Source organism: Arachis ipaensis, chromosome B6 (genome assembly GCF_059453495.1).
Source record: "Arachis ipaensis isolate K30076 ecotype BB chromosome B6, ASM5945349v1, whole genome shotgun sequence".
NCBI lineage: Eukaryota > Viridiplantae > Streptophyta > Magnoliopsida > Fabales > Fabaceae > Arachis > Arachis ipaensis.
Window position 1 is genome coordinate 136,354,345 of NC_142441.1, and position 68,556 is coordinate 136,422,900.

At 32.2% G+C, this 68,556-nt stretch overlaps 4 protein-coding genes across 6 annotated transcripts; 3 read left to right on the top strand and 1 right to left on the bottom strand.

Moving 5' to 3' along the window:
• Positions 1-15,878: 15,878 nt before the first annotated feature.
• LOC107647441 (uncharacterized) lies at positions 15,879-16,434 on the bottom strand. The gene is made up of 2 exons (XM_021105658.2): positions 16,378-16,434; positions 15,879-16,283 (listed from the first exon to the last, which is right to left on the bottom strand). Exons 1-2 carry the CDS (start codon positions 16,432-16,434, stop codon positions 15,879-15,881), a joined length of 462 nt encoding a protein of 153 aa, XP_020961317.2.
• A 14,901-nt stretch (positions 16,435-31,335) lies between these two features.
• On the top strand, positions 31,336-41,611 carry LOC107647442 (ankyrin). The gene is made up of 4 exons (XM_088492226.1): positions 31,336-31,914; positions 33,838-34,113; positions 34,791-34,928; positions 39,889-41,611. The coding sequence occupies exons 1-4, from the start codon at positions 31,612-31,614 to the stop codon at positions 41,440-41,442; spliced, it is 2,271 nt and encodes a 756-aa protein (XP_088348352.1). The 5' UTR covers positions 31,336-31,611; the 3' UTR covers positions 41,443-41,611.
• Positions 41,612-43,329: 1,718 nt separating this feature from the next.
• Positions 43,330-53,691, top strand: SYN2 (Rad21/Rec8-like family protein). Of its 3 annotated transcripts, none has more exons than XM_016306778.3 (13): positions 43,330-43,626; positions 45,935-46,190; positions 46,278-46,315; positions 46,395-46,441; positions 49,451-49,509; positions 49,631-50,346; positions 50,452-50,563; positions 51,051-51,187; positions 51,292-51,695; positions 52,017-52,053; positions 52,152-52,176; positions 52,265-52,397; positions 53,265-53,691. In XM_016306778.3, exons 1-13 carry the CDS (start codon positions 43,512-43,514, stop codon positions 53,373-53,375), a joined length of 2,190 nt encoding a protein of 729 aa, XP_016162264.1. In that variant the 5' UTR covers positions 43,330-43,511; the 3' UTR covers positions 53,376-53,691. The 3 variants fall into 3 exon arrangements, with proteins under 3 accessions (XP_016162264.1, XP_020960578.1, XP_088346453.1); XM_021104919.2 differs by having other exon boundaries at positions 52,155-52,176; XM_088490327.1 differs by lacking the exons at positions 52,017-52,053; positions 52,152-52,176 and having other exon boundaries at positions 51,292-51,719; positions 52,235-52,397.
• A 3,303-nt stretch (positions 53,692-56,994) lies between these two features.
• LOC107605040 (mitochondrial pyruvate carrier 1) lies at positions 56,995-60,472 on the top strand. The gene is made up of 5 exons (XM_016306779.3): positions 56,995-57,178; positions 57,250-57,363; positions 57,790-57,844; positions 58,311-58,446; positions 60,244-60,472. The coding sequence occupies exons 2-5, from the start codon at positions 57,271-57,273 to the stop codon at positions 60,284-60,286; spliced, it is 327 nt and encodes a 108-aa protein (XP_016162265.1). The 5' UTR covers positions 56,995-57,178; positions 57,250-57,270; the 3' UTR covers positions 60,287-60,472.
• Positions 60,473-68,556: the final 8,084 nt, after the last annotated feature.

Here is a 68,556-nt window from a genome sequence, read left to right on the forward strand (position 1 = left end):
AATTAACTACGTATCATATACTTGCAGCTTCAATTAATACGGTAAGAGAACCATGTAGTTGACATTCATGATGACCCCTTTGGTATAGATAATTATTAGAAGAGATTTATTGGGGTTTTTTTTTTTTATCATGATATCTTTTAATTTGATAAATTAAAAATTAATTTATTATAAATATAAATTGATATGACTATTATAATTCGATTATATACTATAATTCGGCAACATATATTAATTAAAAGATCGGTTACTAATAAAATAGTTCTCCAAATAAAAATATCTCCATACATTATTATTTTTCATAAGAGAGGAAAAATTCAAAATACAATCGTTAGATACTCCGTCTTATAAAAAAGAGAAATAAGACACTTTTTTATATAAGTACATCTTAATAATTTATACACTAATTTAAACGTTGGAGTGCCTTTTGCAAGTATTTGTACTTCTCTGGATATTCGAAGTTGAGATATAACTCTTGCCAATAGAGAAAAGTTCGGATTCATCATCCAGCAGAAGACGAGATTCATCCTGCTGATTTATAGTTTGACCACACAAGAATTCCAACACAGCGCAAAGTTCAATTAATGAAACCGGTTGAGTCTCTATACACTAAATCAAAATCGCTTCCCACTCTTTCAAATCAACGGCTACCAATGCATTGGTAACTGCAATCTTTCACCTTTCTGATTGATAAGACTTTGACTTTTCTATCATTTATTTCACCCAATTATTTATTTATATTATTTTAATAAAATATGTTGAACTGGGAACTCCTTAGTTATAACATGCGGAGTTAATGTCCCATTATTTAAAATTTAACCTAATTTATTAAAACACTGACCAGGTTGAGTTTGGAGGCTGTGATATGACTGTTATAATTCGACCAATACGTTATAACTCTGCGACAGACGTTAAAAGATCGGTTACCAGCAAAATGGTCGTCCAAATAAAAATGTTTTTATACATCATTATTTTTCATAAAAGAAGAAAAATTCAAAATACGATCATCAGATACTCTGCCCTGTAAAGAGGGGAGGTAAGACACTTTTTCATACAAGTACATCCTAATAATCTATACACTAATTTGAGTGTCGGGGTGCCTTTTACAGGTACCTGCACTTCTCTGTGTATTCAAAGTCGAAGTATAACTCTGCAAAAAAAAAAAAGTTTAAATTTATCCCGCAAAAAACAAAATTCATCCTACTAATTTATAGTTCGACCACACAAAAAAAATAAATTTTATTTAAAAATATGTTATTAACTAATATAAATATATAATACTACATAAATAAAATAAAATTCAAATGTTTGATATTAACTTAAATGAATAAATAAATTGATCATTATTCTCACTCAAGTTCCTTGTGTTGGATACCTTTTAATTTGATGAGATTTTACCATCAAATCCTCGACATATATGTGTCATGCATGTCTTGGCACATTGCTTTGTGCCCTCATTGGATGCTTTTTGTTCCATTTATAGTTGTCGGCTTCTTGAGTAGCACCGAATTTTAGGATGCACGTAAACATTTATTATTGCAAATGGGAGAGGGATCAGCTGCCTAGCTCCAATACAGCCAAACCTTTAATAGAAAATTGCAATTATTTATATTTCTTATTCAAACTCTTTATGTTGTGACCATTTTAGAAGGTATTTTTAGAACACTTAATTGGTAAGACTTACAAATAAAAAAAATTGCGATATGTGTGTGTGTGAACACAAAACTATATTGTTAATTATGTTTAATATTTGTGTTGTTGAACTAATGACGATTTATTAAGCTTGTTGAAAAAATCCATAGATCTTAGAATTTGATTTATTTTGTTTGATTTAAGGTTTTATCTTTTTATCCACTACAACAATTCCGGCAGATAGCGGTGAAAATTTTGTGGCGGTTTTATAAAACCGCCGCAAAACGGCAACCTACGCACATATAGCGGCGATTATTGGTTGAGGCTGCAACTAGGACCACATTTAGCGGCGATTTTTCACAAACCGCCGCTATATTTCAATCAGGCTTGCATTTAGTGGCGTCTTTCTGAAAACCGCCGCTATATGCACTGTCGGGTGAGTTATTGTTTTACATTTTGCGGCGGTTTTGTTTAAACCGCCGCAAAATACATATTACCACATGTTGCAATGTTTTCTTTAGTAATAACCATTTGGGTATAATCTAGTTAAGTAAATACTACTATCTTAAACTAGATATGTTTAAATCATTGTTACTTAAACTCGTAACACTTTTTCTAAATTCGTTTTACGTAAAAAAAATTCACAAATTAAATAAGCTATATATGTTAGGCTTTTTTACCTAAATGCGCATGGTTTGAAATTTTTCTGAAAATACGCACTTCCATTTCTTGGTCGGTGTCTGCGAAATGGAATTCAACTCCATTTCATCCTATGTGCCCACGAAATGGGCAAACCATATCAGGTTTAGCTCCCACGAAATGGGTTGCCCAATTCCTTGGTGGCAGCAGCGAATTGGGAGGAACAACTCATGGGCGCCAGGCGCGAAATGGGGGCACTGCAGAGGTGAGTAGGGGTGGCAAACGGGCCTTAATCCGCCGGGTCAGCCCGCGTAACCCGCCAAAAAAGGCGGGCTGGGCTGGAAATTTGGGACCGCCGAAAGACAAAAGCCCGGCGGGCTGAAGCTTTTTTTTTTGGCTGAACCCATTAACCATGAACCCAGACCCATGAATCCAGGCCCACCCGACCCGACCCGACCCAATCCCCATTCTCCACCCAGCGAAACGGCTGAAACCCTAAATTGAATCCCCACTCCCTAATCCCTAATTCCAGATTTGCAGCTGCCTCACTCTCATGTCTCACTCCTCTCAGTTCCTCGGCAGTACTCAGACACTTAGTCGTCTCGTCTCCAGTCTCAGTTCCTCAGTCGGTCATCCTCAGCTCCTCAGCCTCTCACTCGGTTCCTCAGTCTCAGTTCCTCAGTACCTCACCGTCAATTCCTCAGTTCCTCACTCGGTCATCCTCAGCTCCTCACCGTCACTCTCAGTCTCTCACTTCCATCGTCCATCGACCTCAGCTCGAACTTCAGAGTTCCATCCTCACCCGGTCACCCCTGACGGTTACATGAGTCGGAGTCAGTTCCTCACCGTCGATCTTTGGTCGTCGTGGCCTACTGAGTTATAGCCACCGCTGCTGCTCCGTCTGGCCGTCGTCGCTGCTGGTCTCGGTCCTGGCTCCTGGGTCTTGTGAGTCGTGACTTGTCCTCTGACTCTGCTGGTCTCGTTCTCGGTCACGGCTGCTCCACGCTCTGGGTCTTGTGTTTTGGGCTGTTTTGTGCTCTGATCCTTCAAGGTCTCCACAACTCTAACCTTTGCCAATGCTATTACCTGAACACATATTTGTAACTAATTCTTTGTTTTCAAATTATTAACACAAGTTGATATATGATATACTTGATGATTGTAATTTATAGTGTGTGTTGCTAAGTGAAAATGCATGGTGTTATTATTTATTATGTACAGAAAAGGGTGTTACTAAACTACGAAAAGTACCAAAGATATCAAATGCAGCTGTTTATGAAGTTATTATTTATCAAATGGTGTTGTTATTTATCAAATGGTGTTGTTATTTATCAAATGCAGCTGTCTATGAAGTTGCTAGTGTAGTTTTTAGTACCCAAGTGGTGAATTTGATAATAGATTAATTGCTCAATGTTTATGGATCCATCATCTCATGCCATCATGAGGGGAATTTCTTTATAGGGTTGATCTTTAAAGAGAAATAATGATTGTTGGTTAAATACTTGAATTCTGAAATATGAATTCTGAAACTGTTGATCTTTAAAGAGAATTTACTTTTATTTCAGGAAATATGAATTCTGAAACTGTGAGTAACCTTGTTACTACTGGAGTTGGTTCTGAGGCTGCTCCGGTCGAGATTGATGAACCTAGTTCGAAAAGGCTGAGACCAGCAACCTCCGATGTTTGGAAATTTTTCAAAAAGCTCGGTCCAGATAAGGATGGAGTAGAACGTGCTGAGTGTAAAGGATGCAAGAAAGTGTTTAAAGCTGGAGGTAAGCGATATGACACTTCTACTATAAAACGGCATCTTGATAGTTGTACTCAAATTAAGCATGAAGATATTGGTCAGACTATAGCAGAATTGCAACTTAAAATGGGTTCACTTAAGATTGATTCAGGAGTAGCTAGAGATATGTTTGCTGGGTATGTAGTTGCTGGGGATAAGCCTTTTAATATGGTTGATGATAGGAGATTTAGAAATTGGGTGAAATATATTAGTCCAACTTTGAAACTTCCTTCTAGGAATACGGTTAAGGCTGACATAGTGAAAGTCCACAAGAGAGAAGCTGCGAAACTTAAAAAAAATTTAGTTTCCATTCCAAATAGAATTTGCTTAACATCTGATCTTTGGACTTCAAGTACCAATGAGGGGTTTATATGTTTGACTGCACATTTTGTTGATGAGAACTGGAAATTACAGAGTAAAATTCTCAATTTTTGTCATATGCCTCCTCCTCACACAGGATTTGAATTGTCTTCTAAAATCTTTACGCTTTTGACTGAGTGGAAAGTTGATAAAAAGATTTTTTCCATTACTTTGGATAATGCTTCTTCTAATGATACTTGTGTTGAACACTTGAAAAGTACTTTGGATGTGCATGGTTCATTGTTGTGTGGTGGTGAATTCTTTCATGTTCGTTGCTCTGCTCATATTTTAAATCTTATTGTCCAAGATGGAATGAAAATATGTGGTGATGCAGTGTGTAAGATTAGAGAGGGTATTAAGTTTCTGAGAAAATCTGAAAGTAGAATGGTTAAGTTTAAAGAATGTTTTGAAGATATTGAGGGACTTGAGTATACGACTGCATTATGTTTAGATGTTCCTACTAGGTGGAATTCACTTTATGCAATGCTTGCAAGTGCTATTCCTTATAAGAAAGCTTTTGAAATGTATAAAGTAAAAGAAGCTGGGTTTAGGGAGTATTGTCCTTCATCAGATGAGTGGAGAAGAACTGAAAAGATATGTGATTTCTTGTTACCATTTTACGAAACTACCAAGTTGATGTTTGGAACTTCTTATCCAACATCCAACTTGTATTTTTTACAAGTTTGGCAAATCCAGCTGATTTTAATGAATAGTTTGAAGAATGATGAAGTGCTTATAAGGAACATGAGAGAAAAAATGATGATTAAGTTCAAGAAATATTGGGAAGAATACAGTGTTGTTCTTGCATTTGGGGCAGTTCTTGATCCTAGATTTAAACTCAACACTTTCGTTCATTGCTATAATGAGATTGATCCTATTAGTGCTAAAGACAAAGTGGAGCATGTGAAGAGTAAGTTATACAAGCTTTTTGAGGTTTATGACCAAAATTCCTCTACAACTGTGGAGAGTTCTTCCCAATTTTCAAGTAATTTTTCTCAAGCAACATCTTCTGCAATTGGAACTCAGCTTATTAAAATTGTTGGTGTAAGTATTTTTATCTACTTGATTATATGTATTTTTTATTTTTCATGATTTTTTATTCATATATTGTTTGTAATGCAAAGGATTTGATGTCCCGTAATCAAGAAGCTGAAGTGAAAAGTGGAAAGAACCAACTGGATATTTATTTGAGTGAGGCAATATTATTTTGCAATGATGCAATCATTGATGTTTTGCAATGGTGGAAAGACAATCATCATCGTTTTCCAACACTATCACTAATGGCACGAGATTTGTTGAGCATTCCTATTACTACCGTGGCTTCAGAATCTGCATTTAGCATGGGTTCTCATGTTTTGAATAAGTATAGAAGTCGTTTGTTGTCAGATAATGTTGAAGCGGTGATTTGCACCAGAAATTGGATACGTGGATATGATGATTTTGGTATATTATATTTATGACATACATACTTGAGTTATTTTGAACATTATTATGTACTATTTTGCTAATATATTTATTTACTTTTTTCTAGAGGAAGATAAAGATCAGGAAGATATTGCAAAAGGAGAAGGCTATTCTTCAGGAGTTGGTTCCAATGATGTTATTGACTTATATGAAGATGAAGATGAAAATTAAGTGTATTGAATTAAGTTTAATTTGCTTTGAAGACTATTTATAATTATGTTTTTGGACTTTGGATTATATATTTATTTTGTCTATGGGACTATTTATAACTATGACTTGAGTATTTTGGATAATTGGATTATGTTTATTTACTTTGAAGACTATTTATATACTTTGAAGACTATTTATATTTAATATTTGTATTTATATTGATTTAAATTGAAGATATTAGATATGTTCTTATAAAAAAAATTAATTAGGCGGGCTTAGCCCGATTTATATTGATTTAAATAAAAGATATTAGATATGTTCTTATTAAAAAAAAAAAACTAATTAGGCGGGCTAGGATTTTGGGACCGCCTGAATAGGCGGGGCGGGGCGGGCCAGCCCGCCTGACACCCCTAGAGGTGAGTTGCCCAATTCCATTTAGCTCTCTCACTACTCCCCTAGTTTCAGTACTAAAGTTACGTCAATTGTGGATTTGCCTCTCCTTTTGTTTATTAGCAAAACTTTGACTAATCTAGCTTCGTGTGTGTTTGGATTTCAGTTTGCAAACGTGAGTTTGCATAAAATTAATTTTATAAAATTGATTTTGATAAAAAGTAAGTTTGGGATAACGTGATTTATGTTTGACAATATTTGTATCAAAATTAATTATAGCAAAATAAATGTTGTTTGAATTATACTACTCAAAATCACTTTTAGATGAAAAATTACTAAAAGAGACATCAATTTAAATTATTTTTTTTATATACATGCAAAAATAGAACCTAACAAAAATAATATAAAAAATATTTATTATATAAATAAATAAATACAATAAAAAAATATAAAAGAGAGTACTATAAATTTTATAATGTTAAACAAAAAAAATATTCTATAATTTTTCTAATATTACCCTGTACTCTTTAATTTAGTATTATTTTGGACTATAAATTTTCATTATTTATGGCTATATTGTTATTTATAATTAATTTTTTATTTATTTTGTCCTTTTTTTTATAGAATCATAGTTTATATTATACAAAATTTTGATAATAAACGTAGTATATAATAATTATAATTACAAATTTTACAAAGTCAAAATAAAAAATAAAAAATTTAATATAAAACAAAGATAGAGTACATCAAAGAATAGAAAAAAAAATCATACAGATAAAAAATAATAAAAATTTCATAAAACCATCAACATATATCATATGAACAAAAAAATACAATAAAAATTAAATAAAATAAATAACAAAATAAAAAAATTTCATACACAACATAAATACAATATAGTAAAAGATAGAAAAAAAGAATTCATATAAAAAAATAATAAAAAAATTATAAAAGCAAATATATATATATATATATATGTCAAACAAAAAGGAAAAAAAAGATTGAAATAGAGCATATATCAAGTGGAAAAAAAGAATAGATAAGCATTGAGAAAAACTGAAAATTGATGCAACAAAATAAATTTGAAAAGCAGAATAAGTTTGTTATCAATGGAGTGTCCAACTCACTTCCGCAGTGCCCCCATTTCGCGCCTGGCGCTCCTGAGTTGTTCCTCCCAATTTGCTGCTGCCACCAAGGAAATGGACAACCCATTTCGTGGGAGCTAAACCTGATATGTTTGCCCATTTTGTGGGCACCTAGAGTGAAATGGAGTTGAATTCCATTTCGCAGACGCCGGCCAAGAAATGGAAGTGCGTATTTTCAGAAAAATTTCAAACCATGTGCATTTTGGGAATTAAAACATTTTACATGCGTATTTAGGTAAAAAAGCCATATATGTTAACTCATGTGAACAAATTTACCAATAAGATTTTCTTGTTTACTTTATTGGCATTTAAATTTGCATTCAAACATGGATGTAAAAGAAGAAAATAAAATCATACTCTGGACTAATTAAAAATAAAACATTTTTTTAAAAAAATAATTATAAATATTTTCTATAAAATATTAAAAATAATAATTAAAAATATTTTCTACAAGTTATTAAAAATTCAAAACGTTATAATTTTAAATTATAATTTTTTTATTTTTAATGATTTGTTGAGCATTTATTAAAATAAAAAATTTAAATTTTTTTTAATAACAATCTTAACTTGTATTCTTAGATATAAGAATTCATAATAACTAAATTCAAAATTAATTAATATTTTATCAAAATTAAATATTAAATAGAATAAAAATATTTTTATATGAAAACCAATCAATTATCTGCATATTATCATGGTTAATAAATTCAATAATGCTAACTGACCAACAAAATATAATATTTTTCGCAAATATTTCACTAATTTTAAATATTAAAGACTAAATTTTAAATCTTAATAAATATTTTTAGAAAATATTTGACTTTTAAAAATTTATAAAAAAATATTTATAATTATTTTTTTATTTATGATTGAATATACTCTTTTTATTGAATTCATTATGGATATTATTAAATGTACTATTTATTGTACTCTTTATATATGCTTGGATCATATATAAATAGATGTAAATTAATTCGATCTACTATGGTCCAAAATTAATTCGAAGCAGACCCATTCAAATTACTAGGAACGTCGTGCATAATTCGAATCACCCTGATTCAAACTACCCTAAGACTACATGCAAGCATAATTCAAATTAGACAAATTCGAATTACAAGCATTACTACTAATTCAAATAGGACTAATTCGAATTAGTGTTGGTTTGTCTAATTCGAATGAGACTGATTCGAATTACATAAGAATGTGCTCTTGGGAGATCGTGGTAATGTTTTTCAATTTAGTAGAATTGTGTAATTTGGTCCTCCATTTGATTTAATTTAGTCGCGCCCCATCTTCCGGCGTTTCATTAAACCGCCGCGAAATGTTTTGCGGCGGTTCAAAACCGCCGCTAAACAGCTCCAGCAACTGCCGCCAAGTGCCGCTTTTGTTGTAGTGATCATTTTGTTACAGCTTGTTAAATTTATAATTGTTTTATCTGTTAGAAATAAGAGATTAAACTGGAAAAAGAAAATATGTATTATTGAATATATTTAAGTTGTCTGGAATGATACAATATAAAAATGTATTTATAAGTGCTAAGAGAATCGTAAAAATAAAGACGTAATAATAAATATTCAGATATACTAAATAATTTTAATGAATGCTAATTGATTCTAATATATTCTAACATCCCCCTCAAACTCACCTGAGTTTGAAACTTATTTAAAATACAAATAAAAAAATGCATAAACTGATAAAACGGATGTAGACGGAACTGTCAGAAGAAAGTGCAGATGGAACTGCCGCTGTCTGAAGGAGCGCAGACGAAACTGCCGGAAGGAAGCGCAGACGGAACTGTCACAAAAAAACGCAGACAGAACTATCACAAGAAAACGCAAATAGAACTATCGGAAGAGTGGCCAACTGCCGAAAAACTGCTGAAAGGATGGTAAACTGTCGAAAAACTACTGAAAAAGTGACAAAGTGTAACTATCGAGAGGGGACAAAAAATATATGGTTTCTCCACGAGAATAAATAAGTAGTGAATGAGCTTATTGGTTAGATGAGAAAGTATCAAAGTATTGATAAAAGAGAAGAAAAAAAAATGGCACGGAAGAAAAATATGAAAAATACGATAATTTTACCAGAAGAAAAACAATCTATCATCTTCAAGAAAGATACCATAGCTCTGATACCATGTTAGAAACAAGAGACTAAACTGGAAAAAGGATTTGTGTATTATTGAGTATATTCAAGTTGTCTGGAATGATACAATATAAAAAAGTATTTATAGGTGCTAAAAAAAACGTAATAATAAAGACATAATATTCTATAATAAACAGATATATTAAATAATTCTAATGAATGTTAATTAGCCTTAATATATTCTGACATTATCCATATAATAATTATTTTTTGTACACCTTATTGTTGTTAATTACCACAATCTAATTTATCATATACGCTGAATATTTGATTGTTACTATTATATATAATATTCAAGTAAAGCATTAATAGAGTAAGATCTTTTATTATATTTAGAGATTTATTATTTTCATAAAATTAAATTATTAAAAATAAATATTTTATAATCTAAGCTATTTTTTATTGTATAATTATTAAAAAAGATATTAATAATTTAGATATATATAATATCTTCATTGGATTAACATAAATGTTGCATTTGATTCGGAGAATAAGATAAAACAAAACACTAAAAACAAGTCACTAAAAATAGAGACACAAAAATTAATATTTTTGTATTTTATTTGATGATAAACTAGAACAATTTATAAAAATTTAATTTACTCTTTTTTTTTCATACAAAAAATTTAGAAAAAATATAATAATAAAAAATATAATTATAAAAACTTGATAAAAATAAAAAATACGTTATATCTCTTGGTAGTATCATTGTGTTCTTTTTATCGGACACAAAATACACTAATTCAATATCTCTAAATACAATGTCTCTATTCATATTTTATCTATCAAACATGATTTTATATCTCTATGTCCCCATGCCTATACATATAAATAATTGCAGCAAAAAAGAAATATATTAGTACATCATATAAAATAAAAGAAAAATGTTCAACTCAGAATTTATTTTTTAGCCAGTTTTGTTTTAATCATCAACTTAAATTTTTTAGTATAATAATCTAATAATATATTTTTAGTCCACATTTATAAACTTTAATGCCTAATTACTAATAAAAAATAATAAATAATAAATTTTATTGATTTTCTCACATTTTTCAAAATAAAACACTAAAAACGCCAACTATAATCTTAATAGTCATCTTCCTCCTCGCCATTGTTCTCATCCTCGTCCGACTCGATTTGTGGTGGCAGCAATGGTCGTAAAACATCATTGGGGCTGCTTGACATATACTAGCTAGCCTCATTCTACTCCTATTTTAACTTTGCCTTCTTAATATTTTCAATCATCTAACTTCCTGTGATTATTTTCTAAAGGAGCTGAGCCAAACTTATATTTAAGCCTATTGGTACATTCATCCGTTATGTTGAATGACATGCTAGAAAATATCTTTATTGAGGTTTTTCTCACAAATCAAGAATGAGAATTTTATCAGAAAAAGTAGTTCCGTACATGGTTTTTAGAGAAGAATATCCCTTTTCCCATAAACCTAATTTTTTTTAATCCAACAATACACATTCCCTCTGTATGTGGGGTGAATATGAACTAGATGAAATTAATTAAGTGGAAAAAAAAGACGGCGAAGAAGGGAAGATAGATGGATTACATAATATTAACTAAGTATAGAGACTTAAAAGTGGGAAAAAAAAAATCTTACACACAAGAACGTTCTGGTGTAAAAACATGTTATGAAAACAAGAATGGTTTAGCTAGAGAAAAAATAAGTAAAAACTAAAAATTAAGTTGGAAGAATAAGAAATCATTTCGGACAAAGAATAATAGTAGTGTATATAGAATGGAAAATGCTACTTGTACAATAAAATTCAGTTTTTGGTCTGTCTTTAATATTATTTAATTATTTTTTAATTAAAATATATTTCTATTTTTTAGATACACATTTATAATTAAAATTAATTTAAATTTTAAAAACTAAAGTTTTTTTAACTTTCTACACACTTCATACTTAGTTATTATTTCCTTCTTTTACGTTCCTTCTCTCTCTGTAACACGATTTTCTTCTTTCTTCTATTCTTCTATCTCATTCTCCGCTTCTTTCTTATAGTGACCGTAATTTCTTTTTCAATTGTAACACATCTAAAATTATTAACTTATACCGAAAATATTTTGAAATACATCCAAAATCATAAATCTAAAATTTAAATTTAAACATTAAAAAATAATTGTAACACATCTAAAATTATGAAGTGATACACAAAATATTTCTAAAACACATTCAAAATCATAAATAAAAAAATTTAAACTCTTACAGTGTTGACAATTTGAGGATTGTGATTTTTTAAGTTGTTTTTCTACCTAAATCATTCTCCAATGCAAATTAAAGATGTTGTATATGACATGTAAAATCAATATGATTGAATAACTAAACAGATACATATGGTTAACTATATATCACTTTCTCTTAAACACATCCAAAATACATGAGTCCACTTCCAACGAAGAATGATTAGCGACGCTGATGAGGACTAACGCGACGAGGAGTAGGACTAAGCGAGGCTGCGGACTGAGCGGCGAGGAGGAAGGCGATGCCAAGGACGAGCGAGGTGGACGACGGCGTTGCAGAGAAATGGCGAAGCGGAAGAACGGCGCTAAGGATGACGCGGCAGCGCCGAGGAGGACGGCGGTGCGAACGAATAATCACACGGACGAATTAAAATCTTCAATTTTACTGAATTTATATTTTTGGAAGTGTATTTAAATGATAATCTGTTAATAATTAAAAATAATAAAACTGAAACAGAAATTTTAAATTTTAGTTTTATTTAGTTTGTATTTATATGTGTATTCAATTTTAAAAAGACACTAAATCTATTTAAATGTGTTTATTTTACTTTTTTTTAAATTATTATAATAAAAAGTTGAATATTGTACCATTTTTAAAAAATACATAGTTAAATTGATATAGAATAAGAGTTATTTATAACGCTAATAAAATTGTTAAGTTACATCTGGAAAACTAAACTTATCAATTCAACACATAAATTTGATTACAATAATACATTTATAACAAAAATAAATAAATAAATAAAGAGAAATTCTTGAGAATTAGTCATTTTTAGTATTTTTTTGTCATTATTTAGTCAGCACAAATACTAAACTATCTTTAATAAATAAATTTTATTAATTTATGTGTGCAAATTCTAAAAAATATGAGCGTAAATTATTAATTTATGTGTGCAAAACGTTGTAAATATAAATATAAATTATTTTCAGTCAAGTACGGATAAAAAATAATAATATTTACTTGCCATCTAACATTGTTCATAAATAAATTCTCAATTTTTGAACATTTCAAAAGATATTTGAGCGAAGGTCACAGTCCATAGTAAATAGCCAGCTTCTCTATTACTTGGTCTATTAAAATAATAACCTCTTTTTTTTTCGATGAAGGAACTTTTGAGATAATGGCTATTAAAGTCTTGTTAACATAGGCAATAATCTCAGTTCGAAACACTCCCTTCACCCCAAGTTATAAGTGAAGTTGCCACCATATCCTATGCTTGTTGATAGAATTTGGCAAGTAGACCATCACTACTGAATGCTTTCCAGTCATGATTTTGAAAACTTGGACCAACTGGTCAAACTAGTCTAACTATAAACTGGCAGCATTAACAATCCAATCAGATATACAAAATCGTTGAAATAAAAACCAGTAGAGAATCGTTGAATCGGCCGAAAAATTAGCTGGTTGGATCGAACCAAGAATCGGCCGGTAAAAAAACAGTGTCGTTTTTTGCTTAATTGGTTAAACGAAGAAAATTCGACCATGCTCTCTTCACATCTCACTCTCTCACTCGCTCAAGCTGCAAAACTCTGAATCGCTCCCCCTTCTCCAACCCTAGCTGCTGCATCCGCCAGTCCGTCCATCGAGCTCGACCATCATTCGTCCGTCGAGCTCAGCCATCACCCGTTCATGTAACCACTGCCCCCAAGTCTCCAGCCCCTGCACTCTTCTTCTGCGAGCTCTCGGCCCATCCGTCATCTTCATCTTCTCGCCGTCGTCTGCATCTTCTCGACGTCATTTGGTTGGCATCCGTCAATTAATGGTCTGTCAACGTCATCTTCGAAGGTCAGTGGCTCAATCGCTTGTTCTTCGTTATTTTTTTTTTGGTGAACTATTACTTGCTTATTGATTAGCTTTGGTTCTGTTATGCTGCTGTTTTATGTGTCACTGTGTTGTGATTTTATTATTTAATTTATTTATTATTGATTATTGAATGAGTTGTGATTATTGATTAGCTTTGATTCTGCTATGTTGCTGTTTTGTGTGTTGTAATTTTATTATTTTAATTTATTGATTATTAATTATTGAATATCTTGTTATTATTGATTAATGATTTGTTGTTGGCTTGTTACGTTATTTTTTGCTATTTTGTTTTGTGATTTAATTGTATTTAGATTGTGACTGTGTTGTTGATTTAGGCTGTGTTTGTTTATAGAGACAGGACACTGAGACACAAAATCATGTTTGACAGAGGAGACATGGATAGAGATAGTGTGTCCAGAGACACTAAATTAGTGTATTTTGTATCCATCCTGACAAGAAGGACACGGGGACACTAACAACGGATACAACTTATTTTTCATTATTTTCGTTAATTTTTCATAATTATATTTTTTATTATTATATTTTTTATCTCAAATTTTTTGAATGAAAAAAAATGAGAATAAATGATATTTTCATAATTTGTTCTAGTTTATCACCAAACAGAATACAAGAACACAAAATTTTGGGTCTATGTCCATCAGTGTCTTGTCCTGTCCTGTTCTCAGAAACAAACGCAGCTTTATTGGTTTCAGTTATGAATAATAGTATCAACCAAGAAGTATTTACTGATAATAATTTGACTGCTAATCCTCCTGTTTCGAATGATGCGACTGATCTTAGTGCTTCTAATTCTAATGATAGTCAGTCACAAGCTTCTTTCAATATACGGAAAAAAACATATCTAACTTGGAAATATGTTGTTTTATAAATAGTGAATGGAAAGGTACAATATCAATGTTTGTTTTGTCTACAAAGTTTGGTTGATGATTTTTTATGTATTGTTTTAAATTTAAAAAATATTTTAAAATTTATATTAGACTATAATTATGTTTTAGAGTATTTATTTATAATTTATTTACTATTTTTTCGGTTGGACTACGAACTAATTAAACCAATTAATCAATAAACCATTAATTAGAGTGATTTGATTATCGATCCAATTTTTAGAAGTTTACTTTCAGCTTCTCATAGAAAAAACAACATCTCTAATCTCCTAATTAGACACTTCCTTAGTTAAAGTCTCATAATCCGAGTCTTGTAAACCAAGGAAAAGGTTAGAAACCGCAAAGGAATTGTAATTTGAGTTAGACCAACAAAGACTTTTAAAAAGGTTAACACCTCAAATTTTAAGAATGTCCACATTATTCATCCATTCTCTTTTCTCGTTCTTAAGCACTGTGATTTTGTTTTGCTTCTTTCTACCATTAGCCTTCAGGTGGATATATTTTGAATTTCTGTCTTCGAATCTGATAGCATGGCATCTCAACATTTGTTGCAAGTAATTTTTTTTTTGAATAGTAATAATTTCATACTTCTTCAATAAGTAAACTTTTAGTTGTACATTTAACATTTTTTGCATTTATTTGTATAAAAATAAAACAACGGCCAATTTACCTATTTAAATTATTTGAAGAATTATGTTACCAGATTACAATTTTTGGAAAATACAGATGCAAATGCAACTTCTATACATCTATAGAAACTGCGACACCCTCCCACGAATTAAGATTGTAGGTAAATCGCTACACCCTGTCACGATTTACATTAAATGACGTGCATGCAGAAACCGCTACATCCACTACAACAAAAACGGCATTTAGCGGCGGTTTCTGGAGCCGTTTAGCAGCGGTTTTGAACTGCCGCAAAACATTTCGCAGCGGTTTTATGAAACGCCTGAAGATAGAGCGCGGCAAAACGGATAGCGGCAGTTTTAGTCAACCGCTGGAATAACCGCCGCAAAATGCAATTTGGGTTTGGCGGCGGTTATTAACCGCCGCAGTTATTAAACGAATGCAGACATAACATATATAACAAAATTGTCATAACATCATCCAAAATAAACTAAGAATGCTCAAGTCGAATAAAATAAGCATAACGTACTAAACCTACTTAAATGTAAAGGTATCCAAGACCAATAATTGGAGTTCAAAATTTTTGTTGCGGGTTGTGATTGCCAGATGAAGATGGCCCTGTGCATGACGAGTCCGGTGTACCGCCCACAAAAGCCAATTCTTCAGCAATCTCAACTGGCAAATTGCCTCCTAACTGTTGGACTATATATCCCAAGACCTTATGTATTGACTGTCTCTTTGCCCGCTCTTCTTCTAACTTAGCCGTCAATTCTGCAATCATCCTCTTATCCTCTGCATTGGACTCTTCAGAACCCGACGGTTGTCCAGCAGCGTTACCAAAGACTTGGGTGGGACATGGTCCAGCACCTAGGGCACGAACTCGTCCTGGGTGCTCCTTTCCGAGAACTTGTGCTAGCGAGTCATTTTGTGAAAGGTGCTTACAGGATCCATCCTGCCTCTCAACATTCGCAATTGCTTCCTACAAATATACAACATTGGAAAGGAAGAAGTTAAAAATAGCACGATATATACAGTAAGCTATATATTGCTTCAAATTTTCAAACATGACTTACACTAACAACACACGCATCGGGATGGATATACGAGCCATCTTTTTTCTTATGAGTCATGATAAACAACTCTCCTCTACCAACGGGCCTTCCTTGCTCTCTCTCCTATATCGTTAATATTGACACAATTTAGTAAACAACAACATTTTTCAGGAAGCTTAATCAAAATCTAATGCAAATAATGACTTATTACCACTTCGTCTTTTTTTCTTGCCAATTTTTTGGAACCCCCAGTATGTGTGTACAGTTGCTTGCTCCGATTTAAAGTGTTCTGTTTACACTTTTTCTATGAACAAATAACAAAACAAATGTAAATGAGAAAGAAAAAGTTGAATATAAAATGTAACGGAATTAAATTGTATAAACATGTTTTTTTTTTGTGGAAATAATAAAATATACCAAGGCTTACCTGTGTTTCTTCATTCAGGCGATAGTCAACGAACCTTTTCCAATCATTTTTGTCTATTCCTTTCGGGTGATGCTGAAGATTTTCCTCATAAGTCCTTATTTGTTTGTAACACCTATGAAACAAGTGGTGCCTTGTATCCTTCCAGTTCTTTCCTATTCTCTTCAAAATATCGCGCTTTATTTTTCCTCCGGCATCGTCCTCATAGTAAAAGTCCCGCTGCAATTAGTATACATTGTCATTAACGAAGATCAACGAACAAGTATAAGACTAATAATTTGAAGAAATGCCACAACCACTACAGGCTAATTTAAATTGTTAAAGTATGACCCTTAAATCCAGTACAAGCAGTCGCAATTACGTATACATGAGAAGTGCTTAAATGATGATGTGAAAAACACAATATGAAAATTTTACTACCCATATAATTTACCCATGCAAAAGACCTTAGAAAAAATACCAAATACTAAAATTGCTTAAATTGTAGAAGCTTAAAGCTGTACCTTAAGCATGTCGTACGCATGTTCCCTCTTTGCTTTGCTTACCAGCTTCCAACTGTGTAAGTGTATGGGGAACTGGAAATAATCCGCACCCAAACTCCCGATGAAACCACTCAATAATCCTGCCGCCTGACCAATCGGTTGCAGCTCACTGTTAAATAGGAGTACTATCTTTGTATTGGAAGGGAGGGCTATAGCCTCCTTCACGCTCAGCTTAGAAACTTTTCTCACGCCGTCCTCTAAGAAGTGTATGGGAAACAAAATTACTATATAATCATTGCACAAAAGAAAAATAGAAGTAAAGGACTATGAAGATAACTGCCTACGAAAATGGAAGAAAAAAAATGTTTATCGATAACAGTAACTTCCCAGAAATCTGTATCTTTGGCTTTCTTATTGTTATGCTGACCTTCGACTTCTTGGGCAGCAAACAAGTCGTCGATGTGGTCATCAAACGACGGAACTTCATCCACCTCTGGGTCGTAATCCTCATCCCCTAATTCATGACCAGCCACTTACGCGCGATGCCGAGTCTCTATGTTGTCTGTTGGAGTTTGAGGGTCATCAACAATACTCGACCGTGCATTCCTATGATCGATGCGCGGTGCATGAAACGGTTCATTCATACGGGTTGTCGGAGCTCTATTAGCTGAGGATGAAATCGGAGGAGCCCTATCACGTGGTTGTTCCCGTGATGTCTGAGATCCTCTAGTCGTGGACACAACCTTAACGCAATGTGAAACCATTTAGAACTATATCTTAGAGAATGAATTAATATTGAGAATTATTTTATTTCATAAACTAATAATTTTGCCGGGAGAAAAATTAATGCGGTTCGATGACACAATTGAAGGACATACAATTTTCACATAAGGTTACGTCAAGAAATGTTAACCACAAACACTAACCGTTGTCTCTTCAGTACCGGCATTAGTTCCGGCATCTTTCGGGGGTTCCCGTATAATGTTGTACCTTGGTTTCCTAGGCATCCTTACAAACCTGTATAGAAAACAATAGTAGTAGACAAATGACAAGCACAGCGTAAAAAAACGCTTAAAGCAAATAGAGAATACAAATTATACCCCAAAAATAGGGAATAAAAAATTATGAAATCTATATGGAACACTATAAGGCACATTACATGATACATCATAGACTGATAGAATATTAGAATTTATTTTTTTTAAATAAATTAACAACATAATCAACTAAGTCTAATTAAATTAGTTTAAAATAAAAAACATTAATTAGTTTTAATGTTAGTTGAAGTCTTACTATTTAATAGGATTAATAACTGGTTTCTCAATAAATTTAAATGTGTCAAAATTAAAAATGTGTGTATCAATTTAATTCTTGACCCGATAAGTAAAACAACTTGTATAAGTGTAAAATTATTTATTACTAAAAACCAATAATCAAGCTTGACAAACTGCAACGGTTATACCAAATTGGATATTCAATATTCGAATATATAAACAAATAATAGTGGTATGGTATAATATTACAATAAATATAAAGGTGAGTTGTTATGTAGAGGTGGGTTCCCTAATGAATCTTGCATTGAAACTCTTCCCTGCTCCCTACTTACCTTACTTATATTTGGCGATAAAAAAGGGAGTAGAATTTAAATCAAGAATGCATAAATAATCCAAATCCATCAACCAAGGTCAAACTCACAGTAATAACACCTTCCTCACAGTATTAGCAGCAACCATACCAAATTAATTAGCTAATAACATAACTTCAACGACAATTAGTAAACCATATCAAGAAGTTCTTATCTCATAAGCCATAACATAGCAGCAGCAACAACCAACAAAATTAACCCAGAATTAACATATGCAATCCAAGAAAAAAAATACAGAAGGAACGGAACAAAAGCAACTAAAATCAGACAAATGGGGATGGCGAACAATGAAAAGTATAAAAAAGTAAAGACACGAACAAAAAAGGCAAGAATACGAACCAATGAAGGGACGGCGTAGAGACGAAAAACACACGACAGCCGGCAGGAGAAAGGAAAGAAGAGCAGCGGCTACGGGAGAATAAGGGAGACTGTTGGATTCCTGAACCAGGCCTTTTTATTTGTTTTTTGGTATCCAAAATGACGTTTAGATCCTTCATTTATTTTCAAGAAACAAAATAAAAACATCATGGAAGTTACACTTATCTGTAATCATAATACTGGAAGAGGAGAAAGGAAAATACGCATAACTAACTTATGATTAGTCTAAAATAATGAAAGAAGAGAAGGGAAATTACATAAGAAATCTACTTAACACATGTTTTTAATGAAAGGCTTGATTTGATTAATATGACTGTATATATGATAAGTAGAATGACATATTGATATATAATCTTTTTATATATATGTATATAAAAAAAATAGACCAAAATTTTCAACTCAAAATAATAAGATAACTAAATTAAGGTACCATATATCATGTACGATCAATATCTATACATCATGTGTGTATGTATAATCAACTTAGAATATATGAATGTTGTATTTTTAATAATTTAGGATTAATATCAAATAAATATTATTAACGGATTTGAACAATAAGAATTAATTAATACAACATTTATAAAATATAATTTCTTATATTTAGAGTCCTAACTTTTTATTCAGTATAATAAATAAATATACCTATAAATTAAATTTAGCATCAAAAGTGGGATTGGGATTGGGAGAAAAGACAAAGACAATGACAAAAGCAAATAAACTTTTATGAGCAAATAGAATCTAAGCAAAGCAAAGCACAATCATCCATTCTAACAAAAAGATGCTATATATGAAACTAGGGGGTGGGCATGGTTTGAATTTTTATAAATCCAAACTGGATCCACTTCAGAACCAGTTTTTTGGTTTTAAATTCGATTTTTTTTTTTAATCCAAATCTAAAATCCAGTTTTTTTTATAAAATCCAGTTTTAAAATCGGATTTTTTAACCAAAAATCCAGTTTTAAAACCAATTTTTGAAAATCCAGTTTTAAAACCAGTGTATTCAACCAAAAATCTAATTTTAAAACTAGTTTTTAAAAATCCAATTTTCAAACCAGATATTTTAATAAAAAATTCAATTATGTGTCTTTCAAAATAAGACTGCAAAAAGCTATCAGCTGAAAAGACCCAAACACTTTAACAAGAAACAGAAGAAGATGGTGCTGACAAGAATAAGCTATTTAGCTTAAAGACTAAAAGAGCCACTATTGACCATGATGAAGAAGAAAGATATTTATGATTAAGAAGAAATTAAATTAAAAAATAAAAATAGAACTGGATTCACACATGCACATGCCTCTTCCAATATCGTAGTAGTAGGAGAGTGAAGGGACCAAAACCAACATAGAAAAGGGTAGTAAAAGATTAATAGGAACCCTTTAAATGACTTAATTATCAATCCAATTTCAAGAAAAATAGGAAAACCAGACAATAACACAAACACAAACACTGCATAATTCATAAGTCTGTTTAACCAATTATATTAATCCAAGCTTTTAGTTTTTTCCTTCCTTCATCCTAGCCACAAAAACAACACCACCCTATGCAAAAGAATCCACAGTACTTCTATCTTTCCTTTTCCAAAACAAACCAAAAAATATGTTAAGTCTTACATATAAAGTACAATCTTCAGTGACTTCCTCGTTTTCCACAGCACTTATATGGATTAGGGTAATTATTTATTGATTACTATATTAAAAAAAGGAAAATTAGAATTAAAATTAACAAAAAGGGGTCTAATAATAATAAAAGCCGAACCTAAGAGTTATAGAAAGGTAGTTTTGTTGAAATGAAGAAGCAGCAAAAAGAAAGTACTCATGACTCATTCATAACCAAAGGTAGCTTTGTTGAAATTAAGAAGTGTCATGTATGATCAGCCTGCACGGTGAGGTCCTGCACACCCAAATCATGGTATAGACCGTGCACAAATTCACAAACATTGAATAAATTGATGCAGTTAATTTCTGTTTTGTATCACTGGATTCTATACAAGCACAGCGATATTTTACTATATATATAACTATATACAAACATAGGTGAAACCATAGGATCAATCCACTTTATAGGATCAGTTTTATTGTTCAAAGAAACAGGAACTAGAGTTAGATATGTTGTCCCGTTAGGGTATTTCATGAAACTGTATCTAAGGAGCAGAACCATGAACAAGATGAACAATGATGCTATCACAATCCCGCCATACCATATGCAACCACACATAATTGCCCTACAAAGCATGGCAGTCAATAATACAAAGGGTCCCAATAATTAAAGACTATGCAAAGAAATAGACAACCTGACATGGAATATCAATAAAAATTGCTAACTAACAATATTAAAAAAGAAGTCCACAAACTGTGTGTAAATTCTGGTGCAAAAAAATTGCTAACTAAATATGGACCGGCATCTACTTCAAATTTTGACTTTTTGCTTAATTTTTTTCCATTATATTTAATATCCATTTTAAAATAGTTCATAACAGTTTAAATAAGAAGCATAACAAATCACCATTTTTAAAATATATATATATATACATATACACTAATAAAAAAAGCAGAGGAAACTTTCTCACACAAAAGAGCCAACTTTCACAATCTGGGTTTCGGAAAGACCTTTGTTAAAAAAGTTAGACCCTTTTGTTTTCCTTCAGAAAGCTAAAACCCTTTTCTCATGAATATAGAGTGAAGAAGAAGATGAAGATGACGAAGAAGAAGTTTACTTAATAAACAAGCTCCAACCACGCGAACAATGAAACAAGGTTTCTCATTAATCTTTTTTCATAATAATGCAAACATCTAGCTAGAAGAATGAAACAAAAAGGGAAAAATAATTTTAAAAAGGAACAAAAAAAACGAACCACCAGTATTTATTATATCAAAAATAAAATAATTAATTATATGAAGTTGTGTTGAACATGCCACTCATTTGAGTGTTAGTATTTAATAAGCACGAAAGTGTTGGCTCACCTGTGGAAAGACAATCTTATGTTTAACCAGCAACGGAAAATGGTCTCGAAGAGAAAGGGAACTGAACTCACGTAACTGGTTTGAAATTGATGGGAGAGTTTCAGATATATAGAAATTTTGGGGTGTATGAAAAAAACAGAAAACGAGGAGAAATAGGATGAGATCACAACAACGTTTAACAATCAGATTTAACGTTAATAAATTCAAATAGTTTGTTAGAGTATTTTTAAATCACTTTTAAATTTCTATTATGCAATGTACCTGTTCCTTTATTGTTGCACCAAATCTATTATTAAGTTACCATATTAACTTAAACAAGTTAACTATTGTATCTTTAAAAAAGTAAAATGAACCACCTGCATAATTTAAATGGATTTAAACGGTTAGGATAACATAAAAATAGAGAATATTGGTTTAATTTCAAAAGTTTGTTAAAATAATCAGTTATAAAAATCTGTGATTCTCAAATGTTATAAACGTGCTTATTCAATTAAATAAATTTCACTGATAAGCAATACAATCAGTTTACACAAGTTCAGCACAAATCATTTCTGAAGCCAAATTCACCTATCTAGTTCTCCTCTATTTGGGTTTCTCTTTAAATATTTTTATGTATGCTACTTTGAACTGTTTCACATTAAATTGTTTTCATTTCTCATGATGAACCTCGGTTTTTGTTTTTCAGTTTGTTGAAGTCCTTAATTTTCACACTAAAAGCCAATTATATGGATCTTCAAACGGGTAAGTAACATTGTTTTTTTGCATCTTATGTATGTTTTATTTGAAACCTTTTTTTTATACTTTTCCTAAACTCAGTCTAAATCAAAACAAACGTCCCTTCAAAAAATATATCTTTAACCGAAAAAAGTATATCACTAACAAAACCTGTTCACAATAGCATATAAAAATTAACAAAATTCACAAAGTCTAATACAATTCATGATCAGTACCTTAACCCAGCAGCTCAAATAATATTATCAACAATAAATTAAGAGAACAAATCAAGCAAAACGTCAATATCAAAAATTCAATATCAGTAGAATTACAAAATATCAGTAGAATTAATTCAATATGAACAGACTGAATTGAAAGAAAAATTCAAAACATTAATATCTCAAAATTCAGCAGAATCATCAATAATACATCATATGCATGTTCAGACTAAATTTGAAATCTCAGAGGGATAGAGTCAGGGAAATATAATCAGGGAGTGTTAGAGACTGAGACTTGAGACCTGAGAGGGTTGAAGGCTTGAAGCAGAGAAGAAGAGACTTGAAACTTGAGATCTGAGACCTGCGATGGTTGAAGCAGAGACTAGAGACTTGAGACACGACAAAAGGTAGCCGGTTTGACTGTGAGACTCCACGAGAAAAAGAGAAGCCATGACGGAGAAGCAATGACGGTGGGACACGGTGCGAAGCAAAGAAGCAGAAATGATGGATTTAATCCCTTTGGGAATATGAGCACAAAGTACTCCATCTGGCCTGTGATTCTTATTCCGTATAATCTACCACCTTGGCTTACATCTTTCATTCTATCCACACTTATTCCTGGGCCAAAAATACCAGGTAACGACATAGATGTTTATTTGTAGCCTTTAATAGATGAGTTGAAGCAATTATGGGATGGCGTTGAAACCTATGATGCCAAAGAGGGAAACACTTTCAAGATGTGTGCGGCACTGATGTGGACTATCAGTGACTTTCCAGAATTGGGAAATCTATCCAGCTGGAATATGCACAGTGGGTTAGCCTGTCCTACGTGTAACTTGGATGCTAATCCACATCGACTGAAAGACAGTCAAAAATGGTGTTTCATGGGCCATCGACGCTTTTTGAATCAGGGACATAAATACAGACTAGACCGGAATAGATTTGACGGGCAGGTCGAAGGTAGAGATCCGCCAAAGAAGTTATCCGGAATAGATGTATTGAGGCAACAGTCTAATGTGCACATTTCATTTGAGAAGAGTTCAAGTGTGACATCCAAAAAAAGACGCAATGGCCAGGATATGGATGAAGATGACTCGCATTGGAAGAAGAAGAGTGTTTTCTTTGACCTCCCGTACTGGGAGGATCAGATGTTGTGTCATAACCTCGATGTGATGCATATAGAAAAAAACGTGTGTGACAATGTAGTCTTCACTATCTTAAACGATAGCGGCAAATCAAAAGACAATCTTAAAGCTTGCAGAGATTTACAATGCATGGGAAAAAGGCCTGAATTATGGCCGGAGGAAGGTGGTAAATATCCTTCTGTGATATTTGCGATGTTGAATTCACAGAGGGATATATTCCTGAAGACTTTGCAGAATATGGTCTTTCCAGATAGTTACTCTAGCAATGTTACTCGTTGTGTTGATTTGCGGCAACGCAAGTTATCTGGGTTGAAAAGTCATGACTGTCATATTCTGATGGAACAATTACTCCCAATTTTAGTGAAGAATGCACTTTCGAGTTCGGTGTCCAATGTGATTGCAAATTTGTCGTCATTTTTCCGAGAACTTTGTGGGAAAGCCATAAATCCTATGCAGCTTGCTGAGCTTCAGAATCATGTTGTGAAAATCTTGTGTCAGATGAAAATGATTTTTTCTCCATCCTTCTTCACCGCCATGGTTCACCTCACTGTGCATCTCGTTGATGAGGTTACTCTTGGTGGACCAATACATTATAGGTGGATGTATCCAATAGAAAGGTTAGCTATTTGATAAACCCCTTTAGTTCATTTAGTTCAATTAATTGTGTATATAATAAGCGTTTCATTGTATTTATATAAAAGGTATTTAGGACGTCTGAAGCAATTCATAATAGGGCACAACCGGAAGGCTCAATTGCAGAAGGCTATTTATCTGAGAAAATCCTGACTTTCTGTTCTAGGTATTTGGATAATATTGAGACTAGAATCAACCAACCAGGGCGAGTTGATGATGAGCCTGTTGACGTTCTTCATAATTCAGGGGAAAGTATGTTCCCAGCTATTGGAAAGGCATTAGGGGCTGTTTCGCATTTCAAACTCACTCCAATGGAAAAACATCAAGCTCATCGTCATGTGCTAGTCAACTGCGATGCCGTGGTTCCGTTTCTTGAGTAAGTATACGCATGTATTTCTAAAACACCAATATAACTCTTTTCTCCCAGTGACTAGTTGGACTAATTTTCTTCTCTCCAATAAAGTACATTTAGGGAAAACACAAAGCGAAGCTTGCGTCATCAGACAAGGTCGCAAGCTAAGATAGATAGTGTCGTCCATGCAGAATTTTCTCAGTGGTTCAAGCATAAGGTTGACAGAATATTAACCTAACCAATGTTTTCTTAGCCTGGAATTAGTACTATATGAAAACCGATTTTAATATAAAGCATGAATGTTATGTGGTTCCAGGTTCTTATGGAAAGTATGCTTCAATCGAAAGACCTGAAGTTGCTTGCGTGGGGTCCCATGATTCAGGCCAGACATTTTGGGGCGTACAATGTTAACGGGTACAAGTTTAGAACTATCACAAAGGAAAATGGGATGAAAACACAAAATAGTGGAGTATATGTATCATCTAATACAAGAAGTTATGCAAGCATGCGTGATAATAGAGTGGCTGTTGGTGGTGTTTCATATTACGGAAAAATTGTAGACATAATTGAACTGAATTACAACTGTTCCTTCATAGTGGTATTGTTCAAATGTGTTTGGGCTGATACCACTACCAGTAGAGGCATCAAACAAGACCATTTGGGACTTACCAGCGTTAATTTCTCTCGTCCAATACACACTGGTAATCGTGAAGAAGATGAACCATACATATTGACATCAGAAGCTCAGCTTGTATTCTACGTGGATGATGAAGTAGCTAAAGAATGGAGTGTTGTGGTTCATGTGAAACCAAGGGATTTGTATGACATGGGAGAAGAGAATGAAAAAGCTGAAGTTGGATTTTCTCCACAGCCAGGGTTGAACATGTCAGCAGAATGTGAGATTGGAGATTTACTGTTGACAAGGGAGGAAGATATAGAAGACCTCATAGAAAATGCCTCAGAAAATTTTGACGATGTCGCGTAATGCATTGTATGAAGCATTTTAATGTAATTTAAAAATGATCTTTCTGTCATAAACTAAGTTAAATAAACTCAGCATTGTACGTTGTTTTCTTTGGTTACTTTAGACTTGTGTAGTTTTTTTTTTCAGTTAAATATTTATGTTATTATGAATTCTCATGAGTAAAATCAGACTTTTTGGTTCTTTCAATGATTTTAATACGAAAAAGTTAGTTTACGTTAAATCGTTATTCCTTCTACAGTTGTTGTTTTTCGTAGGGTTGCATTTTTTATAATCTTGCTGTTTATTACGCAATATAATTTCACTAGTGTTACGTTTTGAAAACAATAGTGAACATAACATGCCTGATAACAGGATCGATGAAAAATGAGGACTTTTCGTCATCTTCTGCAAGCACAACAATTGCTACAGAGCTTTTGTTTAAGAAAATTGCCCAAACTACTAACAAGAGTGATAGTAATTGTCAAAAATTTGTGTTTAGTTTTAAAATTGTCTTAGCATCTTGTAGTTTGGTTTTTATTCTAAGTCAGTATTTAATGACTCCAGAGTTCTCAATTTCTTCTATGTATACTCATTCTGTTATGTGCATGTTGATATTTTCAGTCTTACCTGAATATTCTGGGGAAATAGTTCCTGACAGTCTAGACGAAGAAGAGTCTGATTCAGAAGACATTTTAGATGATGTATCCTTTGTCGCAATCGATAGATCCATGTAGTTTGATCTGAATAAGGTTCTGGATGAAGAGGATGAAACTTTAGAAGACCAACAAGATAAACAAGATGATATACATGTTAAGAAAAGCTGTTTTGATCTGAATAAAATGTCATGGTATGGAGATGAAATATCAGATCCTCTAAAACGTGAAGCCCATAAATTCATAACAGAGTATTTTTCGCCAGTCAATACGATGTTGGAGAGAAATTTTGATCTTTTATTATAACAGTTATGCTGATTTCCTTAGTTTAACGATTTAGGTCGCAGTTGTACATGTTTATTCTTAATTTAGGTTTAGTAAGGCATAACTTCAAAGAGGAGTAACTTTGATTTATGCTCTCTAGAACTTTATTTTAACTTCATAAATATCAGAGTTTGATTTTATTTTCTTCTTTTACATCCATGATTGAATGCAATTTTTAAATGCCAATAATGCAATCAACAAAATCTTATTGGTAAATTTGTTCACATGAGTTAACATATAAAGGTTACAAGTAACTTGTGAATTTTTTAAACGTAAAACGAATGAAGAAAAAGTGTTACGAGTTTAAGTAACAATGATTTAAACATATGTAGCTTCAGATAGTAGTCTTTACTTAACTAGATTATACCTATATGGTTATTACTAAAGAGAACAATGCAATATGTGGTAATACGCATTTTGCGGCGGTTTAAACAAAACCGCCGCAAAATGTAAAACAATAAATTACCTGGTAAATATTTAGTGGCGGTTTTAGAAAAGACGCCGCGAAATACAAACCTGATGGGAATATAGCGGCAGTTTAAGCGAAACCGCCGCTAAATGTCGGCCTGGTTGCAGCCCCAACCTCTAATCGTCGCTATATGCGCTGCAGTTTGTCTTTTCACGACGGTTTCACAAAACCGCTGCAAAATAACCGTCGCTATCTTAAGAAATTGTTGTAGTGACCCTAGAACGGTTTCTGAACAAAATGACTGCATGAAGAAACTGCGACACCCTCTAACGGTTTCTTCAGAAATTGGATGAGTATAAATCTGCTTGAGGCAGTAGCAGAATATTCATTTGGAGATTTTTTAATGGGATCATAATCTATATTATAAAAAAATTACAATAAAACATAGTATACGAGCATTATAATATAAATTTTACAGAACAGAATAAAAAATAAAAAATTTCAACCAAAACAAAAATATTAGACATAAAGAACAGTAAATGATAAAAAAAGTTAATATGAACAAAGAAATAATAAGAATTGCAAAAAATAATAATATACATGAAAAATCAGAATACTAAAAAAAAGAATATAAAAATTATTTATCATATAAATAAAATAAATACAATACAAAATAAAAATATGAAAGAGAGTAGTGTACTGGTACACCAGTGATTCAATGATTTTAAACCGCTGATCTTAATTATAAAAAATATATATTTCCTAAATTTTATGATGTCAAACAAAAAGAAAATATTCTATAATTTTTTTAGTACTATCAGTACTATTTAATTTAGTATTATTTTAAACTATAAATTTTCATTATTTATGATTCTATTGTTAGTTATAATTAGTTTTTCATTTATTTTATCTTTTTGATAGGATCATAATTTATATTATGCAAAAAATTTTGATAATAAACATATTATATAATAATTACAATTACAGATTTTACAAAATCGAATAAAAAATAAAATTTTTTTTATGCAAAACAAAAATAGAGTACATCAAAGAATAAAAATTCTATAAAACCAACAACATATATCATGTGAACAAAAAAACATAAAAATTAAAATATGAAAAGATTGAGGCCATTATCAAAAGAAAAAGTTCCAAGTGAAAACACTAAACAAGATGGAACAACGATGATATATAAAAACACAAATAACTCCGATTGTACTCACAATTGAACGCATAATGGAATAAACCTGAAAACATTAACATGGCTTAATGGATGATACTGTATAAAAAATTTATAGTACATATAATTGGATTCAAACTCAACAACTCAACTTCTCTGAAGTATGGAGTTATCACTCTATTATTAAGTGATCTCATCCATCATTCATTTGCATATTTGCTAGAGCAAGAGACAATACTTGGGAGAAGAAACTGCTACGGTGTCGCGGTTTTTCATGCACGCAACTTCTTCAGAACCGGGTAGCGAAGTGACTCCGTTGGACCCGACGAAAAAGTCTGACGTGGCTCCCGTAGCGCTGACCTGACTGTTTCTGGAGCCCACATGGCATGTAGCTTTTGAAAACAGGACATATTAGTCCTCTGACACCAAAACGACGCTGTTTCACCAAGGACCCTCTAGACACACTTTAATCCCCTTATGCAATACCCATAACACCCATTTAACCTGCTCCCTCAAAGTTCCATGAATTTGCAACTGCAAAACCGTGAAGCATGAAAGAAGACTACAGCTTCAAGCTTCATTATCTTCTCAGTCAGCAAAGAAGATCAATTACAACTTACAAGTTATTTAAGCAACAAAATAACAATGGCACACTAATGAATAATGTATTTCAATAAAATGTGATACTAGAATCTAACATCAACTACATTCATTATAGCTCCCGAAAAAATTGAAGCCCACAAAATGAAGAGCAAGTGATTCCAATCCTGCTCTATCCCTCTCAACAGGACCAGCTTTCTGAGGATCAGCCATTCAAGTTGCAATAACATGTGCTTCCAAGGAATGAATCCAATACCCATTTGAACAACACCTCAAATCAAAACAAACAACGCCGTAAACCAACCTCGAGCCTATCCCCATGAAAAACTCCAATTCAATTCAACTCGGCACTTCCAAACCCTCAAGCAAACAAAACAAAAGCTGCATTTGCCTACCCCATAGCTGAGAAATGAACCTCGCAGTTCAAAACCACCTCCGGAGTCATAAAAAAAAAGAAAAAAAAGGACCAACAGAGATAAACACCTCAGCAAAATCGCAGTCAGCTTCAAACCAGCTCAAAGAAACCCTAGAAACGCGTATTTTTCAAAAAACCTCGAATCCCAAGGAAATATTGGGAATTTTGCCCCTGAAATTTTCCTTTTCTTTCCCGTATGGCGAAACGGGTGTAGTGCCCGAAATGCAGAACAAAACCACGACATAACGGGAATCAGAGCCAGCAGTATTGCAAGGAATCCCCGGGGTTCCTCGAAGACCGAGCCATTTCTCGAGGATTACGACAGGGGGCGGAGAGAGGAGGAGCTTATTGAGAAGTACGAGGAGGAAGGCTCTGGTTTCCGAGAGGGAGAGGAAGCTAGGGATTGCGATGGTGCTTCAACAACGGCGTTGCGGAGGACGATGAGGCGGAGAGCCTGTCGAGGGCGGATGTGTCGATGCGAACATGGTCGAGGCTGGCGGTGACGGTGGAGATGGTGGAGGAGAAGGAGTAGCCTTTACCGCCGGGTGTAACGATATAGAACCCAGCCATCAGTGGCGGAGGGTGAAACTAGTTGAGGCTTGAGACAACTGAAGCAGGGTTTTTCACCATAACCTAGTTAATTCTCTAACTCAGATATGGGTGTTATGGGTATTGCATAAGGGGATTAAAGTGTGTCTGGAGACTGGAGAGTCCTTGGTGAAACGACATCGTTTTGGTGTCGGAGGAATAATATGTCCTTGGTGAAACGGCGTCGTTTTTGTGTCGGAGGACTAATATGTCCTGTTTTCAAAAGTTACATGCCATGTGGGCTCCCATAACAGCCAGGTCAGCGCCACAGGAGCCACGTCAGACTTTTCCGTTGGGTTCAAGAGAGTCACTTCAATGGAGGGATAAATTTGTTCATGTTTTAGAGGGATCAGGGACATGAATGTATTTTCCAATTCTTGGGAACGAAAATGTCCACAGAAAAAAAGGTCAGGGACCTATTTATCATTTTCTTTAGTTATTATTTAAATTTTTTTAGTCTAATAATTTAATAAATATATTTTTAATTTATATTTTTAAACATTAATAACTAATTCACAACCAACAATAATAAATTTGCCTTCTATCATTCCTCTTTCTCTTATCTTTTTATTTATTAGATGTATAAAATACAATAACTTTGAGATTAGTCTATATGTTAAATTATATGAGTTTAATTTTGATACATCAACGATATAAATTATTTTACATCGTTATATAATCACATTTGTCTTTTTAAATAATTATTTACACAACTTATAAAAATAACAATTATTTTTTATGATGTGACAGTTATGTGATTGAATATACATATAAAACTAGTTTAGACAATAGATCAAAATTAAATTCAAAATTATATACTAAATTTCTCTAAATCTGTTAATAAAAAAAATAAATAAATAAATACAAATATATGCTCATTTTTGCTCACTACACTGGTAAGTAGTAACTCCCTGCTTCAGTGATCAGTGTCCCCTCCCCTGGCGCTAACTCCTTTCAACTTTCAACCTTGCTTCTCTCTCTCGACTTTCGCGTCTCCCTTCATTCTTCCCAAAAGAACACACCACGGGCACGGAACCAAAATTTAACTATTTAACATACACCGAAAAATACTCCGGTGTGACGCGGCCGTATGCTGGCCCCCACCAACCTCACCTGAAACGGAAAATAATATATATAACAAGCAGCCAAAAACCAAAACCGTACAATAATGACGGTGTTTTCCGGCAGCAGGCAAGTGTTTCCGATTGACTTCGAGGCGGAGGTCTCGCAGCGCCTTCTAGAAGCTTCTAACTCCGGCGATCTGACCTCCGCGCTCTACTGCATCGCTGATCCCTCCGTCGACGTCAACTTTGCCGGCGCCGTCACGCTCAGGACTCGCCACGCGGACCTCGTCCCTTTGCCGGAATCCGCTAGCCAGGTCCGCGTTGAGTTCCACGACTTCGTCACCGACGTCACGCCGCTCTTCCTCGCCGTACACTCAGGGAACGCCACACTCGTCAGGAAGTTACTGGTAACAAATTTGAAATGCTCCTTCTAAACTCGTTTCGCGGTTATTTTTTATTTTATTTTTATGTTTTTTCAGATCGGTGATCGAAGTTTTGTGAATTTCATTTCACTGTTTTGTTGTTATCTTCTCTGTGGTTTTCTTTCTCTGACTTTGAGACTGTGTTATTGCTTCTCTAACTTTTGAAATATTTTGTGATTTTTCAACTATGTAAATGGAGAATTTGAGCATTCACTAATATTTTGGAATTTAGACTGTTTTATTTATTTGCTCTTAATGTTAACTGGCAATTACTAATAACAGAGTTTAATTGTGATTTTATTACTGAAAATGGTGGTTTTAACAGTGATCTTGTTGCTTTGTGTTGCCTTCTGCTTCCGAATTGAATTTTGAATTTGGAATGATGTGTTGCTTTTTATGCTAAAGCTGGTTGTGACTATTTACTAGAATTGCTTTTTTTTCCTTGTAAAAGTTTCAAACTAAAAAAAAAATATTTAGGTTCTAATATATATATTGTGAATTAAAATGGAATTCGTCTTCATTTACGAGGAAACCTAAAAAGGTGATGTTCGATTTTGAAATTTTGAATCCTCCTCATTTTTCAGTGATGCTGCTTTTTTATAAGCTTCAGTAATTGGCTGGCTAGTTGGCTAGTTGCTACTTATTTACTCCTGCTTAATTATTGCATTGCTTTTTTATTTTACCGTTGGGGTTTTAATTCTCTCAGTCAACATTTCCTCCTCCATAGTCATCCCCACTTATACTCTCTTTTTGACCTTATCAAAAGATCTCTCCGTTTTCTCTGGAGAGATTCTTGCAACGAGTGATGTGCACAATTACTTTAGTTTTAGTATAAAAAAATTTTGTATAATGCAAAACATGTAACGTTAATAACTTAATATACTATAAATTTTAAAAAAGGGTTGAATTAATGAGTCTTCTCATCAGAACATTGATTAAGAGTGAGAGATAAAAATTAATTATTTAATATATTAAATACATAAAAAATTTAAAATTTAAAATTTATTTTTATATTTTATAACTTTTTTTTTATAATATTTTTAACTAATGGCTTTAAACACGTATTAGTAAGATATAAAAAATCTCTCCCTCAAAATCCTAATTGTTTCTCAATTTACATCGATGATGGGACTTCCGAATTAAGCTAGAGACAGGATAAATTGGTCTGTTCCTCTTTGCTTTGCAAGATACAAGATATTTTGGCGGCAGTCGCTTTATTTTTCCCCCAATAAATAAATAAAAAGAAGATAGTGAGCTGATTTGTTACCAAAAGAATAAAGGAATTAAAAAAACCGTTTACATTACAAAATCAGTTAGACAGTTACCATAATTTTTGTGCTGCAGACAAACTTTTTTCAAATATTTTAACACAATTAAATTTTAAAATAATTAATTATCTCTTAATAACTTTAAGACATGAAAAATGTCACAAGAAAAAGTGACATTAAAAATATTAATTTTTGTTTCGTTTAATGTTTTAAGAAAAGTTTTAGAATGACATACTATTGCTCTATGCCAGAAGCACAAGCAGAAGTATATATATCACCGTAATTTAATAGTGATGAGTCGAATACTTTCTCTCTCTTCCTGACTAGCATAGTATGTAGCATCATTGCATCAAACATATCTTATGTGCCCCATGTTGTGTTGCTTCCGACAATTGTACATAGTGCAATTATTTTTCTTTACACAATAATGCAATTCCTGCATGATGCGTCATTGAACCCCCAAAGGCTCATGATCATATTCCCTAAGTTTTCATGTTTTGTTTGATTGACTTCTGTTACTTACATTAAAAAGTTAAAACATGTATTTCACTTGACAACTAAATTCTTTTTAGCTATAACCCTTTTCTTTCCTTCTTGAGTTTTGGTTTTATTTAGTTTTTTTTTTCTTAAAAAATGACAGGGTAAGGGAGCTGATGTAAACCAGAAGCTCTTCAGGGGCTTTGCAACGACTGCAGCAGTAAAGGAAGGCCATATTAGTATCCTTGAGATGTTATTGAAAGCAGGGGCATCACAACCAGCATGTGAAGAAGCTCTTGTTGAGGCAAGCTGCCATGGGCAAGCAGGGTATGCTGAGTTACTCATGAGCACTGATTTGATCAGACCGCACGTTGCTGTTCATGCTCTTGTGACCGCATGCTGTAGAGGATTCGTTGATGTGATTAGGATGCTTATAAAGGTCTGTGTTCTGCCAATGATTCAAACATGCTACCCTGGATATACATTGTCAATGAAAACTTCTTAAGATATTTCCAAGACTGACGTCACATATATTGTAGACAATGAATGATATTAACCTACTTTTTTTATGTATAGTTATAGACACCAATATCTTAACCACTCATTTTGTATGAGAATTGGATTATGGGTCCCATGATCAAAATTAATGGTTAAGATGATAGTGTCTATACTCTATATTTCAACACCAAAAACATGGGTTTATTTATCGTTGTTCATAAGAAAATGCTTTTTAAGATATGAGATAAGTATTGGATTATACGTTAAAAAGTCATCTTTTAATTAGTTGTAACCATATACAACCCGATGTTACATGGAATCAAGATTACCCAATAATTTCTTCATGGTACTCAATAGCATCTGAAATTATTGGTCCATCTTATCTTAAAGAAGTTGGCCTCTCATTCTTAGAGTTCAACAAGTTTAACAAACAGATTCCCAATTAACATAATGTCTGCTGGGTAATCTTGGTATTTAGGTCCATTCTCTGGAGGGAGAAATTAACTAAAACTTTTATGTACTTCAAGAATTACTTTTGGAACTTAAGGCGTACAGTTTATTGTAACTGCTTTTTTCAAAACGCTAAACTAAAGATAAATATTATTTTGCTGTTGGCAGCGCGGTGTGGATATCAATGCAACAGACCGGGTGCTTTTGCAGTCACTTAAGCCTTCTCTTCATGCAAATGTGGACTGTACTGCGCTTGTCGCAGCTGTAATTCACAGGCAGCTTCCTGTTGTGGATTTGCTACTGAAGGTAACCTTTTACTTGGACCCTTTCAAACCTTTAAATTTGATTAATGCTTATCTGCCCGATAGTTCCTATTGTTTAGCAGCCTATAGTTCTTTGCTTTTTAAGAACTAGGATAGATGCAGCTACAAAATTTAGGGTATAAACCAATGCCATTGCCAGTACAAGGTGTTCACTAAAGGTCAGATGATAGCACCACCAAAAATACAGTTGAATCCCCAAGGCAATTCAGAGAATAAAATAGAAATAGAAATGTACATGGAATACTTATATATAATCAATTAGAGAGACATTAGGCATAAACAATAGCATAGATACCTTTATAACGTTTAAATGGAAAAAAGCAACAAACTTCAAGAGTACAACAATGATAAAATTTCCAAGGAAGTGGAAACATGGAATGGCATATTTTGCAAGTGGCATCTCACCTCTACTGGCCATCCCTCCACCACAAATACATCGAGGGAGTAGCCATCAGTGGTGGAGAAAACATCACGGTTGTTAAGCCCAATATCGGACAGCAAAGCTGACAGCTAAAGAAAACAGTACCCATCAAAAAACCATGCAATACATCAAGTAAATTTCCAGTCATAAACAGAAATATAATTTCCTGCTTAAAAAATCAACCGAATTAAACAACAATTACACAAAGGGAATCCCAATTTCCACCTCCAATCTCTTATGTAAAATTCACACCAGTATTCTTAGTCAACACCTGGTCTCCTTTAGAAGTAATTTATATTTGGTACTAACTGTGTCCAGATTATGACAGAATACTTTTGCAAGAATCACTTGTCACTGTTTAGTGTAAGAAAACTATCTGTGAATTATGAAAACAATGGGATCCAACACCCCACCCCATGGCTTCTAGTAACACATTTTGTCCAGCCTTAGAATGACAGCATGCTCTATATTACCACTTGATAAACCACTCCTAGTGTTGAAACGCATTATATCTTAATTTTGATAGAGTTTCCATTTTATTCCCGTTATTAGTTAAGTTGATATAACTATGGAAGCTAAACTTAAAACCAAGCTAAACTTAAAATGGATATTTTGAAGAGAGAGCTGGGGGAAGTAAAGAAAATATATACATTTTACTTTATAAAAAGACAAGGTAAACTTTTCAAACACACCTGGCTTAAAAGCTTTGGTTTGTCAAGGGTGGAAAATATCACTTCATGGATTGGGAAATCTAAATGTTCCTGCCTACATTTCACATATGTATTATTTTAAATCAAGCAGGTGAGACATAGAAAGCATATCAACACTTGCATCAATTTTATTTAAAAAAAATATAGAAAATAGACAAACTCCTACATTTTGAAAATCTATAGTTGATCAATAATATTAGTTAGTTTGCTAAACTGTTTTTCTTTATTTCCTTCTTTTATGGAAGAAGCAAAGTTATCATAGAGAAAGAGAAGAAAGAAAGAGTAGAAGTAAAAAGGAGGATAAGACATCCTCCTAAATAATAGACCAATTCTCCAACATATTGACGTTTCTTCGTGGTACACGATTCTTCTATTAGGGTACCAATGAAGAAGAATCATGCTGGCTTCTTCATCCTTTTTCTTTTCCTTCATCTTCGGTGCATTCAACTAGACTTTCGAATTTAACTTATTCAGCAAACAGAACTGCTCAATGCTCATAAGTTTGGAGATAGGTAAAAAGGTAGACAATTCAACTTCAAAAAGCTAGAAGCAAAATACTTAGAATCAACATACTACATCATCCATACTAATAGCAAATAATTAAAATACATATGATAACCACACTATGGGTCTTTCTTCTCAACATCTGCAGCATTTTCACAACCTTCCTCCGGGATGTCAGCATCCACTAATACTCCATTTACCACAATCTTGGATACATCCAAATCATCCACATTAACCTCCGGCGCAAGAGCCTTAATTTGACTTATAGCATGATCAAACCCTTTCCCAAACACCTCAAAAGCCATTGGCTCCTTTGAATTTTTAGCATCCTTTAATGCATTCTCCAGCTCACCCCCCCTTTACAGATAATGCCTCAATCCTCTCATTGCCTCCTTTCAATTGAGACTGCAAATTAGTTATCTGTTTTACCATTTCCTCTGACTCTTTTTCCTTCGCCTTGAAAGCCTCGGTCATGTCCTTCACAACTTTCTCTTTCTCTTTAACAATCTTCAATAAGTCATCTACATTAGTTTTTTCCTTCTCTTTAAGCAAAGCTAGCTCTCGAGTTCTTCCCGCACATAACAAACGAGTTCCAATCACCTATATAGAAAGCACAAATAACACCAACAATAATGACACTCTTATGCACAAATAAACTACTTTCATAAACAACATATTAACCTGCAAGTACCGGTTTATGCCTACATCCCCAATCTCATTTATCAACTTCACATCTCTTGGGGATTGATCATGGTCATCAGCAAGAGCCATAGGATGTGTGTAGTTGGGGGAATTATAAATAATTCCTAGGAATTTTAAGATGGGAATATCATATTCCCATGTTTGGTTCAAAGTTTGAAAAGCTATTCCTAAGCAAGTTTGATTCCAGGGAATCAAAATACCATCATTTCAATTCCCACCTTCCCCTTGGGTATATTTGATTCCCATGGGAATGGAATCTGAGTAACAAAGTAATACTTGAACCACACACCCCCAAAAGGAAAGTGCTCGGACCATAACGAGCTCGAGTCCTCATCCCCCAAATAACCGTGTAATGCCTTCTGAGAATCCTGTGAAGCGATGATCTCCTCCATACCCAATTCTCTAGCCTTATCCTTCAATTGAGAAACCTCCACGCACTTCTCAAGACCTACAGCTCTAGCTTTCTTCTCTTTAAACTAATCTCCCTAGATTGAGCAACCTCGACCACATTATCTTTATCACCTTCTGTAGAAGGGTCGCCCTTCCCGGATGACCTCTTCCTGGAAAAGGCCTCCAGAGATGCCGAAGTCAGGGTGGGAGCTTTCTCACCTAGCAATATAAATCAAACAACCATGAGAACATAAGCACGAAAAAAAAACACTACACCCTATCAATCTCATTACCTATATGATCCTCCACGGCATCCTTGTCTACGTCCGACATTCCCTTGCTGAGAGAGAAAATAAAGGAGGTGTCGAGCACTACAAGACGGCGGTCCTCTGTGTAGCAACATATCGTAGACTTGATTCACGAGCACACGCACAGATAAGAACCTTTGCTCCTCCTCTTGTACCAACCCTAATTCAACTACTAAAATGCAAAGGGCTGGAATGCCTTCTGCGAGACCACCGATGATAACGCATACTTTGCTGTTGCCAAAGTCAACCAAGTTGACTCCTGCGGACAAACCATTAAAGGAGGATGGTTGGATCGCCTCACACAACTCATCAAGGCATTGATGGCGACGAACACAATAATCTTGATTATCCACCAGCATTTTCATCGGTAGTCATATTTCACATGAGATCCGGGGCGAACTCTTCACGTCTCATGTCAGCGCCATACTGCAATTGCCTACATCCCCAAGAGACGACACGGGCACAAGGCGGTGAAAATGACGAAAGAAATGCGCGCTCCAGTTTATGCCACGTGTCAGTTTGGGGGTCGTAGGCATAGGCAATGCATGGTGCGGACTGCGGACAAGGGATGCAAGAGGAGCTTATCTTTCAGCACGAAACCGAAAGGTCAATCGGTTGGAGTCGTTATTTTCTTTTATCTTCCAGCCATCTATATAACAAACAAATAAATCCTTTCTTCTGAACATAAAATTTCCTGCAAAGGTAAATAAAAGAAAATAATGACAAATTCTGAGGGTAAAATGACTGAATTTAAATTTGTTGGAAAAATAAATTGCATAAATAAAAATTACAGGAATGGTAAAGAAGAAAGCATAAAAAAAATTACAGAAAAAGAATTTGTGATAGACTCAGAAAGTCGATCGAGATATAAATGTGTGTGTGTTTTTTTCTAGAAAAGAATTCTAACCTTGAGTCCTTTGTTAGCCACTTCATTTATATGCATCTTCCAACACTGACATACAAAATAATAATAGTAGCATGTATAAATAGGTCAAATAAAATAATAATACAAGTATTAATATGTATAAGTTGTAAAATTTTAATATTTATAACTGAATAATTTTATAATTATTATTATAATATTTTTAATGTATATTTATTATATTTTAATTAGTATTTTATATTTTAATTCAATAATAATAGATAATTTTTTTAATTTTTTTAATTTATTATTGAAAGATAATTGGTTAATTTTCAAGTTTTGTCAAATAAATAAAATTGTTAACATAATATTATTAGAAAGGGAAATATAACTTAAACATGATATAAAAGAACTTAGATATTAATTTTTATATAATAAGAATAATAGATGGATGGATGGATGCATTTTGTGAACTTATGTTTGTTATAAGCTAATATTTTGTGCAAACTTACTTCTATTAAGCTATAACTATAATTAAGCATGTTATATGTAAGAAGCCATCACATATCTATACAATATGCGTTTATATACAATATTTATATATCTATATCTATAAACAATATATAACAAGGATACCAAACTGAGTTTGGTGTCCAAATTTTTACCCTTATATCATATAACTGCTTTACTGGTTATATTTCTTTCTTCCGCAGACTTAAATTATTGTTGCATCTCCATTTCATTTTTTATTTGATATATTGGAAAAAAAATTGAATTAAAAAATATACTGAAACCAAAATCAATATAAATGTATCAATAGTAAATACGATTTGATGGGCATCGAGTATCCAACAAGTTGCCAGTAATTTTAATACTGAAAATTATGTTGGTTTTTGGAAATAGGAACAAAATGATTTCTATGGTTAAATTTTTAACATTTGATTATTTCACTTTACGGGTTTCCTAACTGGATATCTTTCAATATCAAGATTTGATCCTAAATGTGATTTGAACTTCACTAAGTCCTTTCTTAAACTTAACTACAGAATGGTGCTAGGATAGACTCTGAGGTGAGGCTTGGAGCATGGTCATGGGACATTTCAACTGGTGAAGAGCTTCGTGTCGGTGCTGGTCTGGGAGAACCATATGACATTGCCTGGTGTGCAGTTGAGTATTTTGAAAGGAGTGGTGCCATATTGCGGTTGATCCTACAACATATCTCCTCCAAGAATCCTCACCATGGAAGAACCCTTCTGCACCATGCCGTCCTTTGCGGCAATGATGAAGCCGTCAGAGCACTCTTAGAATTCGGTGATAGCGTGGAATCTCCAGTCAAAACAACCAACAAGGCTGAGTTCCTTCCTTTACACATGGCATCCCGACTTGGCTTTCCAACAATCATTCAATGCCTTATTGATTTTGGTTGTGATTTGAACTCAATAACAGACTCAGGTGACACAGCTTTGATGATCTGTGCAAAATATAAACAAGAGGAGTGTCTCAAAGTACTAACAAGGGCAGGTGCTGATTTTGGTTTGGTGAATGTTTCTGGTCAATCTGCATGTTCAATTGCAGAGGCAAACAAGTGGTCACATGGTTTTCAACAGGCATTGCTAGATACAATCCGAAAAGGCAAGATACCAAAATCCGGCAATGTTTCTGTGTTTTCGCCGTTATTGTTCACAGCTCAAGCTGGGGATGCGGAAGCACTGAAAACTCTAGTTGAATCTGGAGAGTTTGATCTTGACTATCAAGATGAGAGAGGCTTCTCTGCAGTTATGGTTACTGCTCTAAATGGCCATGCTGAATCATTTCGGTTGCTTGTATATGCTGGTGCTGATGTGAAGTTATGCAATAAATATGGTGAAACAGCAATAACTCTATCTAAACTGAATCAGAACTGTGACCTATTTGAACAGGTCATGCTTGAATTTGCAATTGAAAAGGGCAATCGCAATGCCTGTGGCTTCTACGCTTTACATTGTGCAGCTCGTCGTGGCGACTTGGATGCTGTCAAATTGCTCACAAACAAAGGCTATGATGTGAATGTCCCTGATGGGGAGGACTACACTCCTCTTATGTTAGCAGCAAGGGAAGGCCATGCATCCATTTGCAAACTTCTGATTTCGTGCGGTGCTCATTGCAATGCTAAGAATTCTAGAGGGGAAACTCCACTTCTATTTGCAAGGAAATCTTCAGGAGGGTGTAAAAATGAAGCACAGGCCGTTATTCTAGACGAATTAGCGCGAAAACTGGTGCTACATGGCTCCTATGTATTGAAGCACACAAAATGCGGGAAGGGCTCCCCACATGGGAAACAAATAAGGATGTTAGGATCTGCAGGTGTTCTTTGTTGGGGGAAATCAAGCAGCAGAAACGTGATGTGCCGTGAGGCAGAGTTAGGGGCAAGTTCGACATTGCGTAGAAACAGGTACAAGAAAGGTGATGCAGATGAACCTGGAATGTTTAGAGTGCTCACGAACAAGAACAAGGAAGTGCATTTTGTATGTGATGGGGGTTTAGAAGTTGCTGAGCTTTGGGTCAGAGGTATAAAACTTGTAACGAAAGAGGCTTATTTTGTTAAGGGATCCATCTCATAAGTATAGCATTGTGGAGGGGGGTTGTTTAGGATGTATAGATGTTTTGAATTAATAGTTTAATACTTCTTCTCGAAGTATTTTAGCTGCTCTTTATTATTGTAGAGATTTTAATCTCTAGCAGTTGTACATCCTTTTGTTTTATTTCGTTTGTTTTAGGACGTGTTGGCTTACAGATGCTGATTGCATGTGCTGTGTAGCCTGTGTTTGCTTCGTTTTAAGGTCACACCTCCAACACTGCAAGTTTTACCAGATTTACCTTAATACTCATTACTCAAATAGGTTTCCCACTTTCCCCTACTAGGCTAGGCTAAAAAATTTTGATATGGAAGGAAAATGAGTGATATACTTTAACATAGTAATTTTTGACCATGCGAGTTGTTTGATTTTAAAATTTTGCTTAAGAAATCGCATGGTCCGACTTGTGGTTGGGCAAATATGAATTTCGGGAAGTTAGAAAACGGACCCTCCGAGTTATTTGTTGTTGTCAATTTTTTTATGAAATAGAATATCAAACGCAATTCGGACCGTCCGTTTACTGATGGAGAACTCGTATGGTCCGAGTTCTGTTCCACTGACACCACATGGCTGTGAAGCACCTGTATTCTCTATATCCGAGTCCAACACTACTTTTGCTTCCATATTTAAATTAAAAAGTGACTAGACTACTGGTACTAGTCTCCTAGAACACCAATATTATTTAAAATAAAGTATAAACGATAAATATGTCTCTAACTTTTTATTTTGAAGATAAATAAGTTTTAAAACGCGAGACATCTAAATTCCTTTGGAGACCGATTTGTTCCAATATATTTTAGATGGAAGAATTTAAATATCTCATATTTTAGAAGATTAGAGACGATTTTATATTTTCAATTAATCACAGACTTATGTGTCTTTAAATTAAAAAGTTAGGGATCTATTTATCTTTTTCTCTATTATCTAACACATTATAAATATATGTCATGATTATTAATGTAAAAATTTTATTTCATTTTAATTTTATCACATAATATAAAATATTTTAAATTTTTATAAAAATATTAAATTAAAAATTTTGTATATATTTTATAGTTTATTGTAATAAATTTTTTATTTTAATATTTTATTATTAATCAGGAAATATATAAAAATTCAAATTAAATATTTTATAAAATGTGATCAAATAATAAAAATAAATAAGATTAATTACATAAATATATATTTAAATTATGTATTTTATATTAATATCATTATTTAAATCAACTAAATAGTTATTAATAATATATAATATTATAATAATTATGGTATTTTGGTAAAATGAATTAAATTATATGTTATTTTAATTTTGCAAAAAAATATTTAATTATTTTATTAGTCTCTATGATTTAACAAATTTTTTAATTAGACCTTTATAGTTTAAAATTTTGTAATTCAATTTTTATATTAGATAAATATTTGTAATTATATCTTTATTTATTGTTATTTTTCTGAAAAATTTACTAATTTAAAAATATTTACTTTTAAAATATTTCATAAATTATTTTTTATTAAACAAAAAAAATATTCTTTAACAAAAAAAATTCATAAAGACTTAATTAAAATCTTTTATCTTCTACAAAGATTCAATTACAAATTTTTAAATTATAAAATTTAATTAAAATTTAAAAAAATTATAAGAATTATCAGAATAATTAAATAAAAAATATGCATTTTATAAATAAAAGAGATAAGTGAGTATTGTCATTTATTATTCTTATTAATTATAATTATATTTGATATATATATATATATATAATTAATTACTAAATTAATTATTTATCTAAAATAAATATTAAAAAATAAAATATATATTAAAAATAATTTAAATAATATATATTCATGTCTAAATATATAATAACTGATTTAGTAAATTTTTGTAGTGGTTTAGATTTTTATATTAATTTGTCTGAATCTTGGGAGGCACTCTGGTGTGAGCGAGCGCTGTTTTAAGTTTTAACAGCTCCTTCCTTCTCTGATATTTCGTACATGGTAGCAGAAAACTCAGACACACCACCGAAAGCAGCGAGAAGAACGAGAGAGAGAGAGAGAGAATGTCATACTCAAGGTTCCTCAGCTCAAGTAAAGGCCCTTTGTGGGTTGCAGCTTACTGTTTCAAGCACCTCAAGAAAGCTCAAATCCTTCAGACTCACATTCCTTCCTCTGTTGGTTAGTCCTCTTATTCTTCTCTTTCTTTCTGCTCTTCCAACCCCTTCCAGAAATGAAGGACAAACCTTTTCTAAAATTTTCCTAAGCTCGCAAAACCCGAACTTTTAAACATGGTTTCATTTCTTCATTGCTTCTATCTTTCTTTGATTTTTTTCTTTTGTTCCCTTACTCTTAGCTTAGAATAATCCTAATTCTTGTTTCTATGCTTTTTCCGCACAAACAATGGTGGCAGGTAAGAGTGTGTTTACACATTTTTGTATGTGTTTGTTTGCGTGTTTATTTATTATTATCATTTATTTATTTTTTTCGTGTGTAATTTTCGTGTGTATGTAAGTAATTTGGGAAATTGGTCACAAAGGAGCTGTTTCTAGATAGGGTTTGTTGCAAAATTGGTGAAATTGTTATGCTGGACAAAGAAATTTGTGTATGGTTGTGGTACTGAATCATTTTACTTGTGTTCGTTTACTGTTTGATCTTTGGGGCTGCGTTTGGAACGAGAGAAATAGGGTGAGATAGGACACTGAGACTGTGGCACTGAAGACAGAGAGATACATTAGAGTTAACAAATTCTTTGGAGCCAAGTTTCAACCAAAATATAGACACACATTAAAATCAAGTTGTTGCACATTCATGGCTCCTCTTGCTTCACGAATGCTAGCTAAGTCTTACTCTGACAATAAACTTTAGTCCATCCATCTCTGTCTCAATGCTACACTGCTACCAAACATCTACCTCCATTACTCTCAGACACTAACCTAACAAAACGTAGCCTGGTATAACAGAATGTCTTGCCCCTTTAGGTGAAATCGTTGAGTTGTTATGGTAAAATATGAAGAAACTCATATGAAGACTGAAAATGGACCGTGGAAAGGGAGGGGAGGAGTATAACAAAGTTACCTGCTCCATTATTTGGGTTATTAAAGGGAATGAAATTAAAACATTTTTTTTTTAATCTTGTTAGTTTATAAATATTGGGAGTTTGGGACAGAAGGATATAGTTTCCAGTTGTAATTTTTTGTTTTCCAATAGACCTCAAATTTGGGGGGAAACTAAAATAGTCTTTTCAGGGGGAATAGATCCTCCTTGGTTTGTTTTCTTTTTTATTTCTTATAGTTTTAAGCTGCCAAATGAGGGAGCACATTTCCTTTTCCTTCCCCTGATTACCTATCATACAGGTTTTTTATTTTGTTTTTATAAATTATTTTATTTTATTTTTCCCATTGGTTTATAACTTTTAGATTTTATTGTTAGCAACTTAGCAGTATGGTAAAATTGGTTACAACTTAAAGTTTTATTTGCAAAAGGAAAGCATGTTGCAGTGACCTGATTTTTACACACGTATGGTGTGAAACAATTTGTTGGTTGGGACTCACAAATGTGAATGCTTATGTTGTTCAAAGATGCCAAGATAAGGTGGATCTTGCACTCAAACAATTCCAGGTGCAAAGGGTGTGAAATCTGATACCTTGTCCATTAATTTTTACCTCATCACATCAAACTGAATATATTTCCTTGGCTGTTGAAGTGTTAATGATTTGAGTAACTGTTTCCAAATAGAGAAAAAGAAAATCAAATTTCTCAGTGAAAGCAAGCTTAACAATCAGATGCAAACAAGTACTTGTTTGTTAAGAATAGTTCTTGTTCATGACACTTAACTGCCCTAGTTGTTATTCATTAGCTATTCACTGGTTGAGTGCTTTCCTAAACTGTTTGTGTATGTTTAATCCAATTTTATTTCAATGCTGTATCCTAATTGATATTTTAATATTATATAACTTGTGTGATCCTTTTGCTTGAACCTAGCATCCTTATTACACGAGTCAGGAATTTAGGTTAGATAGTATGTGACCTTTCTCCACTATGTATTTTCTGTTTTCAATGAATAATCTACTGTCAGATCTTCTATTCTATTGTTTCTACTGGTTGTAGATTATCTTGGATGATGGACTTCTTATACTCCTATTGGTTGTGTGAGGCTATATTTTCAACTCTGATTCCCAGGACACTCTTTTTGCCAATTGGAATGGTCCTGGGGCCAAGGGACAATGATGTGATGTAACTGAAATATTAAGATTTTAAATTTTCTCGAGTCTTGACTGCAATGTATATTGATTTCTTTTATTTTATTTGCCTTTCAAAATGATTATTTTCATCTAATTAAACCTGAGGTTTGCCACATGGCTTAGTGCTTATTGAAATAATTTTTATGAATTTCTAAGTGCTGAAATAAACTGTCTTGCGGAATCTGGGAGTATGTTATGTAGCTGACTTCAGTTTTTGTTTTTTGGTATTTTTTAACTTTCTGCAGACAAGATTTTGCAGGATGAAATGAATGCTATCTCCTATAGAGTGCTTGCCTATCTTCTTCTTGGTGTTGTCAGAATATATTCAAAGAAGGCTGAATATTTGTTAGATGATTGCAATGGGATGCTTGTTAGAATCAATAAGTTCGTGATCAAAACAAAAGACAAAGCACCCATGGAAACAATGCGGATGTCTGTTATTATACCAGACAGATTTGAGCTGGATGCTTTTGATCTAGACATACTTGAAGATGCTGGCGGGTAAGATATTATTAGTTTTACAAGTTTCATGTTGATAGAATTTTATTGACATTTTGCACTTTTTTTTTTTATTTCTGTTCATTACAGAGGCCATATTGCTTCACAGGAGGAAATTACTCTTAAAGGTACCTATAATTGCTTGAAAATCTTCCTGTCAAAGTAAGATTAATGTTAGTTTATGTAATATGCTGTGTTCTGAAACAGATGTTGTGTGTAGCAATGAGGGATTTGGGCTGTTTTCTCTAGACAAGGTATGTCTTCCATGTGTTCCATAGTTCTACTTTTGAACTACGCACCACATTATTATTCGTATTCTTATTGTTGTTGTTGCCTCACCGAGTAATTTTTTCCCTCTTTATTTTATTTTATTTTTTTAAATCTTGGGATCTTCACTGATACTTTTACCTCATCAAAGCTTTATTAAAACTAAGTGGGTTCAGTTGCATTAATCAAATGAGACTATTTTCTCCCCTTTGAAAAAAACTGTCTGTGGACCAACCATATAAATCAAGGTCATTCCTAATGGTTTGCCTTTAGTTTTTTTCTAATTCTTTTTCTTTCTCTACATTTAACTATAATAGTGCCTTCTATTTGTTCTACATTTCTTACTGGGGTTTCTATATGTTTCCTCCATAGTTGAACAAACCATGTAACGGTAGTTTCTACCATATTTTTATAATTGATCTTATCCACAGCTTTTTTTATCTGAGTTGATAAGTTATCACTTTCCCTATAAAACATTCTCATCTCTGCAATATTTAGCTAGGTTTATGCTGCCCAACATTTAGTTTCGTATAACATTGTAAATCTTATAGTTGTGTGTAAATCTTTTTCCTTTAACTCAGGCTGCATTCGGTTAGTGTTTACCCTGAGATATAGATATAGATATAGATATAGATATAGACATAGACGTAGACAGAGACAACAGACACAGACATCAGACACTTGAGTGATGGACATAAAATATTTGTCTATGTATTGCGTTTGGTAAAATAGATGGGCCAGACAGGTAAAACTTAAGAAAGTCCATGTAAAAAGGAGACTACTGTCGTCTTCTCTCTCCACCCTAACTTCCCCCTCTCACCACTTCCTTCAACCTCCAGCAAAAAATATCAGGAACCAGATTCAACAAAAATCAAGCAGAAGATATAAAACCAGATTCATAAAAAATCAACAAAAAACACCCATATTCATCCATTATCAAATTTGTTTCAGTATTTCTTCTTTCTTTTCTTGACCACATTTTTTTCTTTTCAAAAATAAAAATGAAACCAGAAAATATAGAGAACAAAGATCCACGGCAGAGGCGGCGAAGGTCTTTGATGACAAGAAGCGGCAACACAAGCAGCAGCGGCAAGATCGGCAGCAAGACTAGCATCAGCAGAGCAATGAGACGATGGCTGACAGGAGCATGACCAAGATGGTGAAAAAACAAACGGCGAATGGAAGCTCGCATTGTCTCAGATCTGGAGGCGTGAGAGATTATAGAGGGAGAGGAAGAGGGAAGAGAAGATGGAGGCGGACGACGGGGGGCAGAAGGTGGAGGGTGGAGGAAGGAGGTAGAACGGAAAAGGGAGAGAGGGAAAAGGGAAGGGAAGAAGACAGGGGCAAGAGAGTGGAGGAGGAATACTGAAGGAAGAGAGAAGAGAGAAGAGAAGAGAATGGCGGAAGAAGAAAGGTTGGGTAAATTTAAATTTTAAAAATTAGTCAAGGACAAACGTGGAAAAGAACTCTCATGTCTGTGTCTTAGTGTCTTATCTTTAAGGTTGTTAGGAGTAAGTAGTTGAGAGAGGTAGTTATGTTCACTGCTTAAAGGGTGTGTGTAAGGAGTATATATAGCTGTATTGTAAACTACATGAGAGAGATTTATTCATTCAATCAATAATATTGTTTCTTCACTCTCAAGCAACCCTCTCTTTCTCCGTTTCTTCCCCTATTCTCATCTTCTCCCCAATCTGCTAACTGCATCTTGATCTGGGTTGGCTTATACCTAGAAACCTTACAAAGGTGGTACACAAATTTTCTGTATTTGTGTCCATTTGTGTACTCCCCGATCTCGAAAGCCTTGTGTCTCAACAAAACAAACTGTGGATGTGTGTAACCATGTCTCTGGCAGATATGGACACCAACCAAATACTAACTTAGGAACACTTTTCTATTACAAGTAGTACCTGAATCAATCCGCTAAGAATACTACCTCTGTATGTTGATGTCCATTCTGACGGTTTTCTTGTGAATTTTTCTTTCTGAACTTATCCAGCATCTTTGAGTTGCTTTGCTAGATGTTTATGGACTTCAGTTTATGTTTTTCTATTCTTAATGCCAAGGGATTCTTGTGTAACAAGGCATTCTTTCATCCTCCATGGATTAAATGCTTTGTGCTCCAAAGCTCCTGGAGAGATCTTAACTATTAATTTCAGTGAAGTAAGAAGGAGAAAGGAAGAGAGAAAATAATAAATGGTAAGCCATTTGTGATTTGTGACTAGTGTGTTAGAACTGATTTTGTGATTCATGGTGACTAGTGTGTTAAGCCATTTGATGAGTACAGTATTGGGAATAATAGGAATATTGCATTGAAAATAGTATAAAATCATGCCATTTGAACGAGAGTAATAGGAATTCGTTGAGTTTTTGAAAACGTAAATTTTATTTTATCCTATTGCACTATATATAGTACTGTTGGGTGTCCATATTCAACATGGTATCATCTGTACTTTCCTTTGTGACCTATCTGTCACTATTCCTCTGTCGAGTTCCCTAATAAAAATAGCCACTCCATTTTTTAGTATAATATGAGAATTTCACATTGGTTATCAAACATAACATTGAGTCCTATTTGGAACACAGAGTTATAAGAAATTAAGTACATCTTATTGTTATTGAAACTGTAAATTGTGTTTAATTTCCTATTGCACTATGTATAGCGCTGATGGATGTCTTTACACAGGCAACCTAAAACCTAAGCTATTTGATCATAGATATTATTTCACTTTTCCTCCTCTTACTCTTTATGAATTCAACAATAACACGGTAAAGTGCACTTGTTTATTTAATTATTATGTCATTTCTATTAATACTGGTATAAAAATTAGTTGCAGTGAAAATTTTTTATCATTGCTTTGAAAAGTTATTGGCCTTTTGGATATGGATATTCTCGTGTTCTAGATGGTATGGATTCATTAACTTCTTACACTATGTAAACAGTTTTATTTGTTCTTACCTCTGCACCTCTTATTCATCTTAGTTTTTCTGATTTGCAGTTTGAGAAGTTTGATCTTTGTCAAAATATCTGCATTGATGATCATGCTATGTTGGAAGAGTATGTTTGTCAAATATTTAGAATATTAATTTTCATTTCAACATAAGTTGCCAGGGGAAATATTTTAGAATCATTGCATGGTACCTTCTTCACTGAAATTTAGTTTTGTAATGTCTTGCAGTTTTTGTGAATCACATGAGATGGACGTGGAATATGAATTTTTGCTGCCAAATAGTCCTACTAATTTAATGGAGGACAAGAATATATCTGAAAAGAGCATAGTCCATGTGGGTGAGCCAATGAACTTTGACATGGTTTTGTTAGCTGAAGGAGTAGAAAAAGAACCTGTTGACTTATTTGGTCAAGATCAACAAATTAATGAAATTCTGGCAATTCATGAAGCTGCATCATGCGAGGACAAATTACCTGAAGAAAGAAGTAGAATATCTAGAGATGAATGGGTGGATACCAGTATATTTTCTGGGAGAGTAAAGGAACCTGTGCTATCTGTTGAAGCACTTAATGAATCTCATCAAGTTGATGAAGAACAGAGTGTGGTTCTGGAGACATCAAGCTCATTGTGCCAAATGCAGAAAGAAAGTAATGAAGTTCATGAAATAAGAAATTTTCAAGAAAATACAAAAATGCCCCAAGAAGATAAATCCCATCAGAAAGATTTTTGCATGGACCACAGTAAATCTTCTGGTGCGGAGAAAAACCTTGAAGAAAACACTAAAAGATCTGTTGAAGAGCATGAGAAAGAGAGCAAATTTATGTGTCAAGTAAAGGTTTTACTTGAATGTGAAAAGCTTAAGGTTATTTCAGCGGAGTCAAAAAATCTTGATGCAACACCTCAGTCTAAGCTTCAAGGAAGTTCAGTTAGAAAACAAAAACAAGGTATAAAAGACCATCATACTTCATTTTGTCCTTTTCATTTTTGACATGTAGTTACATTTCCTTCATCTAAATTTTGCTTCTCTATTTAAAATTCATTTTGGACAGGAGCTACTTCACCAGAGTTTATGCATATTTCGACACCGGCTTTAAGGGAGCGTGCATCCTTTTCAAGGAAAAGAAAAATTGTTATTGATGGAATGGTAGTGGTGCCTAATGAGTGAGTGCTAATAGTTATAAGCAATATCTAGACACAATTATTTTTTACTATTCTATCGTAGTCATTCATATATTAACTGTCTTGCCAATGTATAGATACACATCTCAACTGGTACTTACCCTTCATTATGAACAAGAGTGATTCAAAACGATAGACTTGTCAAGTATCTAAGATTTGAAACTATTACCAACATTTTACTAATTAATGAACTTTTATCATCACCAGATTGATGGCATAATCTGACTGTTATATAGTCTTCATAGAATCTATATAGGCTTTTAGAATCTGTTAAAATCTGCAATATCCTATATATGATCCGTTTATTTGCACCAAGTTATATTTGTTTTTTTTTTTACCTTCTATTTGAAATAAATAGCAGCCATTCGACTCATCTTATAATGTCAATTCAGTTCAGTTTTTGACTTTCAAGTCCTTGTGTTGTACTGTTGTCCTCAGCAAAGTGATACTTTGAACTCTTGGATTTCAGGGTACTTAAAAAAAGTCTCTATGATACAAGTGACTTAATTGCTAACCGCAGAAAATTCCGCCGTACTTTATTGTCTGTGCAGAGAGAATCTCGCATATCCAATCTTTGTGATGGATTCCACAGACCTCTATTTCCTTGTAAGGCTTTTTTTTATTTATATTTTTGGGTAGTAAGGGATTCATAAATTCTGCAATCTTACTAATCTTCGTTTTCTTTTTGTGTTTTTTTTTTTTCCCCGCAGGTTCTTCCTTAGATCTTTGCTCCTTATTCTCTAAAAGCAAAATATCAAGTTCCCTCAAAATTGTGGAAAATCAAGAAAACTTAGATGTATCAAACTCTCAAACTGTTGGCAGTCCAGTGCATACAGCAATAGCTCCACAAACCCCTTGTCAGCGCCCAGTTCCCCTTCAAATTTTGGAAATTCCAGCGAGGTTAGATGTGTCAGAAAATGTTGGCAGTCCAGAGCAGATAGAAACTGCACCGAGAACGCCTCCTCAGTTGCAAAAGACAAAACTTAGACCAATTGAGCAACTGGAGAGAAATGAAATTCAGCACAGTGATAATTTAGAACCTTCAATTCCACATGGAACTATAGATAGAGAGCAACCTTTGAGAAGGGACGATGAACTCAATCTGATGGAAGAGGTAAAGAATGACTATGCCTCAAAAGTACTGTACTTCTGTTTAGTGTACTGAGAGTAATATTACTACTTTTGTCTGCAATATTATAGATCCCTAATTTTCTTCACAACTTACTCCAAGAAAAACCATAAAGCATTTTAATGTGGATATGAAAACTTAGCAAGCAAATTTTGATAAGGGATGAAGATCTTAATATGATGATTCATGCGCATGATGGTAATTGGTCGAAATGTCATGATCTCTGATTATACACACATGCATTCATGCGCACACACACAATGTGACTAATATGATGTGCCCTTGTGTGTACTTTGTTTGTCTCAGGTGATAAATTCATGTGAAACGGAGAATTCAGACTTGTGTGAGCACTCTTCAAAATCTTCATTTACAATTCATCATAATTTTTTAAAAACTATTTTCTTCCTAATATTACATGGTTTCCTTAATCTTTTCATACAGTAGCTGGGTGGTCTGAACGAACCAGGTGAGATGGTTGTTGGCTCTTTGAATGTCAACAAAACATTGCTTGTCTGCAATGTTAGTTTATGACTGGTTTCTTTCATAATGCACAGGAGAGTTGCGAGGTACTTGCACCGGAGTTATCTGGGCCTAAGGAAACAGACACACGAGCAAGTTGTGAATTTTTCACAAGTTTTGGAAGGACGCGTGAGGAAAGAATGTGCAAGGCTCTTTTATGAATTACTGGTATGTGCATTCTTGGTTCTAAGATTATATCCATGCTTAGAAGACATTCTGTTAGCAGTAAAAAATGTGGATTCATATGTTTAATAATCTTTTGGTTCCATAGATGGCGGATGCTGTCGTATGCTCCTGGAGCACATTTAGTGTGTACTCTTAGAAATGGTTGAGTTGTCTCCACGTGACTTCAAGGTCACGGGTTCAAGCCGTAGAATGAAAGCCACTGATGTTATTATCAGTTTAGGCTGCGTACATTACACCCTTTGGGTGAAGCCCTTCTTGGGAGCATGCATTACCGTGGGATGCTTGTGGACTGTCTTTTTTCCCTAGAAACATGCATAGCACTCATTCATTTATAATATTCAAAATTTATCTATAAAACAAAGAACGAGTAGTTATGCATGGTCATGGAGCTCACATTAAATGTGCTCCACATGCATGCAATTATTTCTTGTAAAAAGGGGGGAAGCTCTGTTTTAAACATAGCTATTTAATTTATAATAATAGTAGTAAAAAAATGGAACCTTAGGGTTCAATTTGGCTGGTGTTGGTGTTGGTGGTTGTGTACGTTTGTAACCTTTGAGTGAGGGAGATGCTGTCATACCAAACTGGATTATAAAATCTAATGATGCTGAAAACTTATGTTTGCCCTTTCGCTCTTTCGTTGTCATTGTTGAGGGTAGCAACAACGACGACGAAATCACCAGTTGGTTATTTAGTATTTACTTAAACAAGCTGGGTTCGTAGAAGAAAAAACAGACTGAAATTAACCAGTTGATTCTTCATAGTTTTCTTGCTTTGAAAGCAAGACTGCAGTGACCTGATTATGCCTCAAAACTAACGGCTTTTACAAATTTTCCCATTGCCTTTCAGGTTTTGAGAACCACAAGTTATGTGGGTGTCGAGCAAAATAGTGCTTATGGTGACATACTAATGGTTAAACTCCAAAAATTGGATCAAGCTTTTGGACTTATTGACTTGTAAAGCGACATAGGTACATCAGTACATGCCAGGTAATTTAGAATTTTAGTTTTAGAAATACCAAGTTTGTAGGACTCCGGTAGATATTTCTTTAGGACAGTTCTTGTAATTTTCTTTTGCTTTTTATTTTGGCCTTGTATCAGTCTTAATGTTTACTGCAGAGCATTATGTATATAGTATCTTTTAGATAACTAAACTAATAGAAGAGTTTTTTAATTCAAAAAATCAACATTGTAAAGCATTGCATGTTAAGGAATGAAAAATATTATGTTGAAATTATTAGCAAAGATATTTAAAAAATCAATTCACATTTAATAAATTATTAGAAATAGTAACTACTAGTTTAAAAAGCTAATTTTTGAATTGATTCAAGTAGTCTTTAATGTTATTTTATTTTATTTTAATATTATATTTTAATTCTATTCAATGAAAATGTATCTTATTTGTACTTATCAAAATAGTTAATAATATAGACATATGAAATTTTAATTTTTGAACAAAAAATTAATAAAGATATAACTATGCTACGTGTACACAAAAAATAATTACTCAAAATATATATTAAAGTACAAAATACATATTGAGAATGAAACGACATAAATATTTATATGCAAATACATAATAACTAATTTTTTATGTATATATAGTATTTTTAGTAAAAATAATCTTAGACATTATATAAATAATTATAAAATCTTAAATTTTTTATAGATTTACAATGTATATTTTCATGTGATTAAATTTTTATTATTTTATAATATTTATTAATCACTATTATAATTTATTTGAGTTTATATTGTGCGAGTTATATTCTAGTTATTAAATTAAGATAATAGAAACTCACATGTAAATAGAAGTGACAAATTCAATAGTAATTAACTTTTCAGTTTATCTATTTCTATATTTTAGAGGATTTAAATTCCAAATTTGTATATGTTTGATTAATATAAATAATATTTATTTGAAAATTATATATAAGAAATATTTTTTTATTTTATTTTATAATTGTACCAAGGAATTGGGTATTTTAGTCAAAACAAATTGATTTTATAATTTTAGAATTCACTCTTTTGTTCCCTTATGATGGGAAATAAACTAATATGTAAATGGATCTTAAACAAATTAGTTTAAGTAAAGGAATTATAAATTTATAATATACCCTAGCTGGTGGCCCCTTCCTGGCTGCTTCTCTTAAGAAGTTAAGGAAAGCAAACAAAAGTTAATAAACCGATAAAGCATCTAGTTGGCGCTGACAAGCAAATATCCACGTGCTTATCCGAAGGTTAAGCAGCCATTATTATTTTGAGAGAGAAGATTGTTCAGTCAAATAACTTTTGTCAAATTAAAGTTGCCAGGTTTACTCATTCATTTGAGTTAATAGCATATTATATTATTCTAGCATCCCGATTTTGTTTAAAAGAAAATTAAGTGAATAAGTTTTTTCTAATTTTTTAACTTTAAAATTTATAAAACAACATAAAAAATTCTTATTACAAATATAGAAACTTTTTGAATAAAACCACACGAATTTTTTGTTTTTCTTTTTATATTTTTTCTTCTCAAAAAGAAAAATAAGAAGGATAAAAAGAGGAAAATGTGAAACAAAAAATCTAGTAGCATAAGGAAGACAGGAAAAAGTAGAAAAATATTGAGTTGTGACTTGTGAGTGTAATTTTTTTATGGATTATTTTAAAAGATTTTGTTGAAAACTTGGTTAAATAATAAATTATTAATTTAGTATCACTCAATAAAAAATTCCGAGTTAATAATTAAATGGGAAATATTAGAAAAATTTGAGAAAAAAATATTCTAAAAATCCAATTTAAAAACAAACTAGATATACTATTAGTCACCAAAAAAAAAAAAAACTAGATATACTATCATATTTGATGGATAATCATTTTAAGTGTACTTTCGTGTAAATAGACAAATACCAAATTCTCGTGCATGAAAAACTGCTGAATTATAGTATAAGTTTTTTGAGATATTGTATTATTCGAAGAGTTAATAATTAAATTAATTTTTAAAAGATGATGTATTTTTTAAATTTATCTTTAAAAGATTTTTTTAATTAAATTAGTCCATCAAAAGTTAAAAATTAATCATATTTATTCAATCACTACATTAATAATTTTTGTTTATAATTGATGTCATAAAATATTAATTGATATAATATACATAATATTTAACATATCTAATTAAATATCAACCAAATATGATCTATTAATTTAGCTATTTTTTTAAATTGCATAAATCCTATTCTCAATATAATAAATTTCTATAAACATATTTGGTTAGTATTCAATTGAATATATTAACTGTTATATATATTATTAATTAATATTTTATATTATTAATTATTAAAAAAAATTATTAATAGAATAACTAAAAAATAAATATAATTAATTTTTAATATTTAAAAAATTAATTCAATAAATAAAAATTTTTAAAAATAAATTAAAAAATATCTCATTTTTTTAAGATTAATTTGATTATTAACTTATTATTTAAATAAGTTAATGCAAGAAAAACAAAGGGATAAGGTCTACAGATGTGTTTGGATTGGGTAAGTTTTCGAATTTCGAGAGAAGTTGCAGCCTTGGAGCGAGGAGTCTCTTTTGTCATTTAATATTACAGCTGCATCGATCGTCATTAGTCACCTCCAAGCCTCCAACTAATAACAATATTGAATATGGAATTCTTATTGGGTATAGCTATCTCTTTTGTCAATCCATAGCTATCTCTTTTCAAAATTTGTGATCAACCATTCATTTTAAATTTGTTAAGTGCGGGACCAAGACGTGTAGTAGATGAAGAGCTTGCAATATAGATACTCTTGCTTTCTGTAGTGTTCAATGAATGGGATTAGGAAGACAAAGTCAAGGGTCATATAGGTATTAAATTTTATCTTTTTCTTATTTTATTGTGTTCAGTTATATTATAAAGTTGATTTAGTGATTAATTCTATTCTCAACTTTAATAAGTGTCAAAAATTTAAATTTGTCTTATATATAGTAATTTATTTGTTAACGATAAATTTTTAACTAGAGTTTTATCTGCAACGAATTAATATTTATTTTGTTGAATTGAAGGATACGTGAAAAATAAAATAATATATTATATAAAATAAAAAAATTTTAAAAGATAAAATAAGAATATAATAAATGAATCGTATTAAATATTCAATAATTATATCAATTTTTCTTTTTCTTTCTACAAATCTTTGTATTTTTTATTCATTGTATCAAGGATTAAACATTTTTTATCTCTCTATATCAAATTTATTTGAATGTTATTAAATTAAAAAAGATATTGTTTTTAATAACAAATATTTTTTATTTTTTAGTGTATTTATAAAATTTTAGTAATAAAAGTAAAAATACTAAAAAAAATAATTTTTTTTAATTTTTTTTTTACTTTAAAAAAGATATTCTTAACATTATAAATAAATAAAAAATATTTTATAATATTCAAATATAATTATTAAAGTAAAAATTATTTTTAAATAAAATATTTAAACATAAAATTATTTTTATTTTTTAAAAAAATAATCACTCAAAAAATAATCTTTTGACGCAACCTCGTCCAAATAAGCCCATAAAGTTGTGATTTTAACTCATAGATAGGTAGCTGTGACATCAGTGAACTGATAGCTTATGGGGCTGGATATCTAGATTCAATCAATCAAAGGATATTCCTCTCTTGACTTCATTGGCTTCTATCTCTTGTATTGGTGTGTTCCAGACTCCAGAGGAGTGAGGATAGCATATTTTCATCTCCTCAATAATAATAATCCTGCTCTCCAGGTACTCTCGATTTCTCCTTAATAATCACTCCTCAGGTATTTACATACTATTTCACACTTTATACCCTGCAGGACTTGAAAGTATCTTGGAAAATGAACACCCTTCGAGCGTTTTGGAACAGCCCAATTGGCCCAAAGACTACTCATTTTTGGGGTCCTACCTTCAATTGGAGTCTTCCACTTGCGGTAACTTCCTCAGCTTCCTAACTTTTCAGTTGTATCATAATGTCCCTGAAACTGGAAGAAAATTGTACTGCCTTGGTCTCTAAATTCTTTTCTGTCAAATGATAGAGACTAACGTTAGAAACTAATGTAGTATATTTTTTTAATTACGAAAATTATTATGGTGCAATTAAAAGTCATAGATGATTTTAGTGTAAACTGCCAATCTCAAAGATCAAATTAAAAGAGTTTAATTCCATTTTACTAGCTTATATTAAGTTGATAGATAAATTTCACCATATATATATGTATAAGTTCATGATGAAAAAAAAAGAGAGTCCTTACATTTATATCTTACCCAAAGGAAAAAACCCCTTATGTTTATACTAATTCCAATTAATTTATTGTAATTATTAGTTGCTTTATGAATGACTATGCAACTTGTATCAGGCGGCAATGGACACAAAGAAACCGCCAGAAGCGATTTCTGTCAATATGACTGCAGGTTATTTTAAATACTATAATTTCTTTTTCTTTGAGTAGTAATTTTCTTTAAAATAAAGATTCCAATATATAAAAAAAAAGAATTTAATTAACATGTGATAAGATAAGGCTATTAATAAAATATTTTAAATATTTTATTTTAATAAATATAAAATAAATATATTAAAAATTAATTTTTTATATTTTTAATAAAAAAATGTAATTTTAGTTAATATGTCTTTATAGGATACATTAAAAATTTAATTTTTTTGTGTTTTAATACAAAAATTTTTAATTTATAATTTTAACCTATACTCTTAAAATACATGATAGATAAAATCATAATTTTAACATGTGTCTTTAAATGATAAGATAGCTAAATTCATAAAAGTAAGAATATACAAATTAAATTCGAATCATTAAGGTATGTTGCATTAAGTTGAAATTTGAATAGAAGATGAATAGTGAAAGTTTGATATATAGTGCAGTGATGTGCATTTATTCGGCGCTATTCATGAGGTTTGCTTGGGTGGTACGGCCACGTAACTTGCATCTTCTTGCGTGCCATGTTTCCAATGAAACTGTGCAACTCTACCAGCTTTCAAGGTGGATCAGAGCTCAACGGTAAATCTGTTAATTCACATATCCTTATTTAATGTATTGGGAAGGAAAGTGAGATGTGCAAACCCATGGAGAGTAGGTGGATTTCACCGCCATGTGGAGTCCGATCATCCCATTTATTTAGTCACATGTAAATCAAATACTTATATATTCATAATCAGACTATTCGTTTTTTATTTTTAATTAAAAATTATTAATAATCAAAATGTTTTTGTAATTTAAAAAATTTTAAAATTATATTTTATAAAATTGAATTTTTTTAATTTGTATATTCTAAAATTTTAAAATTTAGTCTACATAAAATCGAATCATCTAATTTTTTTATAAATTTTATTATCATTTAAATCAGATAATCTAATTTATTAATTATAATTTAAAAAAATTACATTTCATATTAAAAAAAAACATACAAACTAATCATTCTAATAGATAATACACTGTCTTCATCTATTCTTAAAAAAATTAGCATGTTTTAACAATGGACTTAGAATTGGAATTGAGAACAATATTTATTTTTAAGATTTCCTTACATAGTACTCTTGTAAACAAACAAAGAAAAAAAATTATCGATAAAATAAATTCATATATATATATATATATATATATATATATATATAGGTTTAAAAAGTTTACTTGTGTATATACATATATATTATTGAAAGATTAAAAGTTACCTTTTCCCAAAAAAAATTTGTTTCTTAACGAGTTTCCTTAATAAGACTTTTGTTTTATATGATACGTAATACGTTGGTGCGAATACAAACCAGAGATTTTAATCTGCTGTACATCAATAATGCTACGTAATAAAGTCATTTTAGTAATTAAATTAATTTAATAATTTAAAAATTAATAACTAAAAATTTTGATTGGAGAAAAAAAAACATAAGAATAAAAAAAACTACTTAATTAGATTTATTATAAAAATAACTTTTGTTCATCTAGTATGTTTCATATCGTATTAGATAAAAAAAAAATGATATTTGTTTTTTATTGTTTAAAATTAAAATATTATAGCCAGTTAACCCTCGATTAAGTTGGATCACTAATGGGGTAATGCTATCTGTTACAAGGAAAAATCCTACAACTGTCCATTTTAAACTTTTATGTATTTAAAATCCTCTAAAATTTAAACTACTTTATCTAAAATGCAATTCGAGGCATTCTTTTAAAGTTAAAAATTATTTATATTCACTCTAAGGCACTTTTTTAGAGTTAAAACCTATCAAATACAGATATTTTGATAAATTATTGTATTTGTATATAAAATATATTTTGTATGTGATATTTATTTGACATATATATTTTTTGTGTTTAATTGTATTTTAATAAAAAAATATTTTTTTAAACATATTTAAATACTATCACTTGTCAATATATCTAATTTTACTTTTAATTTGTATTCTTAAAAATAAATTTTTAAATAGTATATAGTATTATTATTATTAAAATAAAAAATTATAAATATTTTATATAATTAAAAAGATATTAAAAATAATTTAAAAAATAATATTATTATAATTTATCTAAAAAATATTTTATATAATATATATATATATATATGTTGTATTACGATATTTTATAAAAAATTAAAATGTGTGTTTCTATCGTGTCATATCATGTCTCTATGTTAGTTTTTGTACTTCATAAAAATGATGTATTTAAAATAAAATAATTATCACTCCACATAGTGAAATTCTTTATTCTGGGCATAAATGAGAAAATGAAGATATGTTTAAGCTCTAACATGAATTGGGATTTTATATTTTACTTTTTGAATTACTTGTTTGTATGGTATAATAGGGGCTATGATCAGAAAAAGGAGGAAGCTGCAGGTGAAGAGTAACACATTTGTACCATGACTTGTAGGTCGTTTTCATATAAAAATAAGTCATTTTATGATTCTCTACCATTTTCTCTTTTGATTTGTTTTGTTTTGTGGCTTGCCCACATCGCAAAAGTACTTAATGATAATTGATGTGTGACAAAAATATTGATCTATGTTTTAGAAGTAACTTTACCTATGGTGAAACCCACTTCCATAAGAATCTCCAGTTGGAATGGTTACAAAGGTTCATTGCTTCAAAAGAAAAACAGAAGTTTATTCAGCATGTTTTGCAGAAATAGAGGATGATATGAACTATATATAAGATTCAAGTATATTGGTTAAAATAGCGAAGTATTTTAACATCTATGTGACAAAAAATTTCTTTAAATCTTCAAGAGTAAATTTTAGGAACGATTACTCTAATGGTTAAATTAATTATTAAAAGTGACCTTTTGCATTAAAATTATTAAGAATGATTATTTTTTATAATATTTATGAGAAATACCAAAAATAAAAATTAAAAAGATAATATTATTCTTTTGTCTAAGATTTTTTTCTTTTTTTTTTTATTTTGGTTCTATTTTTGACTATCTTATTTTCTCATTCTTTCTGTTACCTTTATCTTTATTTTTGTAATATTTTTGTTGACTAAACAAAAAAAGACAGAGAAAAAAAAAAAAAAAACCAAATCAATTGGTTAGATTTATATTTGAGTCTATGTGATATTGAAGCTCACTCTACGGTTGAATTAAATTCGAATAAATATTCGCGTTAAAAGCAACTGCTCTAACCATACAATCTGCAACACTGTTCATATTTCTCGGAATTAAAATAATAGAGACTCTCCAATTCCAATTCATAACCTCTTGTATATGCTTTGCCAAATCCCATTTCAAAGTATTATTTCCAAGCATTCTTTGGTTTATCAAGAAAAGGACTTCCAAACAGTCTGTTTCACAAATCACCTCATGAAATCCACTATTCCGAACTAGAAGTAAATCTCTCCAAATAGCATACAATTCAGCAAAAAAAAAAAAAATACTACACATTTGACTTTTTCAGTGCAACTTTTTAACTAACATCCATCAGAATTGCGAACCATACAACCAAAACTAGCATAGTCAAAAAGAGCAAAACAACTAACATTATAATTCAATTTAACAGAATTAACAGGAGGAGGAACCTAATGCAAACAAAATGAAAGAAGAGACAAAGATTAATGCATAGCAAAAATGGTGTGGAGCTTCTTTACTGAACTACGAATCAAACTCACTACTTTATTAGCACTCCAAGAGTAGTATGTATTAAATAAGGTATAATTTCTGCTTCTCCAAATCTACCATATGGTTGAAAAGAAAATAAAAACATCCCTACTCCTTGTACTTCTATAGAGCCAATCACCTAAATCTGAATTATCTAAATACATGACTAAAAGGTTTCATATCTCTTTGGCATTGGGACATTCTCGAAGACAATGAAGCATGGTTTCAGAACCACTCTGACACTGATAACAAGTGCTTGGTAAAGCTAAGGCATGATCAAATCAAAACTCAGCCATAGGAAAAGCATTATAAAGACTGAGCCAAATCAAGAACTTGTACTTCTCAGGAATATGTAGTTGCCAAATGACCCAAACCCACAACAAATTATCATGCTTATTCCAGTCAAATTTTCTTTTGACTAGCCAAATGTATCCACTTCTAATTGGGTAGAGTCTAGAAGATGCCACACATCACGATCAACTCAGACTCTCTCCAGCGTTTAAATCCGGAATATAAGCGTTCAAACGCTATCTAACATCTTCTAGAATATTAGAGAAAATATTATAGAGATTCCATTAGCCACCTTGCCAAACGTCTCTAATAGGCAAAACATAATCAGATATAAGGGAGATCCTAAGCAATTGAGCCCTTAATACTCCACTTGTCAAATCAGAAAGATTGATCAAGTGATCTAATGCATCATGAGAAGCCATCCTTAAGAGCACCAAAAGTCTTTAAGATACTCTTCCAAACATGAAAAGCATTGCAAGACATAAGACCATCTAAAACTCCGTCATTCTTCAGGCACTTTACCTTTAATATGGCAACCCAAGACTTGTCCTGACAATGAAAAAGTTGTCAAACTAATTTACTAAGTGAAGATATATTAGCACATGTAGGATCTTTAACACCCAAGCCATCAAATTTTTTTAGAGTGACCATGGTCCTCCAATTAACAAGAGAAATGCCTCTGCTATCAACTTGACCCTTCCAAAGGAATTGCCCCATCATAGAAGACAATTTATCACAAACCCAATTTGAAAAAAAGAATACCTGCATATGATAGACAAGAATGGATGCCGCAACAGAATTGATTAGGCAAAGTCTCCATACTTTATTTAGAAGGCTTTCTTTTCAATTAGCTAATATTTCCCTCACTTTTTTAATCACCGATTGAAAAGAGGTCCTACTAGCATGGAAATGATTAAGATTAACTCCAAGGTATCTTCTTAAGTTCAAAGCAAATCTTATTGAAAAAACACTAGTAAAAATATCTCTTCTACAAGCAGTCACATTCTTAGAATAAAAAACTTTGGTCTTGTCAAGATTCACTTTCATTCTAGACACCTTGCAGAAGATGTTAAGAGAATGCATGACCATTTGGATCTGACCCTTTGTATTCTGACAGAAAAGTAAGAGATCATCTACAAACATCAAATCAGAAAATTTCGGGCCACTCCTAGAGACAGAAGTCAGTTTTCACACATCCTCAACCTCCTTATGAGATATATAACAAGCAAGTCTCTTCATACAAAACATAAATAAGTAAAGAGATATTGGATCACCCTGTCTAAGCCTCCTTCTAGGAGCAAAATTATCAATTCTATTCCCATTCCACAAAATAGAAAAAGATAACGCACGGACACAAGTCATAATCAAATTAACAGTGATGATAGGATAACCAAAAATAATGAGAGCACTCCCCAAAAACTTTCAATCCACCCTATCATAAACTTTTCAAGATCAATTTTAAAAGCAAGAATGTCTTTCTTGAATTTTGTGTGCTTCATGAAATTTAGAATTTTTTAGGCCACAATCATATTATCAGGGGCACCATAACCTGAGATGAAACCTCCCTGTGAAGGACTAACAATATCTGTAAAAAAAAAAAAGACAAAATCACTTAGTCAGGACTTTGGCAATTATTTTATAAATAATATTACACAAGCTAATAGACCTGAAATCCTTCATAAAGGTAAGGTTATCAACTTTAGGAATAAACACAATCAGAGTTTTGATGATGCTACGATTCAAGTGCTCTCCTAAAAAAAGTGCTTCGGAAAATATTTCAAATCTCAGTCCCCGTTATCTCCCAATATTCTTTAAAAAAAAGCTTGAAAACTATCTGGGCCAAGAGCCTTAAAAAGGACTCATACTGAACACTGCTGACTTGACTTTTGCAAAGGAGACAGGGTCAGTTAACTTAGTATAAGCCTCGGTGCCTAGAGTGGGTATCAGAGCATCCCTTGAACAATCAACCTTAACCTCTTCCATTGTATCAAAGAGATCCTTATAAAAAGAAAGTGTTTCTTCCTATAGAACATCCATATCGGTAGACCAAGATCCATCTCTAACATATAATTCATGCACTTTATTATGGTTTTTAAGCACCAAAGTCTGAAGATGAAAGAATTTAGTCTGTCCCTATACTTGACCCACTGCTCTCTAGATTTTTGGTACCAAAAAGGTTTCTTTTGCAATAAAAGCTTAGTGTAATGTTTTCTCAATTCAGCTTCTTTAATTCTTAGAGAAAACACATTGGTAACCTCCAAATGCCGTTGAATATGATCAATCTGACTTTTCAACTTACTTTTTCTCACAATTATTTTCAAAGACCTTTGAGTTAAATTCCAAAGAACCTGTTGAACCATCTTTAGTCTTTCAGTAATGCTTTTAATCCCTTGATTTCAAGTCTTACTAACAACATATTTATAAGAAGGGTGTGTTGTCCATGCAGCCCAGAACCTAAAAGGATGAGAACTTTTCATTCTAGAGCCACCATAACAACAAACTAAAACAGAACAATGGTCAGAATGAAGCCTGCTAAGAATTTCAGAATAACCCCCAGAAAATATTATCATCTGCGCCTCATTAACTAGCGCCCTATCTAACTTTTTAGCCAAGTTCCTGCCATTCCACACTGTTCTATACCAAGTAATCTCCTGTCAATAACTTTAAGATTAAAGAGTTCACAATCATCTAGAGTAGTAGCTAATAGACTAGTTCTATGAGAAGAAAAATAGACATCTGTACTCTCATCTGGCGCCACAATCTCATTAAAATCACCAATGACCAACCACGGTCCATTACAACACAAATTAATAGAACACAAATAATCCCAAATCATACTTCTTTTTTTGAATGAAGACTCTTGTACACTACACTACAGTACCAAACTAAGTTATCCACACTCACTTTAAGCGTAATACATTGGTCAGTTTAGTCAGTAACCACACAACAATAATTAGCAATAAAATAGAGAAACCAAATGCCACTCCTGTATCCCATTGCTTTCTCAACACCAACACAAAGAAAATTCAACTTATTCCAAAATTGCTTCAAATTATTAAATACAATATGAGTCTCAAAGAGAAAGGAAAAAAAGAGAATTATAAATTCTCACCAATTTGTTGCAATGCACACGGACCATCTTGTTAGATGCACCCTCACATTTCAGGCTAAGATATTAAAACTATCCATAAGAACATCAAAAAGAGAGCTCCAATAACAAATCCAAGACTCAACATAATGCCTCTGTCTTTGCCAGCGAATTCTGCAGAGAATTCGGGAGAAGACGCTTGCACATAGTGTCATTTGTTGTCTCATCCTTCTGTTGATGATGTATGCTATGACGAGTCCTCGAAGAAGCTACACTAACCAGTTTTTCAATATTGATGTCCCAGTTTCATTTTAATTTGGACCCATTAGCACATTGATGATTAGGCCTTGTCCAAGTATTGGTAGCCTTGTTAGGAGTCTTCGTTGCTTTTGTTTGGACCTGATGGATGTTAAGAGAAGGTTTTTGGCCCATTTTATACTTTTCTTTTCTAATCACTTAAGTCCAGCCTTCCAAATCCTCATGTTGTGCATGTTCTACATGATCAACATGCAAATCACTCGCCACTAAATCCGGGACAGCAGCAGTTACAGTATTACCTCCAAGATTCTTGTCTTTTTCACATGCACCAGAATTTTTTAATTTGAACTTTTTAGCTACTTTGCTATATCTTCGACCACTTTGGCATTAGTTCTTCCTCCCGCGTTGCCGCCATTCTTGCATGCCTTTATATCATGACCAAACTTAAGACAGGAGTCACAAATAAGGTAAAGACTTTCATATTCAACCTCATATTCAACACTCTCAAAAGAATCATCTTAGTCACCAGAAATTCTAAATCTATCTGAACATAAACACGAGCATATCGTCTTCTTTTCGCTAATTTTGTTGCCAAATCAACCTTGATGGGATGCCAACTGCTGTCATAACATCGAGCGTTGCTTCTTCTTGGTAGCACCAAATTGGTAATGGAGAAATTCTAATTCACACTATAGTTTTTCCAAAACACTTTTCACTTGATCTGAACTCTCGATCCCAAGGCTTCACGGTCACATAATTTACCTTAATCATCCATGGACCTCCTAAGAGAATCTTTTTTCGCTCCTCAGCCACATCAAAGTTCACAAAAAAATAGTCAAATACCACGCACGTCCAACAAATCAAAACCTCCCTTAATCCATCATACCACTCAGAGTTTATGAGACAACACATTGTAGCTTTAGTGTTTGCCCAACACCTTGATCACTACTATAGCATTCCTATAAGGTTCTTTCAAGCAATTCTTAGCTTCCTTGGTAAACATTACACTAGGTGGCAAGAAACCTCCTTGCTTCCCAAAAACCACCACAATGTTATCTCCTGACAAAGTTTCAACTAGTGCAAAAGTTTTAGCAATTTTAGAACCCTCAACATTGTCCCTAAAAGAAATCTTCAAAGGCTTAAAAGCCCCTCCAAAAGCATGATCTTCCTTTTCTCCTGATGCAAGTCCTCTCCCGCTCTCCCCCTTATCTCTTCTGCCAACATTGTCGGCTACTTTACTGTGTTTCACCCTCAAGCTCTCTTTCCCGCTCACTCCAGTGCTCATCTTCCTCCTCTTAATAGAATTCTTATTGTGTATTTTTTCTTTTAAAATCTTTTTTGCAATTTCTATTTATTAAGTGTAAAATTGTAGAATTTTATTCTTTAATTGCAAAATCACTTGATTTTATTAGTCAACTAGTATTTTTACCCGTAATAATATTACGGGAATATAAATATTTTAAAATTATGTTGACTTTGTTCTGATATTATATATTATGACACAAAAGATTTATAGAATCAAATTACTTTTACAAAAAGGTTGTAGGAGATAAAAGTCACGGTCGACTAAGAAAACCTGGGTCTCCATAGATAAAAAGATTAAATAATAAAATTTTTAGTTATTATTTTTATATTAAAAATTTTAATTAATTTTAACATTCATTATCTAAAATTTGAAAGAATTTAATGTGTATATTTTTACATTTGATTAGGTGTTAAGTCTACTGCACAAATAAAAATAATTAATTTTTATATACTTGTTATTTGAAAATAATATTTTCTCCCTCTATATATATAAAAATATAATTAGATATTAGTATAAAAAATTTATATTGATAGTTATAATTTATAAAATTAACTCAAAATCAATTTTTTTGAAAGAATTGAATCTTGATTCTAATTATTAATCACAACATTAGTATTCTCTCCAAATTATATATAATAAATATTTGAAGGAAGAGAAGTTAAGATATAAATTAGAAAGATAAACAGTAAAAAATTGAAACTAAATAAAAAACTAAAAAAGTATGTATATAATAATAATAATATATTTTTATGTGAATATTATTACAGAATTATTTTTAATTATATTTAATTATAAATTTAATATATTTCGTATAATTTTATGAATTTATTTGAATTATATTATTTTATTAATTTTATTTTTTGTAGAATAGAAAGGTAGAGGATAATAGAGAACGAGAGAGAAAAAAAAAGAGAAAGATAAAGAAGAAGAAGAAGGAGTGAGAAAGTTTGTTAATTTTGAATGAAAAATTTTATTTTAATTGTAACGAAAGAATATCTCGTGACACATTTTGGTTTGTCAAATTAGTAATATAAAATATAAATTATAAGTTATATATAAAGTGGGAAGGGTAGAGAGAAATAGAGAAGAGAGGAGAGAGATAGATAAGAGGATAAAGGAAGGAAGTTTATTAATTTTGAAAAAAAAATATTTTATCTCAATTTTAATAAAAGAGTGTCATATGATACATTTTGGTTGTTAAATAGTAATATAATATAGCTATATTTTAATTTTAATTTTAATTTAATTTTTAATTATAATTAGAGAATATTTTGTTATATATTTTTATTGTCAAATTTATAATTAATCATTGATAATGGTATACAAGAGAGAAAGAATTAGTGAAGGAATGAGAGAATTAATAACGTTGATTAGGATTAGAAAGAATTACTAACTCTTCAATCAGCCAACTTGAACAACCTAATTAATAATTAATAATTTTAATTTATTTCATTAAATCATAATTTGAATAATTTACATTAATAACGTTTTTGAAAAATTAGGATTTGGTGTAATTAACCCCTCAGCTCGTAAGCTTTCGATGAGCTGAACTTGAGCTTAAGAAATAAGCTCGATTGTTAATGAGTCGAGCTGTGAGTCAAGCTCAATTTTCATGACTAAGCTTGAGTTTGATCTAGATTGACTCACTTCCAGCCCTACAATCGTCCCATTGCCATTCTCGCTCGTTGAAGGTTTCTTCTATCTAAGCTGTTGTATCCTCGCCAGTCGCCACCGTCTTGCCTTCCATCGCACAGTAATTGGTATTGTTGCATCAAAATTGTATCGCCATTGTCGCTGGTAGAGAATAACGTCGATAGAGCAATCAACTTCAGAAAGAGGATTAAATAGCCCATTGTTTGACTTGGGTGATCACTGCAATTCAACGGAAGGCAATAAAGATTTGAATGTAAGTGATGGTGCTATTCAACATGTTTCCAAGGTATGTTAGGGGAGAGGGTGGGTGTTTTGATTTTTTTTTTTTTTTGTATTTATTTTTGCATGCAAGTGGATTATATTCTGTTTGTGTTACGTGAATGTCTTTTATGTATGCTAAGTTGATTTTTTTTTTCAATTATTTGGATAT

Coding starts and splice junctions, on each gene's coding strand:
- LOC107647441 (XM_021105658.2), bottom strand. CDS start 16,434: ATGACTCATAAGAAAAAAGATGGCTCGTATATCCATCCCGATGCGTGT. Junction 16,284..16,377: donor CCGATGCGTGTGTTGTTAGT/GTAAGTCATGTT, acceptor GTATATTTGTAG/GAAGCAATTGCGAATGTTGA.
- LOC107647442 (XM_088492226.1), top strand. CDS start 31,612: ATGACGGTGTTTTCCGGCAGCAGGCAAGTGTTTCCGATTGACTTCGAG. Junction 34,114..34,790: donor TGATTAGGATGCTTATAAAG/GTCTGTGTTCTG, acceptor TGCTGTTGGCAG/CGCGGTGTGGATATCAATGC. Junction 34,929..39,888: donor TTGTGGATTTGCTACTGAAG/GTAACCTTTTAC, acceptor ACTTAACTACAG/AATGGTGCTAGGATAGACTC.
- SYN2 (XM_016306778.3), top strand. CDS start 43,512: ATGTCATACTCAAGGTTCCTCAGCTCAAGTAAAGGCCCTTTGTGGGTT. Junction 43,627..45,934: donor TCACATTCCTTCCTCTGTTG/GTTAGTCCTCTT, acceptor AACTTTCTGCAG/ACAAGATTTTGCAGGATGAA. Junction 46,316..46,394: donor GGAGGAAATTACTCTTAAAG/GTACCTATAATT, acceptor GTTCTGAAACAG/ATGTTGTGTGTAGCAATGAG.
- LOC107605040 (XM_016306779.3), top strand. CDS start 57,271: ATGAACACCCTTCGAGCGTTTTGGAACAGCCCAATTGGCCCAAAGACT. Junction 57,845..58,310: donor TTCTGTCAATATGACTGCAG/GTTATTTTAAAT, acceptor TATATAGTGCAG/TGATGTGCATTTATTCGGCG. Junction 58,447..60,243: donor AGGTGGATCAGAGCTCAACG/GTAAATCTGTTA, acceptor ATGGTATAATAG/GGGCTATGATCAGAAAAAGG.